This window comes from Strongylocentrotus purpuratus, unplaced genomic scaffold (assembly GCF_000002235.5).
Source record: "Strongylocentrotus purpuratus isolate Spur 01 unplaced genomic scaffold, Spur_5.0 spur5_scaffold_1, whole genome shotgun sequence".
In the NCBI taxonomy this organism is placed as follows: Eukaryota; Metazoa; Echinodermata; class Echinoidea; order Camarodonta; family Strongylocentrotidae; genus Strongylocentrotus; species Strongylocentrotus purpuratus.
This window is the reverse complement of record NW_022145594.1, coordinates 22876838-22942157: the sequence shown is the minus strand read 5'-3', so window position 1 is coordinate 22942157 and position 65320 is coordinate 22876838. Positions and strand designations below refer to the sequence as shown.

Below are 65320 nucleotides of genomic sequence, written 5' to 3'. Positions count from 1 at the left end.
TGAATATTTAAAAAGTAGAATTTTTTTTCGGGAGGTAACTTGGAGGTGTCAATCTAGACACGCGGGTTATGGGAGCCCCATTCAATTTAATTCTCCAGCAATTCATGGAAATAAGACTAGTGTTTTTTTTTCTCTCTCTCACCGGTATAAACAATTGCGTGCTGGCCATAAAGCCAATGTGTTGATTCATGAATTCCTGTTTGGAGACTATGCTATTCCATTGTCTTTAACTCATAGAGGCAAAACACATTTTACGGAAGGTTTTAAATATTTTTTTTTCTTTGAACTTGGTATAACGCCCTCTCCAAAGAAAATATTTTTTCTTGCTCCTGTTTATCTCTTTTCCTCCCTCTCTTCTCTTTCCTCTCTTTTTTCTTCCTCTCTCTTTTCTCCCTCTCTTTTGTTTCTTCACTGGCTACCCATTAGGGTGCAGTCTGCCTCCCTATCCGCATTCTGCCCTGTGCCCCCCCCCCCGTACGCTAGTGTTTCTCCGGCTTATTATTATCATTATAATCATCATCATCATATTATTATTATCATTATTTAGATGGGGAGGGTTATGAATAATGAAAGGAAAGCAATGAATTATAAAAATTCGTTTATAATCGTTTAGAAATTTGGGTTGATTTTACTCTTCCATTCAATAAATCTCATTAAAATGTGAAAACTGCACTCATTATTTTTTCTTTCTCTCTCCCCCAAGTATACTAATGTGTATCCGGTTTTTTTGTTTGTTTTGTTAAGTGGGGTAATGGAAGGAAGGTAACAAATCATTGATTGACATACATTTAGAAATTTGCGTTAATTTTGCTCACATCACAAACGAAATTTTATTAAGATAAATCATTACTCTTGCACAAGATTCAAGATTACGATTCAAGATACTTTAATTCTCCAATCGTGCAAAATATAAACTAACATTATCAATTGCTCCTGTTTGTTGTACTTTCATATTACTCATTATCAGCGCCCAAAATACACGGGGCGATGGCAATTCGCCCCCGTGAGCTCCATAATCGCCCCCGTCAGGTTGCCCACAGGGGCGATTGTAAAATTAAAGTCGCCCCCGTGGAATAATAAAATAAGATTATCTTTTTTTATATTTTCAAACCGTAAACCAATGAAATAGAACTTAGATGGCGCTCTCTCTCCCATCTCTATGTATTACCGATACAAACAACGGAGCTCGCAGTGCAGCTATTGCGGCCGTCATTATGGCTATACTGCGCCGGTATACCGATGTGCACGCTGACGCCCAATATCTGCTGGAGCTGGAGACGATCGCGCAAGGACTGAAACATGGAGAAGTTTTTCGTTGTGAAAAGAATCCTCTGAATATGATTGTTCTAAAAAAAAAAAAAATAATGTAACTTGACCAATAAATAAATATTGAGAAGAAGATCGGCAAAGATCAAAGATGTTGCAGGGACGTTTCGTTGTACCGTTCTCGAAAAATAATGCTCGTCTGAATTCATTTTACCCCCCCCCCCCCCCCCCCCCGTCCGCGGAAGCTTTGACTTTTCATTAAATCAGTAGAGAAAGATGAAGAAAATATGAAAATAATATTTTGCCTTGATTAAGAAAATTTGAAAATTGTATCAGTATTAAACAGGGAGAAGGAAAGGGGAGGAAATTAATCAAAACAAACATTGAAGAATCCAATTCAGTGTTCTTTCGTGATGCTTACGAATGAAAGTACATACAAAGGTGAAATAATAAATTGAAGAGCGATGATAATCAATTCTTTGACGTTGATTGATTGAATAAAAAATAATGAAACAATATGGTCTCAGGGTCATATATCTTCGAATATTAGAAAGTTTCATCCACCATCATGTTGTTGAACACTATTTGCAATTAATTTAATGCGGTGACTTGTCGGTTACGAGCAGAAGGTCATTTCAGGCTTCTATATTCTATAATACTATCAACAGATATCTGGATATAGACACTTCAAGCTACGAGTCAGAAAGTATATCATCATCTCACAGAATTCTACTCGAACACCGCATCGAAATTCTTTTCACCCTTTTTTTTCTTCTCCCTCTTTTTTTGGTCCCTTTTAGCTCTTGTTGGCGGGAAAACTGCAACTGATATCCCCCTTCTTTTCTTTACTTCTTCCTTAATTTTCCTTCCCTTTATCTCCTCTTCAGTGACTGGTCCCTCAGAAACTAGTGCTAAGCCAGTCACAGAGAATTCATGATTTCAACTGATGCCTGTTAGTGCATTGTACATTGATTTTTCTTCACATTTCATTTAAAAATCTTTTCATATTTGATAAATATGGTGCATTGGCATTTGGGCTATGGTTGGAGCGTTGGTGTATTATGTGGATTTATCATATTCATATTCTGAATATTTTCAGCGAATTGAATGATATTGAAAAGGATGCAATTCATGGTTGTACTCGATAATTCTCACTTAACATATTCTCTCTCTCTCTCTCCCTGTCTTGCATAAAGAAAATATGAAAATAATATTTTGACTTGATTACGAAAAATTGAAAATTGTATCAGTGTTAAATAGGGAGAAGGAAAGGGGAGGAAATTAATCAAAACAAACATTGAAGAATCCAATTCAGTGCTCTTTCGTGATGCATAAGAATGAAAGTACATTCAAAGGTGAAATAATAAATTGAAGAGCGATGATAAATCAATTCTTTGACGTTGATTGATTGAATAAAAAATAATGAAACAATATGGTCTCAGGGTCATATATCTTCGAATATTAGGAAGTTTCATCCACCATCGTGTTGTTGAACACTATTTACAATTTAATTTTAATGCGGTGACTTGTCGGTTACGAGCAGAAGGTCATGCAAGCACCTACCTCATAATCCGCCCTTCTATTTTTCGAGTTTATAACCATGACAACGAACTCTACCTTTGGCCGAGTTCATTGTTCCTCTTACGTAACATAGATGTAGATAGGCCTCAGACATAACTCTTTTCGTATAATCATTCTATATACCGGTAGGTCTAAAATGCTTTCAAATATTTTGTGTCGTTTTTGTTTGTATATACTTTGTCAATATACTTACACACTATTATTGTCAAAATTTGCCAATATTACCAAACTATTACGTTTTCCCTATCATCTTCCGCTCTAGAATCCTATTATTTTTTTATTTTTATTTGTTGGGTCCTTTTCATATTTTTCTTGTCTCTCTCTCTTCAAGATTTCTTCTGTTTTTGTAGGGGTATTTATGCTGTTAATTTTTGTATAAATAAACGAGAAATCGTTATTCTTTATCTTATGATGTTGTCCACCTTCTTCTATAGATAACCCTTTTGTACTAAAGTATAATGTCCGATGTATATAACTTCGTTCAATAACGTACAATGAACGTATAATTTTATTTTGATGCAACAGAGATTTTTATTTTTATTTAGTACGTCGAATTGTGATCGCATTTAAAACCTTTGTACACGGCACGCACGGGTATAGCGTACGATGCATGAGCCTTGGCCTTATATGGTCATTGACGCCTATTCATGGTAACGGGCCTATTATTGAAAAGCTTATATATAGGATTTCCCGGCCAAATTCGCGCGTTTGTCATTCGAATTCATTTACTTTGCATTTAAGTTAGCGCAGGTCGGCATTGCTATGCCAATTATCATTCAATTTTCTAGTTTTTGTATTTAATTTAGGATTTTGGTCGAAGGGTTTCGTATATCTGTCATTCAATTTAAAAACTGCTCAACTAGCATTCAAATTAATATTCACTTGTCGAAGCGTAATTTTTATCATTCAAATTAACACCTGTCATTCGTATTCGTAATAATTTGTATTCAAGTTAGGGGAAAGAATTGCAACAAACTTTAACAGTTTTTAAATAATGCAGTTAAAATGCATGATTTGCCATTGGGGTCTAAGCTGTTATTCCATTTATTTATTTTCAGGACAATGCAGATGGGTGTAGTTAGACATAAAGTAAAGAAGGGGCGAAATCAATGGATATGGCATTTCTGCACGGACATGTTCATACACCCGGGAAAGGATTGGGTACCCTCAATCGCCCCTTTTTACTACAGACTCGGAATTTTACAAAAGTAATTCACATCGTCTCTTATACCCAGCACAACCCTCTGTTTTTCTTAAAGAGTTTCATAATTAACTTGCCCGCCAGCAGATCGATGGCTAAAGACATGGCTAAATAATGAATCATGTTCAAATTGTTGACTCTAGTCCCTACCCCAGTCACAATATTGTACCCTTCTTCCATAATGAAATTATGATAAAATTATGATAAATTTATGATGAAACATAAGACAAACAACTTCCTTACATGAACATTTACAAATATACTGAGACCATCAGGTCCGTAGATGCAAGTCGGTTTTTCTTCTTAACAATCAAACTTAAATGCTGATGAATATCAGATAAATCTATTAAGTATAAGTGTATAAATGCAAGAAAATGAAATATGATGAAATACACATGAAAAAAAAAATCTTGAAAGAAAAAGAATGAGCTATAAAAAGTGTGTAATAAACGAGAAATGTATGTTGACCATCAATGTAAGTGCACAGAGTGCTAATTTGAATGCTACAAATTAATTAGAATGCTGGAAGTACACCGTCACGTTGTCAGAAAATCGAGTTGCGCCAAATCGAATGACCAAATAGCGAAAGAAGCACATTGTCATTAATTTGAATGAAACATACGTAGATTCTAACGAACATGCTATAGATTTGAAAACTAGAAAAGGGAATATCAACCCGAGATATACCTGACTGCACTAAAACCGTCGAATTTGAATGCAAGACAAATTAATTTGAGTGACTAACTCGCGAATTCGGCCGGGAAATCCTATATTATGATATTTTTCTCACCAACTCCCCCCCCCCCCCCCAGCTCAGATTTGTTTCTTTTTTGTCTGTTTTGTTTTGTTTATATCTTTGGGCTAAAGTATAATTTCCGACGTATAATAGTACCGTCAATATAGCATAATAGTTTTTTTTTAAAAATATATATCAGTTTGATGCAACAGAGATTTACATTCAAAAGATTTACTTTGTATAATTATTGTACAGTAATATTCTTCTCATTTAGACATTATCAGCCGCTCGTTCTCTATTTCGTTTACTATAATAAATATAAGGTATAATGTGTACATCATCAGGGATAATTATGTTATATAGGATTTTCCGGCTAAATTCGCGAGTTTGTCATTTTAATTAATTTGTCTTGCGTTCAAATTCGACGGTTTTAGTCTGTCAGATATATCTTGGGTTTATATTCATTTTTTCTAGTTTTCAAATCTATGAAGGTTTCGTTGGAATTGATCCAAGGCGCCTTAATGTATTGTGCAGAACGTACTTCGGAGAAGATAACACATTCAGCGGCATAATGAGCATAAACGTTTGGGAGGGGGGGGGGGGCAGAAAAAAAATCGGCATCACCACCACTCTTTCATGTTACATACAGGCCCCGCGAAACGTGTTTCTAAATGGGGGGGGGGGGGGACTGAACGATCGGGTAGATCTTAGCGAGCGAAGCGAGTGGAGAATTAATTGGCGTGGGGTCCAGGGGGGCTGGGCCCCATGAAGCTCAGTAGTTTTAGGCATTTAATGACGGTCAGATGAGCATCCAAGGGCCCTTTCTGGGGTCCAGGGGAGCCCCCGGAAGCTCAGGGGTTTAAAGCATTTCATAAAGGTCAGATGAGCATCCAGAGGCACGCCTTAGCGCCCCTGGTGGGGTTCAAGGGCGGAACCTCAGCAAGATCAGGGGTTTTAGGCATTTAATTACGGTCAGATGAGCATATCTTGATACCTCATTTGTGACACTGGCAGGTCACTATTATTTCTTTCTATTTCTCTTTAACTTTTCAAAAAACGTAATGGAGGGGGGGGGGGAGAGACTCGAGCCCCCGAGCCTCGCCGTTCCGTGGGCCCTGACATGTAGGCTTCTAAATAAGCATTTTTGGGCCTGACTGTTAATTTTGGAATTTGTCATTTTCCAACAAACGCAAACAAAAGGATAATTTACAAGAAACGAGAACAAATCTTGGATATCATGTCATTTCAGCAACATTTGTAAATCACTTGTATCAAAGTAGAAATAAACCACGTTTGGATTTTATTTGGGAGGGGGGGCAACTGCCCCCTCCCAGCCCCCCCCCCCCCCTCAGCACGCCAGTGAAAACATTTATGCATATAAAGTAACAGTTAATCTACTAGTCATCAAAAAAAAGAAACACAAATTAATGATTAAATAATCATTAATTATTTCCAATTATCGATTTTCATGTAGCCCCATTCGTTTTCAAAAATTATATTATAGTGTAAGAAGCACATTCTATTCATATTATTGTTTTATCTCATATGAAAAATCTCTCTTTTTTATTTTCGTATTTGTTCCTACTCTTCTGTAAGTCTTAACAATATCTCATTCTTATTTTCAATCATTTATAAATAGGCAACTCTACGAAGTTTTAAGGTTTTTTGTGTATTGGGCGATAATGGGAAGATACATTTCAAAAGAAGAGGAATTACAAAGAATACCAAGAGAAAAAAAAGACAATCGGAAGGAAACTATTCTGATACCTTCTTTTAATAGTATTGTCTCGTTTCAATTTGTCCAATGTTAATTTCAATTAATTCGAAAAACATCATAAGTAAAACAAGACAAGCATTTAATGCATACACGAAACGTATCCGGCAGAACTTTATAAACGTCCCATCACCACGGCCACCACTGCTACTTTAACTCCCACCCTACTATATACTATTATACAACACCTACGTGGATCCTTGTCATTTGATTGGAGGATTGTTGGTCACATGATAGTCAATAGATGTTCTATTGCACGGGCGTGTATTTTTGGTTATATTCGCCGTGCATTTTGGTTATATGCAGACTGCGTACCTCTCTGCCGTGCGTGTATCACTGCGTGCATCTGACGCGAAGGCAATCTGAATGTAATCGAGAAGGCTTGACTCCAACTTTAATTTATCTTTAATATAAGAAGTAAAGCATATTTTTTTTATTAACGTTCTATTAGATCTTCTTCGATGTTGTATAAAACAAATAATGAATGTTTTTCATTTGTTCAATCGTGCGAATATTTGAACTCGTAACCATTCATTGTTTGAATACTAGTGTAGAGAACAGGAGGTACAGTGAACTCACATGTACATCTTATCATTAAAGAATTAGGCTGCAAGAATAATTCCGGAAGTTAAAGATGAAGTTGAGTTCTGGTCATGCGATTGCATTGTGAAAGAAACGGTGTGGAACCGACCAGAAAAGGTTGATCATCTAGCATATAAGAATTTGTGTGTATTGCAAGGTTCTGGAATCATCAAAATGATAAGAAATTTGGCCAAGTCTTGGTAAAGTTACAAACACTGTACACAGAAAGATGTATATGGGACTACACGAACACGTGGCGTAAAAAGCCGGCCCCCCGATTTTTACGATGTTACATGCATATTTAGAATATGAAGGCATTTGAAGAGCCATGCTTTTCAGGGAACATGTCTTATTTTTCACCTCTTCCCAGAACTCAACCTTCTTTTTAAGTAGAACGATACAACAGAATGCAGTCAAACCTGTGTTAACGGCCCCCTGTCTACAACAGCCACTATTTGTGTTTCCCTTGGGTGGTCGCTATCATGTTAATATATGTTGATTAATGTACTATTACGAGTCTCTTTTCTATGTAAAAGATTTAATCATTTTTTGTGTGGTTTTGAATAAATTGAAACTTGAACTTGACAGGTTTGGCTATAGCAGGTTTTTTTTTAACAGACGATCTGAGAGAGGGGAAGACAATATAGGACGTGCGTGTGCGTGTGTGTGTGTGTGTGTGTGTAGGATAACTGGAGTTAAGTGGATGTAAAAGAGTATGATATTTTAATGCAGTTTAACACTACTGTGAAGCTCCTCAGAGATGTATTATGGAAGAAGGTTTATTAATATTTGATAGAAAAGTTACACAATTTATTTGTCTTGAAAATTCATGATGGACGGGAATTTTCAGATTTTTCAAATGAGGTATGTAGGGAGATATTTAGTAGACCGAGGAAAGTTACTCTTGTTAACAGACTAAGAGAAATTCAGTATATAGTTCATGGGCCAGACCAGATATTGGTACCACCAGAGGTGGCAAAACCTTTGTACTTTTTTTTGTTTGTTGGGCATATATACGTGTAAAAAGTTGTGATAGCATTTCCGAATGTACAGCTTAGTCATATAATCAGCAGTTTCCATGGCAACACTACACTAAAACCGGTATTATTCAAAGAATCAGTTAAAGTCATTTAAAAATTATAAAAACACTTTTGAATGCGTAAAAATGTACATTTTAGAATACCTCACCATAAAGGAAAGTAATGAAATGCAAATTACATTACCATTTATAACGGTTGCCATAGTAACGACCCCAGAATGGCCTAAAATTAAGGATTTTGGCGTATTTTCAGTAACATATTAGACAATATGCCCTTTCAAGACAAGTTAAAGTCCCCTATCCGATTTAATGAAACAACTATACAACTAATACATCATATAAGCCAAGAATATGCTATTTAGTACCTTCCTATTGTTACCATGGCAACATAAATTAGAGTTAACAAGATGCCCTGTATGATACTATATGCCATATTTTGACTATATTTTGGCATTGGAGGCTGTTGAAAGTTCATTTTGGTGTCTAGCGCTCAAAATACACGGGGGCGATGGGCGATTCGCCCCCGTGAGCTCCATAATCGCCCCCGTCAGGTTGCTCACGGGGGCGATTGAAAAATTAAAAATTGCCCCCGTGGAATTATAAAATAAAGATTATCTTTTCTGATATAACTTTAACACAATATTAAGTATCAATTTTCAAACCTTAAACCAATGAAATGGAACTTAGATGGCGCAAGGACTGAAACATGGAGAAGTTTTTTGTTGTGAAAAGTGTGAATCCTCTGAAATCTGGTTATTCTAAAAGGCCAGCAAATAATGTAACTCGACCAGTAAATCAATATTGAGAAGAAGATCACCAAAGATGTTGCAGGGTGTAAAGTTGTGAAATGTTTTATTACACGACTTAACACAACCCGTGTTTAAGGAGTGAACCATTCAATGTTGTGTAAAGTTGTTACACAACGAATTTGCAGTGCACACACATGTAAATCTGAGATTGTTCATTAATATTATGTTATTAAATACAGTTCGCAGAATCATCTGTAAATAACTATGTTAAGCATTTACAGTCCATAAAAAATAGTTCCATAAATTAATATATCTCTGTGTTTGGATCAAGCAAAACAAATGCGTTTCCGGAAGCGAGAAAAAAAAATATGGAAAGAGGGGAAGGTCGAAATCTGTTTACGTGCAATACTTTTAGTGCACCGCGAGGACAACTATATTATGTCAAAGTCATGTTAATCCAGATAAGGTTATTCGAGGAATAAACTTTCAGATTCATATTTAAATCCCAATAAATAATATGTAGTCAAAATTAAATATAGTAAGATACAATCGACATGTCTACGGGTGCTTCCACTAAACGACATGACTTGAAAAAATAATAGAAAAGCACGCACGTGCAACGAGGACAAAATAAGAATAAGATAACAGCCCAGTATATTCATCCATCTTTCGAAACTAACTACGAGGGTGGCGCTAATTTTCTCTTTCGATTCATAATTAAATAGAAAACAGGATGAGCTCAGAGTTTTTATGTCGACCATTACCATTAAAACCATTTTTTTCTTCTTCCGCGAAATCAGGGGGGGGGGGGTCTGGTCTAGGTCTCTACTTTTCTGAAGTGTAGTTGTGTTTTGTGGCCAAGTTTCTATTTCGACATCACCCCCGCGTGAGAACAGTGAAGATATATATTTTCGAGCTCAAGTACTTCCTTATTTCAGCTTTTAATCAACTACAAAGGCGATATGGGCGCGACAAAAAAAATAACAAAATAGGCTAAAGTTCAGTCGATTGCAACGGTCTTTCCCTCTGGCATTCACGAGTGTTCATAAAATGATATAATACTTGTATATGTTTAAGATAACTAGTCCTAACGAACAAAGGAAACTTCAATTTGAATATACTACATTGCGACGATCATATCCACTATACAGATTGAGTAATACGTATGTATACGGGCTTGGACCAGAAATTTCGTACAAAGGGAAGAGATCTGACCATTAGCTTCATGTTATAACTTGTAAAGTTGTAAGAGAAATAATGCCGACTATTAATGATAATGATGAAATAGCAAATAATTTAGGAGTTTCATGGGTACCACCAATTCAATGGAAAAAGAGCCCCCGTCTGTACTAAAAGAGCCCCCGTGAGAAGGCTCACGGGGGCGCTTTTTATTTTAGAAGAGCCCCCGTGGACAAAACAATAATTTGAGCCCTGGTCTATACCCAGGTTTTTCAGGCCCACAGAATAAAAGTTTAGAATACCTCACTATAAAGAAAAGTAATGAAATGCAAATTACATTACCATTTATAACAGTTGCCATAGTAACGACCTCAGAATGGCCTAAAATCAAGGATTTTGGCGTAATTTCAGTAGCATATTAGACAATACAGTATGCCCTTTCAAGACAAGTTAAAGTCCCCTTTCTAATTTAATGAAACAACTTTATGACTAATAAATCATATAAGCCAAGAATATGCTATTTAGTACCTTCCCATTGTTACCATGGCAACATGAATTAGAGTTAATTATACAACACCTACGTGGATCCTTGTCATTTGATTGGAGGATTGTTGGTCACATGATATTCAATAGATGGTATATTGCACGGTCGTGCATTTTTGGTTATATGCGCCGTGCACTTTTGGTTATATGCAGACTGCGTACCTCTCAGTCGTGCGCGCGCGTATCCCTGCGTGTATCTGACGCGAAGGCAATCTCAATGTAATCGCGAAGGCTTGACTCCAACTTTAATTTATCTTTAATATAAGGAGTAAAGCATAATTTGTTGATTAACGTTCTATTAGATCTTCTTCGATGTTGTATAAAACAAATAATGAATGTTTTTCATTCGTTCAATAGTGCAAATACTTTCATTCGTTGAAAGATTAACGTTAATTCTATTCAACTCGGCTGACGCCTCGTTGAATAGAATGTTAATCTTTCAACTCATGAAAATATTCGCACTATTGAACTCATAACCATTCATTATTTGTATACAATATGCCCTATATGGTACTATATGCCATATTTTGGCTATATTTTGGCATTGGAGAGCTGTTGAAAGTTCATTTTGATGTCTATACCCAGGTTTCAAGGCCCACAGAATAAAAGTTAAGAATACCTCACCATGAAGAAAAGTAATGAAATGCAAATTATATAACCATTTATAACGGTTGCCATAGTAACGACCCCAGAATAGCCTAAAATCAAGGATTTTGGAGTAATTTCAGTAACATATTAGACAATATTCACATTCAAAACAAGTTAAAGTCCCCTTTCCAAATTATTGAAAAACTATATGACTAATCTATCATATCAACCAAGAATATGTTATATAGTACATTCCCATTATTACCATGGCAACATGAATTAGAGTTTACAAGATGCCCTGTACGGTACTATATGCCATATTTTGGCTATATCTTGGGATTGGAGAGGTGTTGAAAGTTCATTTTGGTGTGTATACCCGGGTTTTCAGGCACAGGGAACAGAGCTAATGCATTATTTTGGACATTAACATAGGACATCACTGCTATCTTTCATACATTTGCATAAAATCAGAGCAAAATGACCATAAAAGTATTCTGCCACTGCATATTACGAGCTGTTTCTTAGGGTTTAGAAAAATATAACATTGTGATGACTGCATTAGATGCTAGAAAACTTCATTTGATTGTATGGAATGTTGGAACCAGCACAGATTCATCACATTAATGACCATTTGTTTGTTATTGTATAAAAACTGTGAAGTCCCTGGGATGTATATCTCTTGGCATATGCACACTGTGGTCACCCATTGAGAAGATGTTTCAAGATGCTGGACTGAGGGACATATGTGTAGAGTCAGGTGTCACTGATATTGACTCTGTAGCTAGAGTGATGGAATGCTGCAAGTACAACCGTGCAGTCAAGTGATTCCCTGGTGCTTCGCCGACGACAAACTGAACTAAGCACGCTTTCTTCCCTACTATAGTTATTATGTACAAATGTCTCGGATGGCCAATTGATCACCCAGATGTGCATGAAAAATTTATGCAGGGCCAGAGATTTTCTGTACAGCTTGGTAGGACCTCTTTGGCAGAATCCCAGTCGACCAGAAAATTGAAGAAACCATCAACAAGGACACACAGACCACTGGGGTGGGGGACAAAAGGTTCAACCTAAAACCAGGAGCTGACATCTGAGTACAGAAGGTCAGAAGCTCATATTATTTTGAGGGAGTTGAGAGACATGGTCAGCAGAAACAGTTACAGCACTTCAATCATCCGGACCTGCAACTAAGTCGGATAAGAAAAGATGACACCGATGTTTGTTCATTTGTGGAACTAATCGAGAACAGCTGAGCCATGATGAAACAGAGTTGGTCAACTTGTCTACTGTATCCTGGCCCCACCAGATATTGACAAATACCGAGAAGATCGTTTGGAAAAAGAGCGACCCATGGTAAGCTTTCATAACAAGATGAAAAAAGAGAGCCTGAAGACCTTCCTCAACATCAATAAAAAGCAGGCTGGTTACAAAGCTAAAGGGAATCAGGTAATCGTGAAGGCAGACCGAAACCTCTTCGGGCGCATGCATGATCATCATTGCTCACAGCAGAGCGCTATCTATTAGAGATGTTCTAGCACGCCCCACTCGGACCAATACCGTGGTCACTGGCAACAGCATTGCTCTCTGCGCAAGACAAACAGAGCTGGAGAAAATTGTGTCACCAGCTGATCTGGAGGGAATGAGTCTTGTCCATAGACTAAAAGGGGTGTGACAAGTCATTTGCACATCTAGCAGATGCTGCACTGACGCTAGCTCTGCACGAAGGCACTGATAGTGCCAGGACTGATGTCGTGTTCGATGTCTACAGAGTCCATCAAGAATGCTGAGAAATACAACAGAGGTTCCACTGCTGAAACACAGTGGAAGAACATTGCACCTTGTCACAACATTTTGCAGTGGAAAAAATTCTGAAGAAACCCTGAAAACAAAATAAGCCTAGATTCAATTTTTGGTCGATCAGTGGAAGCAGCCTGCAGAGAGGGAGAAGCTTCATGATAAGTCACTTTATGTGGCAAGTGGAGAAGCACTATGAAGAAATCATAACTCTAAAGACAACACAAGAGGAAGCTGACACACAAATGCTTCTTCATGCATGGAATGCTGCGGAGGATGGATACAGATCCATAGTAACCACAGCCGAAGACACAGATGTGCTGGTAATCTGTGTCTGTATTATCGTGCTGTCTCATGGTGTTGCTAGCTAGTGTCACCGTGTTGGCCTTTCCCTCGCCGGGTCTCACCAGAGCCCTACCGGGTGGGTACCTGCTGCTTACCACCCGGAACGCAACCATAAAAGGGTCATTCGCAGAACATTCGCTTGGCCTTGAAGACGTAACACACGGTATATGAAAGACACTCACCCTAGCTACCGGTCACACTTCAGTTCGCGAGTTCACGGATGTACGTCCTCATTGTTCTTCTCAACAATTAATCATAAATCTTCATAATTCTTCATAATGCCTACACATGGTAGCAGGGGTGGCAGAGCGACTAACAAATTAGAGGGGGGCAACAAAAAGGGCACCTACAAAGGGGCACTTTAATAAAGTAATAAGTGCACTTGTCAACGTAAAAGGGGCAATTTTCCTATGTACAAAGGGGCACTTCTGGGGTACTTCTACACTGGGGAGGGGGTGTGCACACCAGCACCCCCCCCCCCACACACACACACCAGAGCGGCGCCTCTACATGGAGGGAAAGCAGGGGGAGGGGTCAAGCTATAGGAAGCTCGATCCGCAGGAAACAACAGAGGAAGCATTTTTTATACAGTAAAATATGGAGTCACTAACCATCACCCACCATAGAGCTACCACTGAAATATCCTCCACCATAGGGATACCATTCAACAGAAATACCATAGAAATATAGTCTACCATATAATATATCATAGAAATACCATACACCACAGGACGGCTTTAATGATATACCATTGACCATAGAACTCCACCATTCAACAATTGTGTGGTATACCATAGAAATATATTCTACCATATAATTTATTATAGAAATGCCATTCACCATAGAGCCGCACCATAGGAATACCATAGATTTTTTTTTTTGTAAGGGCGGTGTCTGGCACGGTTTCTGAACGGGCACAATGTAAAACACGGCAACAGCTAGGCCGGTATGGAGACGTTACGAGGACGCTGGAATGGTAAGATGACGTTATTAGGTCGTTTTGGAGCTCTCACACTCTGCCGTGTAGGCCTACCGTCTACCTGCCGGGCTATTAAAAAAACAACAGAGTCCAGAATGTTGGGTTTTGAGCTAACCTGTCCCCGGCCGCAAAAAAAAATTTCATAAAATTAATCTTTTCACCGTTTCGTTGCCATCTTCTGGCCGTTCTCACTGGGCGCATACCGGGTGTTGAACGTGCTTCTACCGTCTTCACCGCCCAGATTGACTTTTGTTGAAAATTTTGGCCGTTTCCATACCGGGCCCATACCGGGTCTCGAACGTGTGCAGTCACCTACCAGTCACTTAGCGTCCCCTCACCGCTCGGAGCGTCCTGTGAGCGAGTCCCCGGACTGCTGACGTCATGACACGACTGCCATAAATACCCCGATTTGAACGGCAACGGTCAGTCCGCTCTCCATTTTTCATCACCGTTCTGTAACGGGTTATGAGCGTGTTGTGAACGTGTTCATACAGTGTGACCGTTTTCATAACGTATTCATACCTTCCTTATACCGTTAAACACCGTCCTCTTGCCGCTTACTTGCGGCCGGTGCCAGCCGGCCAAAGTTTTGAACATGCCCAAAACTTTCGGCGGGTCCCACCGGTGTAAATAAGCGCCAACGCCCTATTAACGTTTTGCCCGCTTTGATAACGAACTACCGTGTGCCCTCGCCGTTCTCCACCGTCCGCAGACATTTTCGCGCACGGTGGCACACGGTAGGCCTACACGGCAGAGTGTGAGAGTCACTTTAAGAGAGCGGTTGACCGATAATGATCGGTGGGGGGGGGGCGGTATGAGGTGGTGGGTCAACGATGAGGGAACGGGGAGAGCCCGGCGAAAACCCGTAATGAGGCTGGTATACAGTAACAGCCCGTTGGACAAAATATGACACATCGTCACGTCACCGTTTTCATTGCCCCACGAACGGGTCCATGATGGCCTCGTACCAGCCCACCGTCCTTACACCGTATTCCCATAGTCCTCATACAGGGTTCTCACTGTGTGCCTCCGCTTGTGCCCACACGGCGAAAGTTCTGGGCATGCCCACAACTTTTGCCGGGTCTCGGCTGGTCTATTTGGCCACTAACAGGCCCTTACCGTGCATGTTCATCGATCACTCAACGCCCCGCCGTGTGCCCTCATCGTTTTCCACCGACCACACAAAATTTACCACACGGTGGCACACGGTAGGCTTAGCTGGCGCAATGGGACAGCTACTTTAGCAAGAAGCTGACCTGCTTTCTGAGAAGTCTGGCTGGATAAAGAACCGCATCGGATACATTTATGTTTGCAAACTTGCAAGCTTTTTGGGTAAAGATGTCTGCCAAGCTCTAACGCCTGCCTTTACTGGCTGCGACGTGCGTTTGCAGGACGTGGAAAGCTGGGTGCACTTAAGCTCCTGACTTTAAACGGGCACGTTCCCGCCAGTATAGTTATCGCTGCTCTAGTCATCGCCATCTTGGTTCCGAAGATCGACTTCTAATTTGCATACAGCTGTCAATCAAAGTACGCGTGGCCCTGCCTGCCTTCGCCAAGCCAGCTGATCGCTGCCGATAGTGACGTCATGAAAGTGGGTGGAAACAGCAGCCGAATCTTAGAGCCGAACTGCGATTGGTATGACTTCGGCACATGTATGCGATAATCAGCATTGTGCGGGCATTCGGAACATGTCATCTGCGTAAGGGCCGTATTATGTTGGTGTCAATAGGCAGCTAGCACCGTCCGCCAGCGGGTACGTATTTTGAACGCCCTCTGGAATACGGGGAACATATGCCCCTTTAAGCATCTTTGTGAAGAATGGGATGTTTCAACAACCCTAATAGACAAGATACAAGAGTTTGTTTGTCGAAATGTATGCATTCACATCCACAATCTGATGAGACCGGATCAATGAACTCCGCTACCACCTCTTCTTTGCAAAAGGAGGAGAGGTAGAATCCAGCCAGCTACCTCCATGCAAAGACTCTTTGCGCATGCATGTTCTTCGGGTGAACTACATGTACCAGGCTGCAATATGGCGACGCTGCCTTGTGAGTTAACCCGTAGTCAAAGATCCAACGACCTGTGGGTGGAACACAGATGGCAACGGCAATCTGTCCATAGAATAGATAGCACAGCACCGGAATCTGTGTTGCAATTGATGTCCTGCAAGTGTACTGTGCCCGTGCCTGCAAACTTCCTGCCTCGTGAACAAACTGAAATGCACTAACATGTGCAAATTAAAGACCTTCACAAACCATGATGATGAAGATAAAGAAGTGGCAAAAGTCAAGGTAGACGATTTAGACACAGACTCACGATAAATTAAAGTGAGATGAATATATTTTGTTTCAAGAGAAATGTAGGAAACAAATTTTAAATAGTAAGATGACGGCGTTCCCTAATTAACATGTTGACTGCAGGAGTAACTTTGAGAAAGTTTGCCGAAGTGAGGATGAAAATACATGTAGTAGATGTTGCTTTCTTCTCACTTGTCAATTCAGGATGAAAACAAAGAGAGGTGTTGCAGACAAAAGAAGAGTCGGTGACCTGTGATTGTGTGTGATCTATTTACCACAAGTCACCAGTATCTAATTGACAAGTAAGCTGCCATTATCAAAGTCATGGTGACAACCTAGGGTAGGCTTAAAATTCCAGATCACATGGAGAGGTCATTTGTAGGTTAAACTCGAAGATGTACTAGATATATTTTATCAGTAACATCATTCCGAATAATCAATGTTAAGTTTCAAAGGCATATACATGTTTTTTTCTGGCGTTGAGAATGTGAATTAATTTGTGTCCAAATGGACTACTTAAATTCAATCACACCTTTCTTTCAAAGACAATAAACAAAAAGTAGGAAAGAGAGGGTGTGACAAAACAGTTTCTGAGACTTCGTGCAAACCGCCTGTAATATTTCTGCCCAAATAAGGCGTTTTGATAAACAGACACAAATTTTCTGGCATTCAAATTTACCTTTGACTCATTTATTCTCATTTTGCTCGTAGTATTCTTCGGGACAGTTTTGAGCAAGCAAATGGTCATTATTGTGATGAACCTGTGCTGGTTCCAACATTGCATACACTCAAATAAAGTTTTCTAGCATCTAATGTAGTCATGACAATGTTATATCTTTCTAAACCCTAAGAAACAGCTTGTAATATGCAGTGGCAGAATACTTTTATGGTCATTTTGCTCTGATTTTATGCAAATGTACATGTATGAAAAATAGCAGTGATGTGTTAATGTCCAAAATAATGCTTTAGCTGTGTTCCCTGTGCCTGAAAACCTGGGTATAGACACCAAAATGAACTTTCAACACCTCTCCAATCCCAAGATTAGCTAAAATATGGCATATAGTACCGTACAGGGCATCTTGTAAACTCTAATTCATGTTGCCATGGTAATTATGGGAATGTACTATATTCTTGGCTTATATGATAGATTAGTCATATAGTTTTTTAATAATTTGGAAAGGGGACTTTAACTTGTCTTGAATGAGCAAATTGTCTAATATGTTACTGAAAATACGCCAATATCCTTGATTTTAGGTTATTCTGGTGTCGTTGCTATGGCAACCGTTATAAATGGTAATATAATTTGCATTTCATTACTTTTCTTCATGGTGAGGTATTCTTGGCTTATATGATAGATTAGTCATATAGTTTTTCAATAATTTGGAAAGGGGACTTTAACTTGTCTTGAATGAGCAAATTGTCTAATATGTTACTGAAAATACGCCAATATCCTTGATTTTAGGCTATTCTGGTGTCGTTGCTATGGAAACCGTTATAAATGGTAATATAATTTGCATTTCATTACTTTTCTTCATGGTAAGGTATTCTAAACATTTACTCTGTAGGCCTGAAAACCTGGGTATAGACACCAAAATGAACTTTCAACAGCCCTCCAATCCCAAGATATAGCCAAAATTTGGCATATAGTACCGTACATGGCATCTTGCTAACTCTAATTCATGTTGCCATGGTTACAATGACAAGGTACTATATAACATATTCTTGGCTTATATGATGTATTAGTCATATAGTTGTGTCATTATTTTGGAAAGGGGACCAGTGCTTCCAATATCCTACCATTATGCAGCTGTTATAGACCTCTAAATATCTGGCGGCCGCCACATAATTATCTGGCGGCCGCCACTTAATTATCTGGCGGCCGCCAGATAATTCCTCTTAAATTTTATTTCGTATGGTGGCACTAATGGGCTTCCGTAATAATGCATCTAGGTACCAAAGCAAACGTATAATAAATACAAAAGGAAGGAAGAAAGAAGAAGAAACAGATGAAGAAATGCTGTTTTTGTATGGGGTATCTAAATGAGGGCTTAAAGTAGACTCTCCTGTTCAAATGTCATTGATTAACTACTACCTGTCATTAAATTTGGACCTATTCTATCATCGCACTTACATTTTAAAATATGGTGAAGTTTCCTCAATAATTGTCTGTCATTATCATACTTTGTATATTCATGAATAAAAATATGAACTTTAATATGAGTATTAGCTTTTTGATGAATCGAGCTTCATTGGTGCCATGTCAACAAAGTTAACGAGAAAAGTGATATATTGATGTCGTCAACTATGTAGGCTATTGTCTTTCTTCTTTTTTTTCTCTCTATATTGTTGTTGCATTTATCATTACATATTGGCCTCGAATGGCGGAAATTGAATAATTGATCCACATCACTTTGCCACATTAGTATTTGCTGGCGCTTTCTCAACACTGCATCCATCAGTTTATGATAACCTTCATATCCGAATCACAGTATTAAATTCGGTTTCCAACAATTGTACTGAATCGAGGTGTCCATGCAATGACTCATTGATTGGATAATAGGGGTATGTCTATGACAAGTTTAATTCCAAAAGGAGCTTTATCCATTTTTCTCTACTTCAGAGGAAAAAGATTTTTTTTTTACCAGATTTTGTACAGGCGTCGATGCAAAATTGATATTAGAGGGTGCATTTGTTAATACTTGCTCTTAAAATTTGGGTAAATACTTTTGTTGAAAGGCAGGTACTTAAGTGAACAATATTGTTTTGATATCAATAACACAATTTTCATCAAAATTTGATTTAGCTCCTTTTGGAATTAAACTCTTCGTATGTCATGCACGATAAGGGAGAACCCTGGTCGCCATGGTATTCATTCTCTATCATCTCGTTTCTATTTGCTACCAATGCTGAAAAATAATGTCATTTTGGCAGGTTTGCAGTTAAGTGCAGTTTGTATGGGTGGGTGGGTGTTGGGGGGGGGGGGGTAGCACCGTAGCTAAAGTAAAACAAACAATGGATAATATTATTTGTGAATGATAGTGGATTCAGTGGAAAGGATTAAAAATCTAATACTTTGACGGTTAAACAATATTTAGATTTTCAGTGTTTGCCTAAATATGTTACATTACTCCAAATTCATTTGTCGATGATTTATTTTGTGTACAATGTCGTAATAGACGTTTCACAATTACAACCCACACTTAACTCTTAACTGCAATACTGGTCACAATCAAACAATATGTCACTCAATCCTCCAAAGTGTTTTACCCCGCAGGTTACTTTTATGAAAAATCCTGCTCCTCCTGAAGTTCTTTCCATTACTAACTCTACTATATGCAATGCACAAACTAGCAACATTCTTGGAGCCTTTATACAATTTGATTTAAAGTAGAATTTACTGCATGTTAATGATTTAGTCATTTAAATACTTTCATCGTCATTGCAGCCTTTTGCAGGTAAACTGAGTGCTTGTCTCCACCCCCCCCCCCAAGTCGGCTGTTTTAAATGAACCAATTTTAATCCATTTACCATCCTTTTATTGACTTTTATGAAATAATAGGATATTTATAAACAATAACTCCTCATGTTTTTGTTGTATTTTTCATAACGTGTGCAACTTGTTTTTGGTTTTAGTTACATAATGTAGTCCTAATTTTATATTTTTATTTTGGGGTATGAGTAAAAAAAAAAAGTTTACACTTAGAAAATTGCTAATTATTTTTAAAATTATCTATAAACAGTAAATCATTATACATCTTATGAAAGAGTGTTTTATCTCAAATCATTTGGTATCACTTTTATGTGGTATGTGTTCACGCTTGGAGGAACAGGAGGCACTGTTTGCGAGAGTGCAAAAATCGACTTGCGCCACAGTGATGCCTACAGTACGTATTATGTTGGGACTAGCGGAGTAAGAGAATGAATTGCATTGCATATGCTTTTTGCAGAAGCAAAGTCACACACACATACACGCGCGTTCGTTGATATTAGATATTCGATATTTGGTATGTGTGGCATGATTAATTTTGTTAGGGATGTTACTTGGATCTGCAAAGACCGAATTAATACCATAATCACAATTGTTTCATTCAAACATCACATAAGCAACTTTGGCGCAAGTCAATTTTTCCACTCTCACAAACAATGCCTCCTGTTCATCCAAGCGTGGACACATACCACACAAAAATGATATCAAGTGATTTGGGTTAAAACACTCTTTCATAAGATGTATAATAATTTACAGTTCATACATGATTTTGAAAATAATTATCAAATTTCTAGGTGTAAACTTTTTTTTGGACTCACACTGTATACACCAACGCAGTAGAGGGAGGTGGCACGCAACGGGAGGCATACGAACAGCAGACAAGGTGAAGCGAAACACCCAGTGAGCTGGCATGCAACAGTACAAACAACAGCCGAGCTTCAGCGAGCGAACACCCACCCATTGAGCTGGGTGTTCGCTCGCTTGATGTTAAACTTCTCGATTGAACGCCCCCGTGAACGCCCCAAAAAGCTTTTAATATTTTGCATGCTGTCTCAGACATATGATTGTTCCAACTTAAAGGCAGGCTTTACTACTTCAGCTAGAAGGGATAAGACCACCCAGCGAGCCAGCGAGGGTACTGTGACAGGTGGCTATCTCATTAACTCAGCTCTCATTTAACATAAGAAAAAGAGGATCATGGGGGACCAACAGGCACCGATTGGGGAAGTTTTCTATATAGAGGGAGCAAGTAGCTACAAGTAGGACAATGTGCCTTTAATCTATCATCCATAATGACCCCACATACATTAGTTAACAAGCGGGAGTACCTCCTAGCAATTCAAGGCTTATCATAAACTTATGGTGGAAAAAGTCACAAATTTTAAATGATATTCCTAGATTCCTAGATTCCTAGATTGTTTATAACCAAAACCCAAACCTGAAAGAAAAACATATTAGTTTACGGTTAGTTTATTTTCATTGTGCTTTGCGATATTGATAGTCTACTAGGGGGTTTACTAGAGGGCATGCGAATGCGTGAAGAAAAATGGAATCCATTTGTACTGTAGCGACTAATGTATTAACAGTACATTCAATTATAATTCACTGGTACCGAAGCTGTGACGTCAACAAAAATAAATCATTTTTTAGAATTTCTAAATGTTTTCTAAACCACCTTCCTGAATACTATTCAATATATTTGACCTTGTTCATTCATAAGTTTCGATCACAGGATTAATTAACATAGTTTAATTACAAATAGAATTATGTGGAGTTGCTAGTTAACACGCAATATAGTCCATACACCCACGTTATTTCTAAACATTCAATAGATCCGTTTCTAGTCGGTTTTTTTTTCATTCGTGATGACCATCCAAGTTTAATGATGAAGTTGAGTTCTGGTCATGCGATTGCATTGTGAAAGAAACGGTGTGGAATCGACCAGAAAATGTTGATCATCTAGCATATCAGAATTTGGGTGTATTGCAAGGTTCTGGAATCATCAAAATGATAAGAAAGATGTATATGGGACTACACGAACACGTGGCGTAAAAATTCTACCCTGGATTGTTACGATTTTACACGCCATATTTAGAATATGAAGGCATTTGAGAGCCATGCTTTTCAGGGAACATGTCTTATCTGATGTTCTTCCACACTTGCATAATACGAATGATAACGCTCACAAATTATTTTTCACCTCTTTCCAGAACTCAACCTTCTCTTTACCAAAGCCTCGGTGTTGTATATACCTTCCAAAATATGAGCAATTGATAGGCCACTAGGGTGCTTTAACAAGAGGGTGTGCGAAGCGTAAATAAATATGGAATCCATTCAATATTAATGCGCTTCAATCTAGTGTCGGGGTATTTTATTATGCCTGATAACCATCCAAGCTTGAAGGCCTCGCTGTTGTATACATACAATCCAAATATGAGCAAATGCTACCATACAGAAACTTCATTTGATAAAGGAGAACCAGGGTGAAATCATACATTCAGTGCTGTCTGTGAATAAAGTATCGATATATAAATTAATATTTTGTAACCAATTCATTATACCGTCGACTAGAGTTTTAACAAGTGACTTTGACTTGGCATTTACCATTCTCATCCGTGTACAAGGAGGATTTTGCTTATCAAAGGTGAGTTTCCATCTTTTCATTCCCTATGATAGGGATGCTTATCTATTTTGTAATTTTAGGCATGAATCTGTATCATACTCAATAGCAAATCAATCGATTCCTTCAGACAAGAGGGAGAAATGGAGGAAAGTAAGACAAAGAGAGAGGAGGCTATTAAATAGGAAGAATAGAGAGGTGAGGCACACACGAGAGAGATGGAGAGGAAGAGAGAGAAAGGGGAGGGAGGAAAAGAGGGAGTGAGGGAGAGGAGAGAGGAGAGAGAATAGGATGCAGGATGTGTGTGGCTACGTATGTGGATATGTAGTTTTTTTTAATGTAGCCGCCATTTTGCCTTCGTACTTTTTTCATGTTAACAACATTCTTGCCATAGTTAACTTTAGCACCTGGCAGCCATGGTTTATTTTTCTCGATTGACTAATCATGGTTTTCTGAAACCTCGTTCTCCATATTTTAGCGAGTGGATTTTCCCGTTTCACGGACATTTTCATTAGCGATTTTTCTCAACTCGCTCAGTTCTCATTCGCATGCTGGTTGCTACACTCCGCTACAACCCCGTCTACAACGCTTGTTGCTCGTCAGATGCGGCCATCTTGTTTTCGCTTATTCGAGGCCTCCGGTATTTAGTAACATTAATTTATAGCGTGAATATAATAATTCGGAATTCTGTTCGTCTAGTGTATATTCTACTTCGGATAAAAGGAAGCTGGACTTGTTTACATTTTCGACTCTATAATCACTTTTACTGACATCAGGATTTCCGATAGAATTTGTGTATATAATTTTGCACGGGGACTTTACTTCATATCCGAACACTATAGCGTGAATATAATAATTCAGAATTCTGTTCGTCTAGTGTATTTTCTACTTTGGATAAAAGGAAGCTGGGCATGTTTCGACTCTATAATCACTTTTCCTGACATCAGGATTTCCAATAGAATTTGTGTATATAATTTTGCACGGGGACTTCATATCCGAACACTTTAGCTGAGGAACCCAACTACAGTAGAAGTGTCGAGTTTCATTTGCCCATCATCAACCTACACCTTTTCCACTAGTAGTCTACTTCTGTTTTTCGTCATCTACACGCAACTTCAAGTTCTACTAGTTGTAAGTACAAATCATTCCTTTAAAGATTTTTACAGATATGTGTAACTGACCTCTACCAATATGTGTAACTATATATGACCATCGTCGTGTGACGCTTTTGAAGGGCTCCCCTCCCGTGTTCCTGTTCAATAGTGTGTTAAACGCCACGTGAACTCCGATCTCCTTCTTTTGTTTGAAGTGGCGTATATCTGTTCGCTTGGCGGCGGAAAGCTTCGGCGGGAATTATAATCGCTTCTCGTTCGAAAAGCAGCTGTACAATTATATTTGATATTGCGCACATAGGTGAAAACACGTTCGAGATTGAGTTCGACTGCGGCACTCGCTCTAATAACAGAGGCATGGTAGCCGTGGAAACGATGCTTGACAAATTCGCCGGTAATAAGGCTGTACTATGGCTGTATAAGGCTGGCCAACCTTTGAGACACTTTGAAAAACGAAATTCGAGAAGCAGCAGTGAAGTGAAAGACATGCATGGAAACTAAAATATCGGAACTGATTAATTCAGTGAGATCAAAGAGACAAAGTTGACGAGCTGTGTAGTGATAGCTACATGTAGTTTAACAGAGTCTACAAATACAGACTAGCATGTATAACTAAATATAGAATGACCTGCAACCCATGATTCATGCCAGGTCATGTTATGAAACAATGAGTACTTGTACATCAGATGACTACAAAGATGTCTGACTGACATAGAGCCTCAATAAAGCTATACAACCTATTAGTTCAATCAAAGCTCTCCAACTGGTCTTTTATAAGAACATAATAAGCTGAAAACTAAAACTATTTCTAAATACAAGAGGAAATACAAAATCATCATGAAGAAGTGAGGAAAAGGGTGGAAGATTTTCAGCTCTAAGTCTTATATTAGAAACACCAGAAGAGGAGGTAGAATTAGAGAACCCGAAAACTGAGGAAGTTGTGAAGAGAAATTCCTACAAGAGAAGCTGAAGGTGGAACCTGCAGAAGTGGAGAGGATCGATTTCCAGCTGCTTCAAAATCAAGGCCTTTGAAAACCTTGGTGCCGGGATTCGTCGATTTGTCGTAGTGAGCACAATTTTTTTTTTTTTGGTCCTCGAAAATTTTAAAATTTGCACCCCCCCCAACAAAGGTAAAAATCGCGTGATTTTGCATGATTTTTTTTCTCAAGGGGGGGGGGGGCCGGCCCCCCCCCCCCCCCCCCCCCTTGATCCGCCACTGCACGGAAGGCAAGGCTGTTAACCTCCATTTTGCGGGCGGAACCTGACCGGCTCTTCATTGATAAGAAATGGATCCAAAAGAAAAACCAGGCAAATTATTGGGAAATGCCGAAAAAATGGTTATAATAGCAGTTGAGAAATAATTATAGAAGAGGAGAAATAGTCGAGGAAATTAATGATAAAGAGACGCAGATATATTTTTAATTTTGATATAAGTTTAGAATGAATACAACAAATGAAGAATAGAATCAAATATTTTTCTCACAGACTTTGAAGCATTATGAGGGATAGTTAAATGGAGGACTTGAGACTATCAATTAAATGATGGAAAATAGTAGAATTGGAAAAAAAAAAGGGGAAATAATTTGATTTAAGGACACATATATGGTAGTTGAGACTTAAGAACGAAAAGAAATTACTCATCAGATTATATCGAGAAGAGACTGATGGCAGAGAAATAAACTGATTACGGTTTGTTGTCTTACAAAAAGAATATTATGTAACACTATTATAATATGAAAATATATTGCATGGCTATTTTGTGAAAGAAAAACAAAACGCGTTTATTTGGTGGGTATGGTGTGTATGATGTAATTCTGGTAACGGTAAGAGATACGAAACCTCGGAAAAAGATAGAGATAAGTCTGTAGTATTACACTTATTTATAGGAGGGCGCTATTTCCACTCTTTCGTGTAAGTTATAGACTTCATGAAGCTCTTGAAAAATCTCTCCACATCGAAGACATTGAAGGATAAGTTGTGAAAAAGACCAGTAGGAACTGAAAACTGTATAATTAAGAGATATCAGGAGATCTATTCATTTTGGACTAAAGTTTGCTTGAATTTGTCAGATTTTGAATTTTGGGTTTTGAGTTTTTGACACAAGACCTCGCAATTTGGCTGCGGCAAATTCAGAACCCATGATCGAGATGAGAATACCACAGCGGAGCCGAAGCGGAGCGTCACCAAGACAACGCGTCGAACAGCGGACAGTCAGGATGTTCCCGAATCGCGGGCAGAGATGTTACCCCGATGATACATCAGTCAATGAGCAAGGAAAACGTAGGAGAGAGCACACAAAGCAAGACCACGCAATTCATTCAAAGTGAACGCGATATGCACGCAGAGCAAACACATGTCCACATGGAAACTACCGGAGACAAATCAAGTGATGGCGAACGTGTAGAGATCGATACAGATGAAGGTCCGGAATCAGAAATATTCATAGAATCTCCAGAGATGCCGACGGCTAGATCTCAAATAGACTTGGAGAAGCCTAAGAAGCAGAAACTCAAGAAGGAGAAGAAATCCCTAAAACAGTCATGTTGTTTTAATTTAATTTGTGTTGCAATTTTTAATTTTCCTTCATGATAATGACTATGTGTCATCTTCAAAGTGTCAATGTTAAGGGATTGCGCAAGAAAACCAAGCGCAACATTTTCTTCAAGTGGTTTATAAACCAAAAGACTGACCTGGTGTTTGCCCAAGAAACGTATTGGACACTGGATATCGAGCCAGGCATTAATAGTGAGTGGAAGGGAAAAGTGTTTTATTCTCATGGAAGCCATCGTGCCCCGCCCCCCCCCCCCAACTCCTGGAACGGAGGGACCGCATGCGTATTCCCAAAATCTCCGGCTCGTAAAAAAAGAAAAAGGTCTACCCGTATTGTCTTTACACACCGGACTTATGCTGAAAGGGGGGGGGGGTGGTGGGAACACGCATATGCGTACCCTAAATAACACTGAGTGGGGGGGGGGGCGGGCATCGTGCAAGAGGTGTCGCAGTTTTAGAGAAGGAAAATATTGATATTAACATGACTACAATGAATATTTTAGTGTTTAGACAACACAGGAAGAATGTTGTTACTTAGATTCACGAAAAACTCTGTCAATTGCTGTTTGATTCATGTGTATGCTCCAACGGAACAAAAACAAAGATAAATTCTTCAAAAAGCTTCGAAAACAAATTGATTGTATCCAAAAAGAATTTAATTAGTGTATTTTAATCTTCGGCGGGGATTGGAATGCTTTTTTGGATTTACTAAAAGATACCAAAGGGTAAACAAAAATGTCATTACAAAATTCCTTACAGACTTATAAAACTCTTCTAAAACAAAAATGTTTGTAGATGCCGCGAGGAAATTACATGAAGATGATCAACAATTTACTCAGAGAGATTTGAATATGAATATAGCGTCACGGTTAGATTATCGGATAGTAAGTAAAGATTTGTTGGAAAAAGTTGTTTCTACAGGCATTCGACCTGTCATTAAGTTAGATCCTATTGCAATCTCTCTGAAATTAAGGATGAGTGAATTAAGAAAAGGTCCTGGATATTGGAAACTGAATACTTCCTATCTCAGTGACACCAAATTTAAGAGAGGAATCAGAAATATTATAACAAAATGTCTAAACAGTGATGGAAATTCAGATGTTATGAACTTGGAAATCTTAAAGATTAAATGTAGAGAATTTGCTCAGAAATTTAGCAAAGGAAAGTGTAAAAAGAAGGGGAAAAAAGAAAATTAGAAATAGATTTCGCTAATTATGAACGTAATATAGATAACCAAAATGATAACACATCAAGAGAAGAATATGTAAAAGTGAAAGAAAAGTTAGAGAGATTATACAAAAACGAATGTAGGGGTGCTGGAATAAGGTCACGAGTCGAATGGATAGACGATGGTGAAAAAATACAAATGATTTTTTTATCTCTCGAAAAGAAGAATGTTAAAAACAAAATGATCACCCAGAAGAAACTGTGGTTACTAAGCAACATCATGTTTTAATAGAGGTCAACGATACTATGAAGGTATGTACAAAAGGAATTGTATTGACTCAGTACCGTGTAAACGACTATGTGTTCTCACAAGAAGTGAAAGAGCTCAGTCAAGATGACAAAGGGAAATGTGAGGGTTGAATGAATGTATCAGAATGCAAAAAGGCTGTTTTCCCATGAAAAGGAACAAAGCACCAGGAATAGGCGGCCTACCTATCGAGTTCTATCAAATTGTCTGGGATGAAGTATGTGTACTTCTAGTCAATGCATTCAATGAATCATTTAATAAAGGGCAGAGGTCGGCTGCAGATAAAAGGGCTTATCACATTGATTTATAAAAAAGGGGAACATCGGTGGGTTAAAAGACTGGAGGCCGGTTACACTGCTTAATTGTGACTAAAAAATAATTTCAACAGTTCTGGCCTTAAGAACACAACATATTTTAGCAAGTGATACCTTGGAAACACAAGTAGGATATATAGGCCTTTCAGGGGTGTTTAACGTGAGAATCGTTCACGATAGGATTGTCGGTTGATTACACCGATTTAATTTGGTGTTTTTTTCGGTTGAAAAAGACATATAAATATACATGATTAAAAGGTCCAAGGACCAAAACTGATCATGTTTGCAAGTTATACAATACAGTTATAAATACAGTAAATATTTAATAGTGAGCCAAACGGACAGGTATGACAAGTGCAAGATGATTATAAAGATGAACAAAATAATACATTTTAATCAAACGATACCAAAATATACTAAGAGAAAGTAGTGGTCAAGATCGTCACATTACTAAACTGTTATATGGTAATGGTAAGAGATAAACAGACAATAATAATGTTGGGTAACCGAACAATGATACAACTTTCTTTGAAGGTGATGTCGGGTTAGTAACTTTAAATTAATTAAAAGAATTCGGGAAAAAATGATGGGTCCTAAAATAAACAAAGAAAATACTGCACTTTTATGGATAGGTAAGAAAGAGAAAAGGTGGAAACTGCCAGACATTGATCTGACATGGACATAAGGTCCGGTAAAATATCTGGATTAAAAAAAAGGTTTCAATTAATGAAAAAGTGGCTTGTACAGCAAATTGGGAAGATAAGTTGGCAAAAATGCAGCAGCTTCTAGATGATTGGTGCAAGCGAAACTTAACACTGTTTGGTAGAGTGATGATTGTAGAATGTCTGACACTAAGCCAGGTAGTACACCTGCTTATGTTTAATTCAGTTCCACCAATGATTATAAAGAATTTAAATAACATATTTTTTTAATTCCTTTGGAACACAAGGGTAGAAAAAGTGAGAAGGTGTGATGTTAAAAATTATGCAGACGGCGGGCTAAAAATGGTTTATGTGGAAAAGAAAGTGCTCAGTTTTAGGCTAATGTGGTTAAGGAGGTTGGTTAATGGCACGAATGCTATGTGGGAAAAAGTTGGAAATGACTGGTTTAATCGTTTTGGAAGTCTAAATTTGATATTAGATAGTGATTTTTCAAGTACATAATATACATTCTTTGTTTGATAGGAAATACCGGTGTTTTATGTCGAAATGATTCGTGCTTGGATGTTTGATGTTTGATGACAGATTATTGGGAAAGGAACTCCCGGTTGAAAAGAATATTTTATGGCGCAATCATATAATTGTTTTTGATAAAACATCGTTGTTCTATAAATAATGGTTTCATAGTGGAGTAATCCGTTTGGAGGACATTTTGACAGTAAATGGAGGATTAAAAAGTGTCGAAGAAATAATAGCTTTATTGAAATTTAGAAATAGCAAAAGATCTGCAATATTTGATTATTCAAAATTACGTAAAGCCATACCTAAAATTCGGCTTCCCCAACTATCCATTGATAAAAGGCAAGATGTATCACGGCTAACTATTCCCAATTTAACAGTAGGTAAAACCGTAAAGGGTTTAAGTGATATAACGTCAAGATATTTGTAGAACCATCTGATACAGCAGGAAGGGGAAAAACACGATGTTGTTTCTTCTGGGATAATATTTGAAGGATGAATACAAAATGGAGGATATGTTTTGAACGGAATTTATTACAAGTAAAAGAAAACAAATTGAGAGAATGTAATTTTTAAGTGTTGTATAACTTATTGCCTGTGAAAAGAAATTTATGTAAATGGAGAATGAGTGAAAATGCAAAATGCAATACAATAGATGAAAATATGAATCATGCCTTGGCCACGTGTAAATTAAATAAAACCTTTCGGGCATATGTTACCTGGTTGATTAAAAAGTTTTTCAGTTTATAAATCGATTTTGTTACGAAATTATAAGGGTGTTGATAATAGAGAATCCAGTTTGATTCTTTTTAAATTTGCTTCTGAACTACGAAGGCAACTAGAAGTTAACAAGAATTGTACTGGTACACCTTTGTTTAGACTTCCTAATGTATGATCTGATTTTGTTTGATATTTTGATATGAATGTGAAATGAAAGTCTTCAAGTTTATGAATAAATGCTATTGACAGAAAAAGGCAACTTATTTATTTGTGATGTTCGCTTGAGGGATTTCAATTTTAAATTGCTGTACAATATACTACCTGTTAGAAACAATCTTTACAAATGGGGATTAGCAGTGCCATGTCATAGAGGACATATTGCATGTGTTTATCGAATGTGAACAGAATAAGAACTTCTTTGATAATATCAAACATGTTGTGAAGTACACTTTTAATATTGATTTTGTCATTGATATGTCCTGTTTACTTAAGCTTAAAGAGAAGGTTGAGTACTGGTAAAAAAAGAAAATTATTTCTCACAGAATCAAACGAAACTTACACTGAATGTTCAAGATTACAAATAAATGACATGTGCCAAACAATTTTGGAAGAAAGTGTATACTGGCTGAGTAATGAGCATAGAAAGACAAGGAATCAAGGTAGTACCAACCCCGACACCATGCGTGTTGTCCCATACATAGCTTTCTGTGTATGTGCTTGTTACTTTACCAAGACTCGGTCAAATTTATTATGATTTTGATGACTCTAGAACCTTGCAGTGCACACCAATACTTACATGCTACATGATCAACTGTTTCTGATCCTTTCCACACCTTTTCTTTCACAATGCAATCGCATTACCAGTACTAAAGTTTATCTTTAATATTGCCAGAGAAATAGACGTTGTAACGATCGCATTCTGGTGTATATACAAAATGTAAGTCACCCGGAATAAGTATGGATTTAATGAAAACCGTTTCAAACTAAGATACGTATTTGAAAGAGAAATCAAAAACAGAATTGTTGTAAATCAAGAGCTTAAAAAGCCAGACCAGAGGTTGCCAAAGAAACTGTTACAAGCACTTTAGATGAAAAGTAGCAAAATATTGTATAGTTGAGAAAGAATATGTAATTTCTATTGATAACATTGTGCGTCAACTTCTCACAACTTTATTTTGATGTTTGAATCTAGATAAACACCTCATTAGAGGCACATTGGAATGGTAGTTAAATGGCTTTCATTTTTCTTTGGTGGTCAATCAACAGATGCGTATTTTGATAACTTTATTAACATTTATTGGAATAACATATTTAGTTTGTTTTAAGTAACGTATGCGATACATATGCAATTGAGAACGGATATACGTGCTTTTTGTTTTAGAATGGGCTGTATATTGAAGCAGTTTAGAAGTTAAAGCAACTTATTATTGGTATTAATTTCAAGACAGGTTATTGCACAATGTTAACTTATTATTGCAATGAAAAACAATGAAAAACAGAGGGTGAGGTAAGGATTATCATTGAAAGGAAAGGAAGAAAAAAGGGCGTAATATGTTGAAATATTGGGTACCTGGCAGGAATTAATTCCTTGAAATGCTAGAGCGCTGTATTGGTAGCTAGGCTAAAGCCAGGTTAATAATCAATTGGGGCGCCTCGAAATAGAATTGTCTTGATAGAATGAGCTATATAAAAGCCTATTGTTGTTATTGCTATTTTGGTGGCCAATCGAATAAAAAAGGAGGGAGTGAGGTTTGAATATGTTGCCTTTGAAATATGTAATCCCATTTTGAAGTATTACCTTAAAGGCGGCCAATCAAACAGATACGTGTTTTGTTAAATTTATTAAAATATCATAATTATATATGAAGAGTTTAATTCCAAAAGGAGCTAAATCCATGTTTATAACTTTAGAGAAAAAAGGAATTGTTTACCAGATTTTGAACAGGAATCTATAGAAAAATGATATTAGAAGGTGCATTTTTTCATAATTGCTCCCCAAATATTTATGTAGATAACTTTGTTAAAAGACAGGTACTTAAGTGACAAATGTTCTGATATGAATAACTCAATTTTCATTAAAAGTGGATTTAGCTCCTTTTGGAATTAAGCTCTTCATATTTTGTTTTCTCTACTTTTGTTTGTCTTATCTTGTCGCCATGGCAACAGTAAAATGTTGATTACTTTTGATTGGAATTTTGAATCGCGCAAAGAAATCAATGTTTGAAGCTGGGTATTCAAAACTTGTTATTGAAACTGATTTGACGGTTGAGGAGGTTTTTATTGAATCTGCGCATCTGCTCATGGGCATATTTGGCTTTGTGCAAAATATATCGTTAGGAATTCGTTTTTGTTTATTAGGTAAGTGACATTTCCTTTTTACACGAAATATATAATACTATAGAAGTAGAATAACATTGGAAAAAGGAATGGGGCGGGCCAATGTTCTTATTTTATTTTCTCCCCATTTAAAAACGGGATGCACTTTTAATAGATGAAGAAGGAAGGTATATTTAATTTAAAGGTGAAACACAACGGGATACAATTTGATAGGACTAATCAGTAATATTTTAACACTTTAATGGAAGGGGGCATGACGGACCAAACATTGTATATAGATTCATTCGTTTCGTCACTAAGACATGCCGAGATCCCTTCGTAATAATGGGAAATATGCCAGTAAGTTAGTACTGATAATGCCCACATGCCATTATTAAAGGGACTTGGTAACATTGTTCAGATGAGAGATAGAGGTGCTAAGGTAGTGACTTCAATGCTAGATCTACAATTAAAGATAATCTGAAAATTTTAGTAAAAACGGACCATTATTAATGGTACACATTGGAACAAACTGATCTGATCGATTCCTTAATTCTCCCAACTATATCATTACAATTTGATTACATTTTAGGTAAATGTAAATCGTCACAAAGCAATAAATTGGCTCTACATACAATTCCAAACATTTAGGTGCTACAGATTTTTAATGGCCTGTTTTATGTCTTTATGTCAAGGAAAAACGGTTGGGAAAATTCAGAAATGGTTAGGAGAATTTCCTGTTAATCACTGTTAGAGTGTGTTACACAGTGACACCTTCAAAGAAAACCATAGATATCTTCGTGGTTTGAGAATTTATTCAGGATTTTTTGCATGTCAGAGGGTTAGTACAGTAGAAGGAATATAATAAGTGACATTTTATACACAAATTAAGCAATTTTTTCATCAACCTTCAACAATGTTACCGAGTCACTTTAAAGAGCTTGTCAAGTACTTGGGAAGATTTTTGGATTTTTGTTAGATTTTTCCATTTTTAAGAAAATAGTGTAGAAGAGTATCATAGAAAAAACATGTTTCTTAAAATTAAAAATATGACAAATAGTTTGTTGAATCACGCCTTCATACTGCGTGTTAGTGTAGTCCCATATACATTTTATTTAATGTACAGTGCGTGTGACTTTGAGCATGACTGAGTCAATTTCTTATCATTTTAATAATTTCAAAAAACCTCATGGTATATACACTAAACTCATTATAATTTGACAAATAATAGCTTTGCAATTATGTTCATTCTTTATGGGATGTCGTCTGCTTGGGCAGTATTGGTCCATTATAGTGACGTCATTAAAACATCGTTATTTTTCCGGCGAGTCTCTCGTAAATTCCAGCTGCTATGGAGGTGGTTGTATTTGTATTTTTATAAATCACCCGATATGTAGTTGACCTAAAACTTGTACGATGGCCATCTGTTAGCTTACCAGTTTCTAGTGATACATTAGTTGACATATTTGTGATTTTCTTTGAATTTCACCTTTAAAGAGCAGCAAAGGCGAACGATTGTCGCTAAAATTCAGACATTGTTGCTTAGATTGCTTAAATTACCATTAGACATCAAGGTTCATAGAACTATGATCGACAAACATGATATTGTTTTGAAAACAGTCTGAAAATTTTGAGGTAGAATGAATAAGAGATAATGTGGTCATGTAAACAAGTGCATTATGTCCATGTTAATCCCTTAGTTCCAAAATCATGATTGTATTCTCTATTTATTTCTCATATATAATTTATTTCAATTGAAAATAGAAATTCCAATGTTCCTTCCTTTGGCTTGATAATATTTCAGCAACGAATTGACAGTTTTAGTAGACATCTTGGATGTATCATAGCAATAAATTCTTGGCACATGACGTATGGTGTATACGATAATAATGATAAAACAGAAGAAGCATACAAATAACTATAAGAATAATAACAATAAACACATACTTCCTATAATAATGATTGTAATTACGATAGTTACTATAATAAATATAACAATGATAATAGTAATGATTAATATGATACTGCTGCTATTACTACTACTACAACTACTAAGAAGAAGTAAATGAAGAAAAAGGGGTAGGAGAAGAATCATTTCAGCGATATTAGTGAGTATATTCCCAATGATTGAGGCATACACGTGCATACACATTATATATTCCGTGGCAAGAATGAAGAAAGCGAGGGAAAATGAAGGCAATGACAAACGAGAGCGACAGAGAGAGAGAGAGACAGAATATGGCCGGGTTCAAATTAAATTTCCTTTAAATCAGACCCAGTACTGAGGATCTTTTTGTGTGCCATGTTTTCGTTATTTGACGGCTTTTGACGCTACATAGAAATGCCGTCTTTTGTCACCAAATATTGTTCAAATAGCATTGTAGAGACAATGAACACTAATGCAAAGATGTAAGCCATGAGAATGTCAATTTCTATCTCGTTCTGCTAAATAACCCAAACAATAGAATCAACCAAGTGGAATCAACTGTTAAACCGAATTTATCATGAGTTCTGAAATTTCAATTTGTTACTGCACGCCATAATAATATTAAAGAGCAGCAAAGGCGAACGATTGTCGCTAAAATTCAGAAATTGTTGCTTAGATTGCTTAAATTACCATTAGACATCAAGCTCGTGGAACTATGATCGACAAACATGATATTGTTTTGATAACAGTCTGAAAAATTTGAGGTAGAATGAATAAGAGATAATGTGGCCATTTAAACAAGTGCATTATTTCCATGTTAATCCCCTAGTTCCAAAATCATGATTGTATTCTCTATTTATTTCTCCTATATAATTCATTTCAATTGAAAATAGAAATTCTAATGTTCCTTCTTTTAGCTTGATTTTATTTCAGCAACGAATTGACAGTTTGGGTAGACATCTTGGATATATCATAGCAATAAATTCTTGGCACATGACGTATTGTGTATACGATATTAATGATAGAAGAAGCATACAAATAACTATAAGAATAATAACAATAACACATACTTACTATAATAATGATTATAATTACGATATTTACTTTAATAATAAATATAACAATGATAATAATAATGATTGATATGATACTGCTGCTATTACTACTACTACAACTACAACTACTAAGAAGAAGTAAATGAAGAAGAAGGGGTAGGAGAAGAATCATTTCAGCGATATTAGTGAGTATATTCTCAATGATTGAGGCATACACGTGCATACAGATTACATATTCCGTGGTAAGAATGAAGTAAGCTAGGGAAATGAAGGCAATGACAAACGAGAGCGACAGAGAGAGAGAGACAGAATATGGCCGGGTTCAATTGATAAATACGAATGAGAAATGTCTATCCGTTATGAAGATATGATCATAAATTGATTTTCACAAAATGGCGCCTAGATGACGTCACGATGACCTTGAGTCACTGAAAAGTCATGCAGTACTAAGTTAGACTAATATCTATCATCATGGAAAGTTTAATGATAATGGCTTTATTCAGTCTTGAGATATCCTGCAAACAAATTCGAGGAAGAATAAAAATAAATAAAGACAAATCTTGACGAAATCAAAAGGTGATACGTCTACGTACGTATCACCTAAATTTAATAATCATATGCTGATATTAAAAAAAATGGAATGAGGCTGGTATAGTGAGAGTAAAACATGTGATTAGAGACGGTAAATGGAAGGAACCAGGTGTTCTAAACAACTCGATATATCCCTCTCAATTATTATTTGATGTAAAATATGCAAAATTATAATAATCCTTTCCCGTTTACTTTTTGAATAAGATGAGATCTAGAAAAAAATACCATTGATTTTCAATGTATGGAAGGTGATTTCATTACAATTAAAACCGGAGATGATAAAATTCTCGGTTCTATAACTATAAAAAAAGATTTATTCAAAATTAAGTACATTATGGGTTTCTCAACAACTGACAACTATACCAATTTGGTCGAATTTTTTGTCATTACCAGATTCTTTCAATTGGAAAATGTTTTTTTTAGTTCAAAATGTGATAAAGCTACAGTCCCATATACGTCCCGGACCGTCCCGGACCATCCCGGACCCCATCCGGGGTGATCCGGGATTCGGTCCGTGTTGACACCGTGTTGGCACCGGGGTGGTCCTGGATGGTCCTGGGCGGTCCGGGAGTCGACCCCGGATGTTTTTGACGGTCATAAACTGCCGGGGTGGTCCGGGACGGTCCGGGACAATAGTTTGATCCGGGGTGATCCTTGTAGCCACCGTGCTGGGTCCGGGGTCATCCGTAGTGGCGCCGGGGCGGTCCGTGTTGATCCGTGGCAGTCCGGGAGTGAGTTATTGACCGCCCAGGACCATCCAGGACCATCCAGGACCATCCAGGACCACCCCGGTGCCAACACGGTGTCAACACGAACCGAATCCCGGTCACCCCGGATGGGGTCCGGGATGGTCCGGGACGGTCCGGGACGTATATGGGACTGTAGCTTAAAAGCATCACACTTTTTTGAACAAAACATCCCGGACCATCCCGGATCACCCCAGACCATGGTCCGGGATGGTCCGGAGTGGTCCGTGCTCGTCCGTGCTGGTCCGGCTTTATATGGGACTGGGGCTTTAAAAGCATCACACTTTTTTGAACAAAACATCCCGGACCATCCCGGATCACCCCAGACCATGGTCCGGGATGGTCCGGAGTGGTCCGTGCTGGTCCGTGCTGGTCCGGCTTTATATGGGACTGGGGCTTTAAGCTACAGTCCCATATACGTCCCGGACCGTCCCGGACCATCCCGGACCCCATCCGGGGTGATCCGGGATTCGGTCCGTGTTGACACCGTGTTGGCACCGGGGTGGTCCTGGATGGTCCTGGATGGTCCTGGGCGGTCCGGGAGTCGACCCCGGATGTTTTTGACGGTCAAAAAGTGCCGGGGTGGTCCGGGACGGTCCGGGACAATAGTTTGATCCGGGGTGATCCGTGTAGCCACCGTGCTGGGTCCGGGGTCATCCGTAGTGGCGCCGGGGCGGTCCGTGTTGATCCGTGGCAGTCCGGGAGTGAGTTATTGACCGCCAAGGACCATCCAGGACCATCCAGGACCACCCCGGTGCCAACACGGTGTCAACACGGACCGAATCCCGGATCACCCCGGATGGGGTCCGGGATGGTCCGGGACGGTCCGGGACATATATGGGACTGTATCTTAAAAGCATCACACTTTTTTGAACAAAACATCCCGGACCATCCCGGATCACCCCAGACCATGGTCCGGGATGGTCCGGAGTGGTCCGTGCTCGTCCGTGCTGGTCCGGCTTTATATGGGACTGGGGCTTTAGGCTATTCAACTTTAAATTTCTGAACAATATGTTACCTTCATTACAAATTTGCTAAAATGGCGTGTTCTTATTAGGGACTTTTAGATTTGCACGTCAACAGCTTTGACTGCAACGTGTGACGTCATTTTAAGGCACTGCGCATGCGTTACGTCGTCTCAGTCGGCGATCGAGAATGCGTCAACCTTTATTTTCCTAAATCTAGTACATACATACAGTCATATTGATATTTATATAGCGCCTTTACATGCTCAAGGTACTTGTATGCCGCGTGCGAATAAAATATACAGTTCCTCTGGTAGACAAAGGAACATCCCTTCCCTGCAATTATGTAAAAATGTGTAGAACAGGTGTCACATGCATATTCACCTGTTCTACACATTTTTACATATTAGCAGTGAAGGGATGTTCTTTTGTTGAGGGTAGAATGAGGAACTGTATATTTTGTCCTCTTTCTTTGTCCGTAATATTCATAGTGTTACTTCCTGAATGCATGTATATCGTCGAGTGCAATCTAAAAGATTTCTAATTGTAGTCAGCATGGGCAGTTAAGTACGTTGACACGCATGATCAGTCGGCGTTCGTCGTGTTCTCGTCCACTCTATCTAAAAGTCCCTAATGACAGGAAATGTGGACAGTGTGAAGAGGTTGAAACACTTAAACTCGTTAGCACATTTTCGAAAATCCTTCAAAATTGTGTATATGGACGATGTAACTTACGATATGTTAAAGCTTATACATAGCACAGTATGCAGTCTATGGTTACTATATAAAATGTTCATTCAAAGGTAACAAATACAACGTAATTTCTTTATGGTTTGTTTTTAAGTGTATGGTAAAATATTATTTGGAAAGTGTAAGTGATTACAAATTTGGAAAAGTAGGTGAAGTTCAATTTAAAAAAAAAATCATTGGTTGGTGTATTATATTTTTTTAAAGTTCTACAAAGTATAATATTACACTCATATTGAGGTCCCTCATGATTGATGTTACGTATATAAACACACTCCTTGATCTTTTGAACTTGACAATTCCTCAATCGACGCAGTTGTCAACATGGGCAAGATTAAAGGGAAATTTTATTTGGTATTTTACCACAGTCCTTTAACTCAATAGGCGCGATGGCTCAGTCGGTAGAGTAGTGGTCTCGATACCCGGTGACCCGGGTTCGAAACCAAGTCGATGCGCTAGTGCCCTTTGGTAAGGCATTAATCCTCATTACCAGGTCCCTCGGAGAGGACATTAAGCCGTCGGTCTTCTGGCTGCTTACTAACAAGCATTTATTGCTTTCTTAGCTGTCAGGTAAAATAACCACCACTATCACTATTATTTTATGATCCTTTACACTATCATACAGAGGAGGACAAAATAAAGATAAAGAATAAAGAATATTGATGACCATAAGTGTTAATGTATTAATTACAATGTAGGGGTATATACCATACCCAATAATAATATTTTTTCGCTTTAAGAGTGCCCATTGTAGGTGCCAAATTTGTCAAGATAGTGCCATTTTTTTGGTAGTGCACACTTACTTTGAAAGACGCTCCGCAGCCCCTGTAGAGGTTGTCCTAAATGTTTTTTTCTTCGAATTACTGCAAATGATTAGTACTGTAGTATGACGAGGAAACGATAAGTATAAAGGTGGGGAGACATCAGGGGAAAAGAAAACAAAGAGAGAGAGAGAGGGGGGGGGGGAAAGAACAGAGAAATGTCCCGGTAACCAAAATATGGTTTAATACGAGCATATTTCTCATATTATTCTCGTGAAGACAGTGACATTAAATAGAAATGTAATAGATAGTACCAGCATAAGAGGGTTGTGCGCGCCTGGTGGATGCCCGCCCACAGAGCTCTGCACTTTACTGTATATTTTTCTAGTTTAATCTGTTATTCAGTTACTTTATCTATATCATCTGATTCTGTATGTCTTCAGGAGGCTACTAGACTATTTCGGCCATATTTCATGTGATATTTGTCATATTACATCTACTGGTTTTGCATTCACCACTGCCTTACTTGTGTTGTAAGTAGCCATATTCACTTGCCTGTCATACCTTTACTCCACATGTTAGTGCACAGTCTGCACGGTTGTACGAGTTTTACAATGAAGGTGGCTATCCTAATAGCCTTTGTATCTATTGTATGCATTGTATGTTACACCACTGATTCTTGTACTGTACTTGTGCATTATACCACTGATTCATGTAATGTAGCTGTACAACATAAGGGAAAGTACAAGTACATTGGTAATCCCATTCAGCGGTATGCTAATTCTGTTTCAAGATTCCGCATTTTACTACTGATCTCGGGAGACATCAGTCCCAACCCTGGGCCTTCCTCTCAAGGACCTAAGAGCGCCAAGATAAGCAAAAATAATCTTGGTTACCTCAATCAAGATATCTGCTTCTCCTTTACCTTGTTTACAGTCCAATTAAATTATAATTTGCCGTTTAAGTACTCTTCCTTGTTTTGTTTATATCATAATCAATTCCACTGTTATGTCTGACGAAAGGGAAATTAATTAACATACAACTAGGATCTTGAAGGCTCGTGTACAATAACAACGCAGGTGGTTCCTTATAAATGGGGATGCTGGGGAGAAAAAACAGTGGCGTAACGTGGGACTGTATATTGACTGTATATTGAGGGGGAACTGTTGTCATGGAGCGGGGGGGGGGGATCTTACTAGATAGATAACGGACGATGGAGAAGGAAAAAGGGCAATCGATCAAGGGGAGAATGTAGGGTGCGATCGCTTTATCTTCTAACCATAATGATGACGATGATAATAATAATAATAGTAGTGATAGTTATTTGTATGTAATAATATATAATGATATATAATAATAATAACAATAATAATAATACTGATAATGATGATGAAGATATAGTAATGATAATAATATTTCATTGTAGCACCAGACAGCTTCTCCAGTAAGGACAATGATAAAGAATATAGGCCTATTTAAAATTCATTTGATTTTCGGGAAATTAAACCAAAATTGGTGGGGTCTACATAAACAACATACACTGTTGGTCATAATGGTGGAATAATCATTTTTACCCCAATTTATGGAATGATTTTGACAATGATTTATTTCTAATAGATCTAGATAATAGTATACATTCTCAGATTTTATTGAATAATAATTTGTGAGTGTTTATTTTGCGTGACTGCTAAAGCATGCGTGTGCTACTAGGCTAATCAGCTAGGGGACCTACGTCCTTATGTCATAACTGACAGTAATGAGGATTAATGCCTCACAAAAGGGCACTAATATAGCACATCGACACGGTTTTGATCATGGGGCCTCACAATAACGAGGCCATTGCTTAGCCAGTGAATCATGACTGTACGCAGCGGTTGTTAGGGTACGCGGCCGCCCCCACAAATCCCCCAAAACGAAGAAAATGCAATAAATTATCAAAAATTCATTACATTTTCCCCCGGCCCCCAACAGAAAAAAATCTTCTGTAGGGCCATGCATTGTGGTTCAAGGCATAGCCACACAGAGGAATTATTCCTGTGGGGGACCGGTGGAAAGTGCAATGAATTTTTGATAATATATTGCATTTTCTTCGTTTTTTTTATTTGTGGGGGCGGCCGCGAACCCTAGCACCCGCTGCATACAGTCATGATTAAGTGGCAAAACAATGGCTTTGTTACTGTGAGGCCCCAGGATCAAAATCGTGTCGATCAGCTATATTAGTGCCCTTTTGTGAGGCATTAATCCTCATTACTGTCAATTATGACTCAAGGACGTAAGTCCCTTAGCTGATTAGCATAGTAGCACACAAATGCTTTAGCAGTCACGCAAAACAAACACTCGTAAAATATTATTCAATAAAATCTGAGAATGTATGCCATCATCTAGATCTATTAGAAATAAATCATTTTTTAAATCCTTCCCTAAACTGGGGTTAAAATAATTATTCCACCATTATAACCAACAGTGTACATGTTAATTCTAATGATCATATTAAGAATTGACTGCCAATTCGCGAAACTGAATGCTTGGGATCACCTTTCAGCCATTCCTGACGAATTTGAGTAAATCTTCGCAGACGTGCCTATAGACGGAATGAATTTCCAACGCTTAATTGAATGATAGCCTCCACCTTCAAATGGTGCATGCGCTGAACTGAAAGAATGTTTCATCAAATGGACTGAAAAAACATTGCGAAATTGGAGGGGAAAGCCTTTAAAAAAGTCATGCACGGTAACTTGTTCTTCATAGAAGCAAGTGGATTGTATATTTTGTATTTATACAATTATAAAATGTCATTTTTTATTAATTAATAACACTACGTACACTTTCAAAGATAATTGTGATACCAGTTTTCACCATGGGTTATATTATTAGTAACAACTTGCATGCATGTGGTAAAATGCCAACTAATATTCCCCTTTAAACTTGCTAATATTGACTTCTGCGTCGATTGAGGAAGTGTCGAGGTCAAAATATCAAGGAAAGTGTTTCTATCTGCAGCATTATCGATCACAAGGGACCTAAATATAAGTGTAATATTATACTTTGTGGAACATAATGAACGAAATGATAACAACGATAATGGCATCGTTTTTGGACCCTGCACGCGATATTGGCATCGTTTATGGACCCTGCACGCAAGATTCCTACATTCATCGCATTTCCTCATTTCATTTTTTTTTTTTTTTTTTTTTTTTTGGGGGGGGGGGAGTTGTATTACACTCCACTTGTCATTTTCTTCCTCCTTTATACACATGTCACAAAATATGCATCATTTGTTTGTTTGGTGATGATTGTTTAATCCCAGTGCAGAAAAATCATGCACATGCCCGTAAGTAAAGCCACCATTACACCAAACTACTTCTCACTACGTTCTGGAACCGTTCTAGAAAATCGTAAAACGGGTTGTGGATGGGGCAAATTGTGTAAATAATGTCTATAATACGATCCTAGTTCTTTCATAAACAGTCCTCAATACGTCCATCTCGTCTGTACCCCGTCCACAGTCAGTTCATATCAAGTTCAGATCGGGCAAATTAGCCATTTCACTGCAGTCCAAGCCAGTACGTAGTCAGTTTAAACCCATTATTAACTAGTTCCACCTCGTTCCCAATACGTCCAAACCCATTCTAACTAGTTCACCACTAGTTTTTAACCCGACTACCCCGTTCATAGACAGTTCAACTCGTCCTCATCTCGTTCTTAGTGCGTTCGAACCCGCTCCTAGAGCGTGTGCAAACCCGTCCAAGCTCGGGAGCTATAAAAACCCTGCGCGATCTCGCCATTCCTCATTCCGTTCAACTTCAACCCAAATAATCACATTTTGGGGGGCAATGGCCAATGTGGCAAGGAAAATCGGATCGTACATATTAACAGGCAGAAACGTATTGGTCACAGCAGGCGCGTACGCAGGGGGAGGGTTTTGGAGGTTGAACCCCCCCCCCCCTTTGGTATTTTTTATGTGTGTATTTTTGAGGACCCCCCCCCCCCCTTTGGTAATTTTGTTTTACTTTTTTAATTTAAAAAAATTATACCAATGGCTGACCTAAAAAAAGTTGACTTTACCCCTCCCCTCCCCCCCCCCCCCCCAACGGAGCAAAATGTCAAATTTTCAAATTTCGAGACCAAAAAAAAAGTGTCCTCTTACCCCCCCCCCCCCCCCCCCCCCCCCCCCCATCCCCCCATCCCCGCGCTTTTTTCTGAGTCGTTGCGAAATTTTCGGCCCGATTTAAAAATGTTAAAACACCCCCCTTGAAAAAATCCTGCGTACGTGCATGGGTCACAGCCTCGACGAGACCTAATCCTAAATGAATTAAGTGTTTTGCTGCTTTTGATACGTACTTCGAACGTATCACCTAATAATAATAATAAAGAAAATCTTGACGAAATCAATAGGTGATACGTAGACTTCGTACGTATCACCTAATTAAAGCATGATGAAATTGTACTTTTTGGCTTATCTGGAAAGAGCATAGTCTTTGTCGATGACTACTAGTCAATATAGGCAAATTATGTGGTACTTTTTTTAGCAGAATTGAGATGGACGTAAAAAAAAGTTTTTCACGTCATTCTCTATAGAACATGTTTTTCCTAATTTCCTGTTATCAAATTAGTCTGTCCTAATTTGATATGTTAATTTTTGTGGCCGTAGCTCCATCGTATCTGGCCAAACCTCTACCTTTTTTGGATTTAGATACTTGAATATATGCTCGTTTTTAAAAGAATATATCTCTATCACGGACAGACTTTGCGAAAATTGCCCTCCAAATTCGCAGTATTCTAGAAAATTGCTTCAACTTCAACTTGCTCTAAAATGGCGAAATTTATACCTGCGCAATACAACTTAGCAATCATGTTACCATACACAGGACAACTGTCTGTTAAGTTTAGTAAAATTTTATGACGTCATATCGCCAAAAATAATGAATTTTCTATGCATTTATTAACAACCCGTTTAATGTTTGCAATACATAACGCGCCGATGACAAAGGTGTCAAATTGACCGCAATGGAATGCCTTTTCGAATTATACCCAACAAGGTATATGCTCACACAGGAAATTTTGAATAAAAAATGTAACTTGAACAAGGATCACCAAACGAATTATGCTGGGATTCCCTCCAATTATAACATAAATTGGCTATGACATCATCTTTTATTGCAGAGAAGTGAAAACAGGCTTTTCACGAGTTATACTAGGCTTGTTTGTTCTTTTTTTACCTTACTGCTAAGAAAGTATGTGTATGTTTGTACTTAACCAATCAGGTGATCGAAGAGTTAAGGACACCAGCGAATCGACTTGGTTTCGAATCGGGGACCCCCTGGTTAACCGAGACCACTGCTCTACCACCGAGCCATCACGCCTCCCTCAGGGGATCACGCTTGGGGGATCATTTGAAAGTGGTGAATAATTTTTTTTTTTTTTAAAGAGTAGATTCCGCTATTCTATGCATGGAATTTAAATTCAAATAAAGTGACGCCAAAGTTGATTTCTCCCTAAAGCGAACTTCCACTTTCGTACACACACCTAATTTTGTTTCAGGAAAAATGTACAAGGTTTCCTGTGTTACCGACTAGTTCACGTATCCAATAATATGTGATACCTCAGTCACGCCAACGAGACCGACGAGAGACCGAACAAAACATTACATTACACAAAATGGTGGAGAAAAGGTTGGTTTGGTAACGATGTCAGTTTAATTTGGTGGTGTGTCTGAGGTATGAAGACCACTTTCAGTTGGGGTTCATCATATGACAATCAATTCCAAACATGTTTTTATAGAAAGCGGCCAAACCCAACATCTATCCTCATCTCTACAATGTCCAAAAGGGAAATTAATATAATATGAACTCGGATCCACGGATGAACGAATAAAGATGATCGAGATACGTCACCCCTCACGTATCTGTACAGTATTATCGGCATCAAGCAAATCTTTAAACAGAGGGAAAATGAATAACATCCTGATGATCATGTACTGTGGTTTGAACAAGTTTTTTTTATGAAGCGGCCACATTCCTCGACTTAGAAATCAAGCTACCCCACATCTATCCTCATCTCTACGATAACAAGAAGGAACATTCGATTATTAAAATATGAACTCGGATCCACTCCACAGAAAAGAGTACAGAACTGATGATTGAAATACGTCATCTCTGACGTATCTGTGCAGTATTATGGGAATCGAACAAATCCTTAAAAGTGATGCGACACGTCAACAAAAAAATAAACCGAAGATTGCATGAGGCAGTAAGGAATATGTTTAGAGTATAGGCAACTTATCAAACTTTGATGTAAAGTTAAGATCTAAAAGGGCACAAATACTGTAAAGACATTTAGGGGTAGATATTTATCATGAATTGGGATTAAAAATGGGGTTGATTTCCCCTTCACTAATCTATTATTGTCAGTGCTTTATAACAATTTAATTCTTATTCATATTAGAGTTTATTTTTACTCACCGATATTTGAACCTTGAACGAAATAATGTATTTATGTTTATTCTATATATTTTTGATTCCCAAGCCTTTTGCTGCAGAGGGCAGACCCGTAAAATCCTAAGGTGCTTAAATCTGGTTATCTAGAAGGACTCCCATAAAAACATGGACCCCCTCCACATAAAATCGTAACGAAAAACTTTTCAATTTTACATGGCTTTGTGTATGCTTCTTTTTGTTTTACTCCACAGACATTTGTTCAATCTGAAGTGGAGGGGCTGATGCGATGAATTTCCAAAACCCTGAATCGTTTTTTAAACTGGTCCTAATTGGGGCTATAATGGGTACTCTGGTATACATCGCTAATATGGATAACGTATCATACACAAAATACAGGTGGGTGAAAAACATTTTACCTCATCAAATTCATTTTTTTTTTCTCATAGAATTAGCACTGTTTCTAATATTGGGATTCATTCAGTTATTGAGTTAAGGAGATGAACTTCTTTGGATTAGGGTCAGTTTCATTGTTTCATCTTGCCAATCAGTTATTTTCCAAAAGCCAGAAGGGTGTTAACTCTATTCTAAAATATAAGTGTTGAGGCCCGTCTGGCTATTGGGGGACCCTGCTCTTGAAGGCACAAAGAACCTAAAGTACTGATACCTCTCTGAATGTTTGCATCTCACTATGAACATGACGACAAAGAAAGCGGACAAAATATACAGTTCCTCAGGTAGACAAAGGAACATCCCTTCACTGCTATTATGTAAAAAGATGAATATGCATGTGACACCTGTTCTACACATTTTTACATAATAGCAGTGAAGGGATGTTCCTTTGTCTACCTGAGGAACTGTATATTTTGTCCGCTTTCTTTGTCAGTCATGTTCAAAGTGTCTGTGCTTGAGCAGAACATGTTACACTATGAAAATGACGGACAAAATATACAGTTCCTCATTGTACGCTCAACAATTGCTGTGGTAGACAAAGGAACATCCCTTCACTGCTATAAGGGAGTTTACAGATACAATCTGCGCATGGGCAGATAAAGGTCATTTGTACCAAAAAGGTAAAACCACAGAGATAAATACTGGATATTCGCTCATGAAAGTTATGTAACATTATTCATTTATGCACTTACGGTACATTCTATGATACGCAGGTGGAAGTATTCTTTTCAAGAGGGCAAACAAAAGGTATTCATGAAGCACATCTAGGACTTTGGCATTTATTATTCTAATATGCTCAAAGTGGAACTTCTCCATGTGTAAAAGATCTGTGGATATTCGGGGTCATTTGTACCATGTGCTATCTGTAAACTCCCTTATTATATAAAAATGTGTAGAACAGGTGTCACATGCATATTCACCTGTTCTACACATTTTTACATAATAGCAGTGAAGGGATGTTCCTTTGTCTACCACAGCAGTTGTTGAAGGTAGAATGAGGAACTGTATATTTTGTCCGCTTTCTTTGTCTGTCATGTTCATAGTGTTACTTGTTTGAAATTGTAAACAACTACTGATGCAATTACTGGATGTAAATATACCCATGAAAGGAATGTAAATCACATTCATTTATACATAGTCAATGCATTCCATTAAAACCAGATGGTGGGAGTATTTCTTCGGTAGTGGTAAAATGCCATCCATGAAACGAAAGGAGTCGGGGTGATTCGGGAGTAGGGTGAACTAGGCATTACATGGGTTATTAGGTTTCAAAAGTGAAAGTTGCTACACACCAGACTAGACCTCAAAGAAGCCCTAAATCTTGTATAAATTTACATCTAGTCGAAAACAATCTTTTTAACGTACTTAAAATGTCTCACACATTTCTGTCAAATAAAGTTGAAAATCAATGTCTAAGATACACGTACTGTACACAGTGCAAAACTCATTTAAGTCTGTACAAGCAATAAAAGCTCTCCTAGCTAACTCTGCCTTGATTTGGAGCCAAGCATAAGTTGCACAAAGAGCCGAGTTGTGTCAGATCCTCCATAAACGGGGTCTATTCGCTATTCATAAGGACCCCTATTTATAAGGTCCGCTATTCATAAGGACCGCTATTCATAACGTGGAAATACACGTACTTCCTGGTCCGCTATTCATGATGGTAAAAGAGGGTCACTATTCGTAAAGAAATAAAGTTCGTTAATTATAAGGACCGCTATTCATAACGTGAGATGGGGGTCGCTATTTATAATTCATATTAAGGGTCATTAATCATAAGGACCGCTATTCATAATATGAGATCAGGGTCGCTATTCATAATAAGACGGGAGGGTCGCTATTCATAATACAAAATGAAGTTCATTACTTATAAGGGTCGCTATTCATAACACGGGAAGAGGGTCGCTATTCATAATACGAAATGAGGGTCGCTATTCATAATAGGAGTAGGGGGTCGCTATTCATAATACGAAATGAGGTTCGCAATTCATAATAGGAGAAGAGGGTCGCTATTCATAATAGGAGAAGAGAGTCGCTATTCATAATAGGAAAAGAGGGTCGCTATTCATAATAGGAGAAGAGAGTCGCTATTCATAATAGGAAAAGAGGGTCGCTATTCATAATAGGAGTAGAGGGTCGCTATTCATAATACGAAATGAGGGTCGCTATTCATAATAGGGGTCGCTATTATGAATAGCGACCCTCATTTCGTATTATAAATAGCGACCCCTTCTAATATTATGAATACCGACTCTCTTCTTTGATTATGAATAGCGGTCCTTACGAATAATGGCCCTTATGAATAATGACCCTTTTCTCCATTTATGAAAAGCGGATCTTATGAATAGCGATCCTTATGAATAGCGGACCTATTGAATAGCGATCCTTATGAATAGCGGTCCTTATGAATAGCGGACCTTAAGAATAGCGGACCTTATGAATAGCGGACCTTATGAATAGCGGTCCTTACGAATAGCGATCCTTATGAATAGCGGACCTTATGAATAGCGGACCTTAGGAATAGGCATTGACCCCCATAAACAACCTGGAGCTGTCACTTTAAAAATGATAATGCACTATGTGGGATATCTCCATGACTCAATGATCTAATGAAGATTTAAGATGTTTTTGTGACTACAAGATGTTCAACTAGAATTTACATTAATTGGAAAATCTAATTTAAAGAGGGTTGGAGAACTCGTGTTTTTTTTTTCCTTTTATTTTCTTCTTATTTGTTCCTCTATGTGAATAGTTCCATGGATTCTGTTGTGGACCTAATCATTTATTTAACTGATTCAATTTTGCAGATTTGCTGAATCACACATAGTCTACGTAGAAAATGAACTTTCATTTCTCAGAAAAGAACATCAATATAATCATACAACAAGACCGAGGCATCCTCGTCCATTTATCACAATTGCTCCAAATAATTCAGAACTGTCCTTCAGGATAGATCAAAAGTTTACTTTGTCTGTAAGTAAATTTTGTTTTTATATTTCTCATTCGTCAGAAATGGTATTCTTGTCGGTAATGCTGATTTGATATGATGATAAGGGAATAAATTTTTCTTGGTAGTCTGAGATACAAAATTTAGAAGTATTATTATAAGGATCAACCTCCTTATACATTATATCTTTTTGTAATAAAAAAAAAAAACCAAATATTGATAGCAATCGAAAGTCAATAACACCCAAATGATGCACGCTGATATGGTCTAGTACTGAATTCATACAGGGAATTTCGCTCAACAAGCCTAGCTTTTCTGAGATTCCCTTTTTTCCTCTCTAAGTTAAATCAAGCAATATAAAATATTTTGTCTTATTATCAAACTTAAATGTACTCTGTAAACTTATTTTATTACACATACACACTCATCAGTATTTCGTTACTTGTATAATTCATTTGTTCTATTATATATGGTAATATTGTATGGTTTATATATGTCATTTTCAATTTGTGGATATTTGAGTGGAAAAATAAATCAAATCAAATCAAATCAAATCTTTGAATAGCAACAAACTCCGTTTCGCAAACGATCAGCCATGCATGGAGTCTTTCGTCTTCTTTGTTAGGGTAGACAGCCAGTGAAAACGAATTCGTTTAATTAAATTATAGAAATGCAAGCATTACTTTAAACAAATAGAACTTTGTTATTCCTGGCTCATTTTTCCTGATTGAGGTGTCATATGAAAGGGCATGAAATGAACTTTTGGGAAATGTGATTTTCTCCTTGAAATTCAGATATCGTCCGCCAAATAACTTCTTGGTACCCTTTCTTCAATTTTTTTTAATCACTCAAGAGTGAAATGTACATTATATGAGTTGCATCAAATGAAAGAGGAGAATGTGAGCTTTACAAATATGTGTCATTTATAAATTATAATTATGATTAAGTTATGATAAAACATCGATAATTCTCGGTTTCGTTTTTCTGGGACACCCTGTATAATTAACTCTTATCTATCCATTAATCTAATCATTCAACATGGTGGCTGCGGTGGGATAACGGATGATAATATATATAATCGAATTGGTAATTAATCTCTTGAATTCAGTGGAGGCTTTTGATATTTACATATATTCAGGATAGAATATACATAGCTCTCATATAGGTTAAAAAATCGATTCAATAACCAATGTACAACTCTAATGCTTTTATAACACTGCCATGCCAAAGATTGGTTAACTGTAAGAAAAAAATCATCTCTGTATAAAATAACCAACTCTGATGATGACAGCAATTTTTTTTGTAATACGCATGTTCATGTATAAGGGTGTTGTTTTGACAGGGTATGATAGATATATTACGTAAGTCTCATATACATGTATGGACATTGTACAGATTTCATTTCTTTCACACATGAAAACATATAGTCAATAATTACCCTGAAAATTTCGAATTTAACACTAAATGATACCTTTTTTGTGTAGATAAAAATGTCCGAAGAAGTTAAATTGAAACAGACAAAATTAATGATGAGCCAAGGACATTATAAGCTGTGTAAATGGCAAAGGTTACATTTATATTATATATGCACTCAGCAACACAGACTATATCTGTTATTCTACCTTTTGAACAATTCCTTTGAAAATATTCTTGCTAATTACAGTTGACTTTGTGTGCGTGTGTATTGTATAGTGTATTACTGGAACTTTATCGTTTTTCAACATCATTATCATCATGATTTCATGAATAGGCTTATTTAATATTTCATAAAACCCCGTTTCTTCATACAGTCGTGTCCGTATTCATTGCATGCCAAACTACAAGAGTCGCACTGGGCTTCCCAGTACTATCGACCTGGAGTAAAGATGATCATGACAAATGGCAATATTAACCAGGAAGAATATCGACGCTTGAATAAATACGATATGCCGTTCGGATTTTTTTTATAGAAAAAAGCTAACATTTGAAGGTGAGATTGCTGTACGGGAAAATGGAGAATGAACCGTGTAGTGGTGTAAATATATGTAGAGTAAATGTTCTTTACAAACAAAAAGGGCCAATTTGTACTGGAAACTGAATTTGAATATTTGTTTCTTTATTACCACTTTGTAAAGATTTATTAGTCCAAATTATTTTTGTCCCATACAGTCCAACTAACAACATCAAAGTTTGTAGTATATCGGATGATACTATCAACTTGATACCTTTTCTAGTCTACTATTATCTTAGACCAGACCAGATAACGAGGAAACTGGCATTTGTGATGATATCATTTTTGCGTTTTTCTTTATTCTCATTAATCTGAGACAGCAAATGTTCAAATACATAGGACTACTTGTACGTTGAATTCAATTCAGCAAACTTCTCTATTCTAGCTTGTAATGGGTTTTATGTCTGAACATTTATAATACTCAAATAACCAAATTTTGTTGAGAATGCTTTATATTTCATCGTTTGCATCAGAGCTCTCCAAAACATTGAAACTATTTTCGGAGGACGAATCCGTTCTAGATTTGGGGAATCATCAGAGACCTCGATGCCTGAGCTGTGCGGTCGTGGGAAACGGGGGAATACTGAAAGGATCTGGCATGGGCAAGGAAATAGACAACCATAGCATGGTGTTCAGGTAAAAAATCATACCAGTGTCTTGTTTTGAATGATTTGTATTACAATGAAGTTCATTTAGCTTATGTGAAATTAGCATGAGTGTGTATTAAAGAGAAGGTTGAGTTTTGGGAAAAGGTGAAAAATAATTTGTGAGCGTTATCATTCTTATTATGCAAGTGTGGAAGAACATTAGATAAGATATGTTCCCTGAAAAGCATGGTTCTTCAAATGCCTTCATATTCCAAATATGTCATGTAACATCGTAAAACTCGGGGGAAGGATTTTTACGCCACGTGTTCGTGTAGTCCCATATACATCTTTCTGTGTACAGTGTAACTTTACCAAGACTTGGCCAAATTTCTTATTATTTTGATGATTCCAGGGGGGTAGTGAGCACATTTTTTTTTTTTTTTTTTGTTTTTTTTTTTGGGGGGGGGGGGGGGGTCCTCGAAAATGTTAAAATTTGCACCCCCCCCCTTGAGCGCCGGGGGGGGGGCCGGGCCCCCGGGGCCCCTGGATCCGCCACTGTAATCACTCATGTAGATGTAATTGTTGTTTCTTTTCCCCCTTTATTTGTAGAGTATTTCAAACAAACCCCCTGGTCTGACCCGACAAAAATATTCGTTTGCAATAAAAAGCAAACATTTAAAAAAAAACTCTATTATTGTTGTCTATGATATGCTTGATCTAAGCAGGAAGCTGTAACGAATGGAGATACCGTCTCGAAAGAATTTTCCGAGGGAAAAATATTCAAGATTAACCTGGCTTGACAAAAAGAAATGTAACCCTCTCCAGCCAATATTTACATCGACAGCTGTCCATATCAATGCACAGTCCCTCACTGGCATTCCAAATAGTAAGAAATGTTACGCAACGCCATCTGCTTTCCTAAGTTCTCTATTCACTCTTTCACAAAAATATGCAAGCATCGGGCTTTGAAGCCATGCGTGGCACCGACAAATTAAGTCATGTTCAGGGAAGATGTATTTAGCTATAACATATAAAATGCAGAATTCACAACATATGGCCAATGCAACTTTCTTTTAGTCATCAAATGCGTTTTCCGTTCTCGGATAGCTCTACTGAAGACATGGCCATTTCAACCAGCGAAATCAACCAAGGAAATCATGAGTTAGAGCGAATGAAAGATTTTCATCATCATGATTTTGTGATCTAATTACTGACATTTTCCGAAAATTTCCGAAATTTGTACATAGCTGGGAAGGTAGTCCAAAGATTTATCTTCCTAAACAACTAAATAAAATTGCGTTATATGTTTGCGCATTTATTGATTTAGGGCTAGAAGTTGTCAAGTTAGCACCACTATTCAACCAAAGTAACGGGCCGGCAAAGCAAAAGCCGCCGTGCTCGCTGGGCTGGGCTGTGTGTGGAAAGGGAGGACTTAGTGCTACTAGGGAGCTGTACGGTTTCGGAGGGGGATTAAGGGGATTACGGTAGGGGAAACAAAAGAGGCGCGGTGCCACGGATGACTTCAAAGGGGCCTCTTGGACGGGATCTCCATTCATTACAGCTTCCTGATCTAAGCAAAATCAGCAGTAACATAAAATATTTAAGGCTGTGATTTCTAACAAAAACTGCCGCAGAGGCATTCAACACCTCACAATTATTAACTGGTTGTGTGTACCCTATTAGGAGTATCCAAATACTAGCAAATTCAGGATATATCAATAAGGGAGTTTACAGATAGCACATGGTACAAATGACCCCCAAATATCCGCAGATCTTTTACACATGGAGACACTATGAACTTGGCGGACAAAGAAAGCGGACAAAATATACAGTTCCTCAGGTAGACAAAGGAACATCCCTTCACTGCTATTATGTAAAAATGTGTAGAACAGGTGAATATGCATTCGACACCTGTTCCACACATTTTTACATAAAAGCAGTGAAGGGATGTTTCGTTGTCTACCTGAGGAACTGTATATTTTGTCCGCTTTTATTGTTCGTCATGTTCACAGTGAGAAGTTCCACTTTGAGCATCTTAGAATAATAAATGCCAAAGTACTAGATGTGCTTCATGAATACCTTTTGTTTGTCCTCTTGAAAAGAATACTTCCACCTGCGTATCTTAGAATGTACCGTTGGTGCATAAATAAATAATGTTACATAACTTTCATGAGTGAATATCCAGTATTCATCTCTGTGGGTTTTACCTTTTTGGTACATATGACCTTTATCTGCTCATGCTCAGACTGCACCCGTATAATGGCTTTTTAACTAACACAGTATCGTTTCTTTTGAATAAAATCAAGAACTAAAGGTGAAATATCTCCATTTTATTTCAGAGTTAACAATTGTCTCAGGAGAGGCTTTGAACACGATGTTGGTAATCGGACAACGCACTACGTATTCATGGACAGATCCCTCAGCCATACGCAACAGGCTGATATACCGAGAGATAAGGTAGACAATTTAGTTGAATGTCACATGCACTGGCGACAATTGCTCCGCAAATAAAGTCCAACTCTAAACTAATGCCTAACTTCAAACCTGGACCCCACCCTTTAAGCCTTTAACACCCTCTAACCCTAACACTTACCCCCTTCCCCCCCCCCCCAAACCTCACCTAATACCGCATTGCAACCTTAAAGGGATTGGGTAACTTTGCCTCAGATTCTAAAAGAAAATCCTGGATTTAGCTCATGCTGCAATCATAAATCTTTAGGTCATACATGAATCCCATGAGTTTTACAAGCCAATCGCCTGTCCGATTGTCAAGATATCTTTGATTGGAATTAGAAATTTAAGAATTCGTTTTCCTAACGGTTTTCATAACACTTCAGTCTATCGGGAAATTGAATAGGGTAAAATCGGTCACTCAATTTTTTAAAAACTTTTTTGAGGCACTTCATGATCATAATAATAATAATAATATGGATATTTATATAGCGCCGGTATCCGTATTACTGTATTACTATCACAAAAATATAACATTCTTAACTAAAATAAAGTAAACTAAAACAACACAAATTATTACGCTGCATTGAAATGATTAAATAGCACTGTTTAGAAAGAGATGGGTTTTTAGAGCAACTTTGAAGGCATGAAGGGTAGTTAAATTACGAATACTAAGTGGCAGCTTATTCCAAAGGGACGGACCAGAATGAGAAAATGCTCTATCCCCCCAGGAACTGCGCGTCTTAGGGACAACTAATAAGGAGGATTGAGATGAACGAAGACGTCTTGTAGGCTTATACTTAACAATCAACTTGATATTGTAGGAAGGAGCAGAGTCATACAATGAATGGAAAACTAACAACAACAACTTAAAAATAATTCGGTCACATACCGGGAGCCAGTGAAGAGTTTTGAGAATGGGGGTGATGTGGGTTCTACGAGAAGAAAGTGTGACAATACGTGCAGCAGTATTTTGCAGTTTCTGAAGTCGAGAAAGTTGTGTGTTACGGAGTAGATAGAGAATAGAATTACAGAAATCTAAGCGTAATGAAATAAGAACACGTACAAGTTTCTCTGTGGTTGAACGACTTAAGTATTTCCTAATAAAACCTAGATTTCTTAGTTGATATCTGACTGACTTACAAATACTAGAAACATGAGTTGACAATGACATAGACGAGTTTAACATGACACCAAGGTTACGACAGTGCGAGGAAGGACTAATTACAGAATCTGATATGGATATATTGAACGACTGTATCTTAGCAAGATTTGATTTGGAATCCAATAAAATTAGTTCAGTTTTACTATCATTCAGTTTGAGTGAGTTCGAGTTCATCCAAGTTTGCACATCTTTGACGCAAGCTTCGAGTAGTTTGACCGTCCGACTTGCGTCATTTTGATTGGGAAGGAACGATGCGTAGATCTGGATGTCATCTGCATAGCAGTGATACATGACATCATGCTGCTGTAAAACTTGCTTGAGCCTAGTGATGTACAAGGAAAACAGCAACGGCCCCCGACTGACCCCTGCGGGACGCCACAACTGAGCTTGACAGGATCAGATCTTTCATGATTTACACATACCAATTGCTGCCGTTCATCCAAATAGGACATGAACCATTCAAGTGCGTGGTCACGAATTCCAATTGATGACAATACATTGACAAGAATACGATGGTCCACAGTATCAAATGCTGCCGACAGGTCTAATAACACGACTGCTGTGATCCTACCAACATCCATTTCTGTCAGGATGTTGTTGGACAGGTTGACGAGCAGGGTCTCAACACTGTGATTTGCACGGTGAGCTGACTGGTGATTGTCAAGTAGATCATTCTCCTGTAGGTAATCATACAATCCAGAGAAGGCTACTCGCTCCAGAAGTTTCGACAAGTAAGGTAGATTCGAGACTGGACGATAGTTCTGGAGACATTCTGGATATAATGAAGGCTTCTTCAGTAGTGGATGAATATGAGCGATCTTCAAGGCTTTCGGAACTTTCCCACTCAGCTGCAGACTCAGGTTGACCACATCGGCAATGTAAGGAGATATGATAGCAGCACATTCTTTAAGAAGCTTAGTTGGAATCGGATCAAGCTCACATGATTTAACAGGGTTGTTGCGGATAAGGGACTCAATTTCCTCGGAAGCAGTATCTGCAAGTGTTGCAAGTCCAATACAAGACAGTGGTGGAAGTGGAGCAACATCAGTACAGAGGTTCCTTCGAATACTGTCAATCTTGGAAACAAAGAACTGGCTGAAGAGCGATGCTAGGGATTTGTTGCATGCGTTCGCTGGAAGTGGAGATGTCTGTTTGCGATTCAAGAGTGCATTAGCAAATTTGAACATCTTCTTGGAGTCGTTACGACAGTCACTTATTGATTACTGGTAGTAATCATGTTTTGATTTGCGGAGAAGAGAGTGCACATGTTGTTTCTGTTTGTAATACAGTTGACGATCGATCTCCAACTTCGAAAATCGCCACTTCTTTTCCAGGCGCCTACGTTCTTGTTTCTCACTTTTAATTTCGTGAGTAAACCAAGGAGTATGAGCTCGTGTCTTGACAGTTCGGGATGTGGCTGGTGCGTGGACATCTAATAAGTCACTGAGAACCATGTTATACAAGTCGACTCTAGCTGTTACATCGTCAGTGGATGAAGATGTCGAGGAAAGCTCGCTGTTCATCATATCTGATGCAAATGATGTTCTGTCAATTGCTCTGATGTTACGCATGACTCGAGGATGTACAACTGATGGAGGTTTGTGCAGATGTATATTGCACAAAATTGCAGAATGGTCCGAAATACCTGGAGTTATCCGAAGGTCTGAGAACACCTTGTCATCCGATTGACGAGATATAATGAAAGCTTATGATGAAACATACCTGATATATTTCCTCTATAGAGAGAGAGAGAGAAATGTATATATGCCACTAAATCTCCTTTAGATATTCACTCATGCTGTTGTAATTGTAACAGATCTATTTAAATCACTTTCATATCAAATAGCCACTTACAAAACAAAAAAACAAAAGAGCATTTCCTTTTCTCCAACAAACCTAATTACAATAATGTTTAATATTAGGCCTTGTCAAAGAATAGACTGAAGCTGTTCATCTGGCAGTCATCTCAGTAAAGCATGTAGGCCTTGTGTATGTTTTATTTGTTTGCTTTTTTGTATTATATTTAAATTTGATTATACTGAAGTTTTATGTATTGCACTCATATGTTTGAGTTAACTGTATGTGTAAGCTATGTGTATGTGTTCTTTGTTTGTTTTGTGTGTAGTATATTTCATATAATCATTGCTTTGTTCTCACAGGGTATCAAGTGGGTCTTCCTGCCTTGTAGATTAGACGACTATCACTACATCTCAGAGGTCGCCAAGGGAACTAACCCTAAACAGAAACTGAAAGCTCAAGCTGCTGACATCAGACTAATGCACCCAGACTTTATCAGATATGTTCACAAAGTGTGAGTTCTCTTTCAGCCTTTATGTCATTGATTTCTCAAAATCAGTCCTTTGTCTCTCATTCACACTGCCGGGAACGGCCCAGTGCCTTAACACAATGTCACACGCGGCAGTCCACGCTCTCGTCGGGTAAATCTAAAAGTCCCTATGGCTACTTATCAGAACATACTGTTTCATGATTTAGGAATTGTACATATCATTAAAAAACTGTAACTATCTCTCGTACTCTTTAGAATTTTCTTGTAGAGGGTATATGGGGAATTATTAGCATCAGTAGAAGTGTTTTTTTTAATTTGTTTTTGTTTTCTTGACTGCGAATTAGAATTTTTCTTGGGTCCAAATCCTGGGAACCGTTTCACAAAGCCTTCTTTCAATAACGAATGTCAAACATCAGTGACAAATCTGCTGATAACCAATCAGAACCAATTAGGAATTGTACATATCATTAAAAAACTGTAACTATCTCTCGTACTCTTTAGACCTTTCTTGTAGAGGGTATATGGGAAATTATTAGCATCAGTAGAAGTGTTTTTTTTTAATTTGTTTTTGTTTTCTTGACTGTGAATTAGAATTTTCTTGGGACCAAATCCTGGGAACCGTTTCACAAAGCCTTCTTTCAATAACGAATGACAAACATCAGTGACAAATCTGCTGATAACCAATCAGAAGCAAGAATTTGAGTAGCTTATAACAAAAACTGTCATTTGTCACTGATGACAAGTTTTGTGAAACGCCTCCTGGTATGTTGCAAGGTCCAAAGACATGGAATTTTATCTACCAACATTTCAGTTTACCCGGGTGAAGTGAATGGATGCCTGGGATTAACAAACTCTTTTAGTTATTTTATTTTATTTATTTTATTAAAAAGATAAAAACGGAATGACAAAGAAAAAAAGTAAAGAATTTCATGATATGACCCTTATTCTATATTCCCCTACTATATCAATGTCCTTGTTCTCCCACCTGTCACCATTCAAGCAAGACCCATGCCACTCCCCGCTCCTCTCCATACCACTGTACTTATCTATCACCTATACATTTCCGCCCTTCATTTAATGATGTCGTGGACGAGTGGATGCGTCGCCGGACTGTCGATCACAAGGTCCGTGGTTCAAATCCCGCCGCGGCACTAATGTCCTTTGGCAAGACATTGATCTTCATTTGCCACACTCCACCCAGGTGAAGTAAATGGGGACCGGTAGGAAGGAATTTTTTGAATGCTGTGAGCACCGAAATCGGTAGCCTAGCAGAGCCGGGGTAATCATAGGGACTTTTAGATTTGCGTGGACTGATACATGTGACGTCCATTCAAGGCAGTGCATTAAAAGGACGTCGATCGTAGCAATCCACGTTGTCGTCGTGTAAATCTAAAAGTACCTAACGAAGCGCTTTGAGCACCCTGCAGGGTGGATATGTGCGCTATATAAATATCCATTATTATTATTATTATTATTAATTCAGCTGGATGCAGACCAGGTCCTTTCGTCCGAGTACTGGTTTCGTGATGTTCATGACGGCTCTCCAATCTGGATGTGATTCTGTCAGTGTGTACGGCATGGGATTTAACAAGAAGTACTCGGGATACTATTACGATAAAAAGTTCTATACCTACGAGAATACGTCAAAGAGCCATGATTTTTTAAGAGAGGTGAAAATCCTGAAGGAATTGGACAAAGCTGGTATTATAAAGTGGTACAAAAGAGATGTCCCTGAATTTCTCTCGTAGCCATTTACTATGAATATGACGGACAAAGAAAGAGTACCAAATATACAGTTCCTCAGGTAGACAAAGGAACATCCCTTCCCTGCTATTATGTAAAAATGTGTAGAACAGGTGTCATGCATTTTCACCTGTTCTACACATTTTTACATGATAATAGCAGTGAAGGGATGTTCTTTTGTCTACCACAGCAATTGTTGAGGGTATAATGAGGAACTGTATATTTTGGCCTCTTTCTTTGTCCGTCATGTTCATAGTGATTGTAGGCAAGATGCACTGTTTTTTGTCACATGTTACATTTTCTCTGTTTTTGTATAAATGGAATATTTATGAGCTGACTAAAATCCTACCAAAAGATATTTTGGGGAACGTAGAAATAAATTGTATTCTTTGGACTTTATATATCTTATAAGGCTGCAGGAGGAAAAAAATACCCCACGTGACGTGCATACAAGGTTTATGTATTGTGAGAAATATAGAAGAACTTTCGTTTACTTTTGATATATATGTACTGAATTGTAACAGATTCGATAAGAGTATATGAAACTCATATTTTAATAAATTAAGGTAGGAGGTATAAAATAACGGTGCTATACCAACTATGTACATATAATACTCATATTGAGAACAAACTACATTGTACTATTTTTTTCAATACGCTGCCTATATTCACTTCCCATTCCCTTGTCTTTTGTTGTTAAAGCTAAAGACCAGTTATGGTCATGCGATTGCATTGTGAAAGAAACGTTGTGGAATCGATCAGAAAAGGTTGATCATCTAGCATCTAGCATCTGCAAGGTTCTGGAATCATCAAAATGATAAGAAATTTGGCCCATTCTTCGTAAAGTTACAAGCACTATACACAGAAAGATGTATATGGGACTACCCTATATCTCTCACAGACCATGAGAGAAACAAATTTAACAAATATATGAATTAGTAGGCGGTTTCCCGGCAAATTTTTTATCATCATGTATTAGTCATAACATATTCTTTCACATGATTGGTAATGAGAGCTTCCATTTCATTTTTTGAAATTGGGGCGTTTCCAATACTAGTCTTTACCTTTAAATGTGAGTATCGGTTCATGTATCCCTGTATAAATCTGCCTTTCACTGTTTTAGCGTGTATTTGTATTTTATAAAAATAACTTTAGTTAATATTGTCATTTGTAGTTTAAGGAGCCTAACCACAACAAGTTCTGCTTTTCATAGGCTCCGCCACTATATCTCTTAAGTTCAACTCAAGGACAATATTCTGAATAGTGTGTACCGGTATTGTATAAACATGTATATCATAATCATTTTTAATATGTTGTTACACTCTTTGTAAAATGAGATATTGTTGAAACAAATATTATAAAAAATGTACTATTACTCAAGTATTTGATCCTAAAATACTGCTCAAAGTTTTGGAAGGTGTGTTGTGGATCCTGTCTAGAGGGGACACTTGCCTACAGTGGCTGTTTTTTGTTGTTTCCCTTTAATGACCTTGGTAGACATGCAGGTTTGATTGTAGTACGTTTCGTGCACCTGGCTCCGTTCTAGGCAGTAGTGCCACTACTCACATAGTGAGACATTCCACCACATGCAGAACCATCCATACCGTGTGAGTCAAAAAAAAAGTTTACACCTAGAAAATTGCTAATTATTTAAGAAATCATCTATGAACAGTAAATGATTATACATTTTATGAAAGTGTGTTTTATCCCAAATCATTTGGTATCATTTTTGTGTGGTATGTGATCACGTTTGGATGATTAGGAGGCATTTTTTGCGAGAGTGTAAAAGTCGACTTGCGCCAAAGTGATGCATCCAATGGTATTATGTTGGGATTAGCGGAGTGGGAGAATGAATTGAATGTATCAAATGAAATGCATTGCATATGCTTTTTGCAGAAGCAAAGTCACACACAAACACCCGCATGCGCACAAATGTTCGTTGATATTTGATATTCGATATTTGATATGTGTGGCATGATAAATTTTGTTAGGGATGTTATTTGGACCGGCAAAGACCGAAATAATACCAAAATCCTAATTGATTTATTCAAACTATTAATCATATGGTTTGTGGTCTGAGTCGCAGTCATGGCAATAACATTCTTTGGCAAACTATTTGTGTACACGGCCACTATCTCCACCCAGCAGGAAACAGATATCTTTGAGGTTTCGCAAAAGCCAATGTGACTGATTTTCAACGGAATTCTCCCTAAGTAATGGAAATGGTGCACACTTGTGAGGGGGGCTAGAAATCTGGTGACCAAGTTATTTTAAAGTGATGTAATGATGTGTTATAAGTGTACCATCTTTATCGATATATAAAAATGAACCGATGTATGTATAAATAAGAATGTTTAATATAAGCAAATTCCATATACATATATACATATATATACATAAATAAATATATACATATATTTACCTTACGGCGTCATTGGGCGGACATAATTATGTAGTGAAAAAATGAGTCATTAAGTATACATGGTCATTAGCAGGACATTTTCGTGTCCTGTTAACGACTGAACAAAAGAAGTACTGCCCTTTACGTACGTTTGCAGGCAAAGGGAATTAAAAGGCCTCCCAAGAAGCAAAAGGTTTAATCATTTGTCATTAGTTTAATAAACCATATTTTTGTTCTGGATTTACGGTTAGGGTTAGGGTCAGGGTCAATATACCAGTTTTATGATGTTCGGTTATTGTACTATGTAGGGTATATTTAAATGTTAATACAACAATATGGTATATATATATATATATATATAAACCTCTCTTTAGAAATCTAGCCATCTGATTGGTCGAAATTGGAGTCGTGATTTTAGCCAGTTTTGATGTGTGTGTCTGTGTGTGTGTTTGTGGTGTTTTGTGATTTTCGTGTGTATGTTAGGGTTAACTAATGAATGTCAGTGTGTTTATGTGTGCATGTTAACCATTGATATGACCATGAAATTAGTTTTATCCCGATATTATATCCCATAAAAGAGAAGAAAATTTAAGTATACACATCGTCGCATTTGCCCGTATGGCAGCCATATTGGAATTGACCATTGTAACAGCCCCAAAGGAGACCACATCGATGAAAGAACATTATAATCAGTTTCTCTGATCACGAAAACCCCACTGTTGTTAAATCATGCCTTTATTTCATATAAAAGGTATACATGTGTACATTCCCTTTCCGAAACCATGGCAGGTCGCACTACCTATAAAAACATACAAACAATAATGCATTACAATTACAAATATATATCAATCATGCATAATTACAATTATATATTAATTATGTATAGTTACATTAATACATCTATTATATTACAATCATACATCAATCGTGTATAGTAGTAATTATTAATCGTGCCTGTATTTAATGCATAGGTTGGCAAAAAAAATTAAATTAAAAAAAAAAGAATTAAGGGGATTATGATTTTCTGAACATGCGGGTAAGGGCTCGGAGTAGGAAACGATGTACGAAAATGTGAAAGAGATGAGAAAGTAGAGGGTACATTATAGGCTGGAGATAAAGTGTAAACGAGTGTAACCAAGTCATTCCACTTGGAATAGACGAGTGGAAGAAAAGGGGGAAAGTAGGAGGGGGGTAGAGAGAAAAGAGGAGAGAAAAAGCAAGCAGATGGAGTAAAGGAGGAGGAGGTTGGAGAGGTAGGCGAGGAAGAAAAGTTTAGGAAGAATGAGAGAGAGGGGGGAAGAAGAGGACGAAGAAAGAAGAAGAAGACGAAATAAGGCAAAGAAGAAGAGGAAGAGGAAGAAGAAAGAGAAGAAGTGTTGAGGAGAATGAAGTGCTAATTAAAGTTCCAAGGTATTCCACATCCTTCCACTGATTCTTTTCATGCATTCAATATGACAAAGGATGACAAGATTGCGTATCTACTTATTTTCTGAAAGAAACTATTTGGGCGAAGATGGACTGAACATTTCCCGAGTACCCACTTTAGCCGATTTGTGTTGTTCCTATTTATTTGCCCCCTTACTCCTATCTCGAGAGCATGGTATGTCACACTACAACAGAGGCGGATCCAGGGGGCCGGGGGCCGGCCCGCCCCCCCCCCCTTGAGAAAAAAAAATCATGTAAAAACACGTGATTTTTACCCTTTTGGGGGGGGTGTTTTTTTTTTTGGGGGGGGGGGTGCAAATTTTTAAATTTTCGAGGACCAAAAAAAAGACAAAAGTGCTCACTACCCTCTATATCTCTATATTCCTGCATGTCTGCTACTCGTTTGGGATGAAGTCATTCGTCCTTAGATTAATTGACAGATGTTTGGTCAATTTATCCCAGAAACAATCTTGTCCTCTCAATTCCTCAGTCCAGTGGATATAGGGTCTGCCATCATTGAGGTACAACCTCGCCAAGAATGGCATTTCATCATCTGGGATGTCTTCGAGGAAAACCACGACTACGAATTCCGTCAGAGTGTCACTCACGTGGTCCATGGCCGTACGGAACTTGAGTATGAACCAGTGGTCGTGCACAGCAGCTCTGCTAATCACTATGATGGTCTTGTTAACTATGGCTTACCACATAGTCGACGGAATCTAAGTAATGCATACCCAACACAAGGTCTTGATAACCAAAGACGTTCCTCTGAAACTGTGGAAGCCGTTCTTTGAGAGCTGGTCGGAGCTGTTCGCGAATCCATTCTTCGTCATCGTCATAGAAAATTATGTTCACGTCAAACTCGTAATCATTGTGGTCACGAACGTCTCGCATCTCTTTATAGCCCAGTACGGCCAGTTTCAAGAGAAATAGTTTGTACCTCAACTGCCATCGGTAGTGATACAACAGCACGCTGATGGCAACCAAGCTAATGGAGACGAGGGGAATCAGAGAGAATATACCATTGTTTATTATACATAGTTCATTTGGATCAAAGTCAAGCAGGTGTTTCTCACGAAGAGGCTTCAGAGATGCTGACGAACAAATAGTTTCGTCCTTGTTTTTCAGGCTTATATGTTCATTTAACCAATCAATAAGCCACTTTAGATCACAGTTACAATCAATTGGGTTCATTGATAGATCAAGTGATGAAATGGAGGAAAAGATCGGCTTGAAAGTGCTTTGATTAAGGCGCGTTAATCTGTTGTCGGCCAAGGAAAGATTTGTGAGCTTCCAGTTATGTGAGAACATTAGCTCCTCCAAGTACGCAATACGGTTTCCTTCAAAGTTGATATTTTGTATTTGATCCAACCCCGACAATACATCATCATGAATATGATGGATGTTGTTTCCCTCCAAACTTAACTTCTGAAGTGATTCCAATCCCGAGAAGACAAGAGGATGAAGATTTTTAATATCGCAGTAGTCTAGATTTAGCTCTTGTAAAACAGAGAGTTGCTGGAATATCATTGGCGGTAAATCGTTCTCCTCACTCAGGAGAGGGTTAATACTCAAGTCCAAATGAATAAGATCCAATAATCCATCGAAAACAGACGCGTTTGCAGTTGAACTCCATATGTTCTTCAGCCGAAGCTGAGAGTCTTTCATGTTTAAATTAACAAGGGATTGTAAATGTTTAAATGATTTTACTGGTCGCAAAGCAAACCAAACTAGAGAAAGAGAATTTAGGAAAAGTGATCTTAATATTGGGGTGTTCAATTCCAGAATAACTAAACTACTTCCAGTCAAATGAATGGCTTGAATATTGTCAAGTCCCGAAAAGGCGGTCAGCTTAAAGGCAGAGAGGTATTTGTTTGAGCTCATGTCTAAGAAAGTTAAATTTCCTAAACCACGAAATACAGATGCAGATATTTCTTTTAACAGATTACCGGATAAGTCAAGCTCCGATAAGTCCACTGTCCAAGTCTGATCGTGAGGATTAATTTTTGTCACTTGGTTACTTTTGATTATCAGTACCTTTAATGCCTTCATGCCCTCGAAAAAAGCTGGTTGAATTTCGTCTATTGGTAGATTGTTATGACTGAAACTTAATTGTTTGAGTTTTGTCAAATTTGAGAAGACTAAAGGATGGAGGCTATTCAGGTCATTGTAGCTGAAGTCTAGAACAGAGAGAGAAGAATCGCGCAGAGGATCAAAG

The 65320-nt window shown here is 37.8% G+C and overlaps 1 protein-coding gene, 1 long non-coding RNA gene and 1 pseudogene across 3 annotated transcripts; 2 read left to right on the top strand and 1 right to left on the bottom strand.

The window, feature by feature from the left end:
- The first annotated feature begins 23120 nt into the window (after positions 1–23120).
- On the top strand, positions 23121–50990 carry LOC115920983. 2 transcript variants are annotated; one of them, XR_004062646.1, is made up of 4 exons: positions 23121–23894; positions 45908–46052; positions 48914–49079; positions 50844–50990. It is a non-coding gene; the product is annotated as an uncharacterized LOC115920983 (long non-coding RNA). The 2 variants fall into 2 exon arrangements; XR_004062645.1 differs by lacking the exon at positions 23121–23894 and adding an exon at positions 39549–39752.
- A 7-nt stretch (positions 50991–50997) lies between these two features.
- On the top strand, positions 50998–59374 carry LOC755075 (alpha-N-acetylgalactosaminide alpha-2,6-sialyltransferase 2). Its single transcript, XM_030977826.1, has 5 exons — positions 50998–51022; positions 51517–51679; positions 53970–54087; positions 57406–57557; positions 59017–59374. The coding sequence occupies exons 2-5, from the start codon at positions 51642–51644 to the stop codon at positions 59279–59281; spliced, it is 573 nt and encodes a 190-aa protein (XP_030833686.1). The 5' UTR covers positions 50998–51022; positions 51517–51641; the 3' UTR covers positions 59282–59374.
- A 4123-nt stretch (positions 59375–63497) lies between these two features.
- Positions 63498–64460, bottom strand: LOC115921283 (annotated as a pseudogene).
- Between the last annotated feature and the right edge of the window lie 860 nt (positions 64461–65320).

What these genes read in the sequence shown, in the direction of transcription:
- LOC755075 (XM_030977826.1), top strand. Translation starts at nt 51,642, where the DNA reads ATGGGCAAGGAAATAGACAACCATAGCATGGTGTTCAG. An exon ending in AACCATAGCATGGTGTTCAG is followed by an intron (nt 51,680 to 53,969) that starts GTAAAAAATCAT and finishes ATTTTATTTCAG; the next exon opens with AGTTAACAATTGTCTCAGGA. An exon ending in ATCAGATATGTTCACAAAGT is followed by an intron (nt 57,558 to 59,016) that starts GTGAGTTCTCTT and finishes TTATTAATTCAG; the next exon opens with CTGGATGCAGACCAGGTCCT.